At 46.5% G+C, this 67,754-nt stretch overlaps 2 protein-coding genes and 1 long non-coding RNA gene across 13 annotated transcripts; 1 reads left to right on the forward strand and 2 right to left on the reverse strand.

Annotated features, from left to right (window-relative positions):
- Positions 1–11,457: 11,457 nt before the first annotated feature.
- LOC144107659 (uncharacterized) lies at positions 11,458–25,571 on the reverse strand. Of its 2 annotated transcripts, none has more exons than XM_077640762.1 (2): positions 24,171–25,571; positions 11,458–12,818 (listed from the first exon to the last, which is right to left on the reverse strand). In XM_077640762.1, the coding sequence occupies exons 1-2, from the start codon at positions 24,366–24,368 to the stop codon at positions 12,243–12,245; spliced, it is 774 nt and encodes a 257-aa protein (XP_077496888.1). In that variant the 5' UTR covers positions 24,369–25,571; the 3' UTR covers positions 11,458–12,242. The 2 variants fall into 2 exon arrangements, with proteins under 2 accessions (XP_077496888.1, XP_077496887.1); XM_077640761.1 differs by having other exon boundaries at positions 11,458–12,821; positions 24,171–25,568.
- A 57-nt stretch (positions 25,572–25,628) lies between these two features.
- Positions 25,629–40,881, reverse strand: LOC144107660 (uncharacterized). Of its 10 annotated transcripts, none has more exons than XM_077640767.1 (3): positions 40,595–40,881; positions 39,156–39,260; positions 25,629–36,404 (listed from the first exon to the last, which is right to left on the reverse strand). In XM_077640767.1, exon 3 carries the CDS (start codon positions 30,853–30,855, stop codon positions 30,121–30,123), a length of 735 nt encoding a protein of 244 aa, XP_077496893.1. In that variant the 5' UTR covers positions 30,856–36,404; positions 39,156–39,260; positions 40,595–40,881; the 3' UTR covers positions 25,629–30,120. The 10 variants fall into 10 exon arrangements, with proteins under 10 accessions (XP_077496893.1, XP_077496892.1, XP_077496898.1 ...); XM_077640766.1 differs by lacking the exon at positions 39,156–39,260 and having other exon boundaries at positions 25,629–33,978; positions 36,124–36,404; positions 39,968–40,881; XM_077640772.1 differs by lacking the exon at positions 39,156–39,260 and having other exon boundaries at positions 25,629–30,743; positions 40,685–40,881.
- A 245-nt stretch (positions 40,882–41,126) lies between these two features.
- On the forward strand, positions 41,127–51,649 carry LOC144106270 (uncharacterized). The gene is made up of 2 exons (XR_013308957.1): positions 41,127–43,835; positions 50,821–51,649. It is a non-coding gene; the product is annotated as an uncharacterized LOC144106270 (long non-coding RNA).
- The last annotated feature ends 16,105 nt before the right edge of the window (positions 51,650–67,754 follow it).

A 67,754-nucleotide genomic window follows, 5' to 3' on the forward strand; every position in this document is an offset into this window, starting at 1 on the left:
CATACGCAGCACGGCTCTCCGGGAATCACGCCAAACTGCTCAACCTGCGGCAAGTAAAGCTTTCGCTTTAAAAAGATGGTCGGTGATCGCGTGCAAGGCAGTTAGCAGTATGAAGAGCACTTCTGTCTTCGTACGCTCGCCCGGCGAAACATTCCCGGCTGTGCCAGTCAACTTCAAACTACTTAACGGAAATTGTTTATCAGGGACGGGAGACAATTAAGATAAAAGGCAGTTAAGAAAAAGAGATTTGGAACCTGCAGAGACCGTGACTCCGCTCTCCTCTAATTAGTTTGTTTGCGGCTCCATTCAATAGCTTCGGCAGTTGGCTGGAACTGTTCTATTCTAGCTCTCGGCTACTTTAATCCATTCGCAGTACACATCCGAAGGTACATGCAAGCGGGCGAGAGAGCCCTATCCATTGGACCACGTACCTCCGGAAATGCGCGGAACCCGTTGAAGCGTCGTGCGTCGGCTTTACATTCAAGCCGCCAACTTTAAACGCGAGCGCCCTTGAGCACCCATCCGTTTTTTGTGGCAAAAAAAAAACATAACGTGGCCCTTGCAACCGTGGGAGACATCCTCGACGCCGCCTGCTGCACCATGCAACAGCGCCGTTCAAGGAATCACAATCCATTGGCCCCAAATCCCCAGCCAGCCTCCGATGGGCGCGACGCGCCAACCTTGTCCTCGCCCCTCGCGACTCCCTGCACTGTGTTTACGATATTTATTAGCAACGGCTGCTCACGGCGGAAGAAGTAAACGACCCGCCGGCGCCTAACCTTAACCGTGCTCCCTCAAAATTGCGTCGCACGCTCTGTGGGGCTGAGGTCGCTGCAATGCAGGCCGGAGTTTATGCGAGAACGTCGTCGGGTTCGGGAACGGGATCCATCGTAACGCTGGCAAGACGCCGGTGCAAACGTAAACGAAGCGACGGTAGCGACCCCCGAATAGATGCCTTCAACGTGCGGCCGCGGTAGCTTTGATTTCGGCTGCTGCTAGACCGCACCGCTAGCCGCAGAAATCACGGAGTCTATTAGTTCATTTTAGAGGAATTAAATCACACTCGCGCACAGCATTGTAACCAACCCTGTGCTGTGCGCGTGTGTGATTTAATTCCTCTAAAATGAACAAATCACGCGCACAACCTGGACACATTTCTTATTGTGCAAATAGTTTGTACATATTACTTCTACCCCTATCCTCTCTTCCTGCCCCCTCACCCCTTTCATTTCATTTCTCCAATCTGCCTGCTATCCTTTATTTCCGCTGCCCCAGCTCAGGTGCTTCAGTATCGATGGCAGATGCCGGGGCTAGGAAAAATCTTTTCGTTCCTTTTTACTATTATTTTTAATAAAACCACTACCACCACCATTACGTTACGTTTCACGTCACTCCGTCCTATGACGTCGTAAGAGTGCTCCGAGTTTGAATCGGAGCGGCGGGAAAAACTTTTTCAACTTCGAATTCAAATTTCTCTTAAATAAATGCATCTTTCGCTCCCGGACAAGCGGCAGCAAAGCCATGAAATGCCAAACTATCAGATTTTGCTAGCAAAAAAAAATTGATAGACCTCTCCTCACTGTCTTCTTAAACTGGCCGTTGGTGGTGCTGAACGCAGCGCCCACCGGTGGCGGCGCCTGGCGGGCGCACGGTGCCTGTACTGTACATACGGCAAACAAGCTAGGTTTACATAAGTCCAGCAAACACCAATTGTGAGCAAATTCATTCATAGCGTGAGGAACTTGCTCACCTTTCGCCAGATAATTAAATACAGGGCCATACAAACGAGGTTCACCTGCCGTCTAAAGATTGAAAGTTGTGAGAGGGATGCACTGAGGAGAACAGGCAATCTCACGCGACGGCAAAAGAAGAAAGCATTACGAGCAATGTACAAAACAATGCATCAGCAATTTGTAAAAATAAAAGCCATTTTCATTAACAACATCCCTAACAACCACGTCTCGATGTCGTCACTGAGATCTGTCTCGAAAGCAATCTCTCAAAAGAGAATTTCAACCACTTCTCATAACGGCACCTCTAAAGCGTTTTTAAGGACTGCTTAATAATTTGAGATCAAATTTTTCTCTTGTGCTGTTTTGGTTTCAACAGCACTGTGACATCGAAGTTCCATACAGTGCACACGGGACATAAATAAACTGCAGTATAATCACCGCTTCATTCGTTGTCATTCCAACTGTTGAGGAAGGCTAGCCCATAGTGCTTTAAAAGGTGCAGGCTGGGCAATATTACTTCATTTACTCACCCATCCTAATCTGTTAGGGAAGGCTGGCTTTAACATTGTACTGAATCAAAACAACGAAGCAGCAATTATATCGGTTTCTTCATGCTTTGCACAACGTTCATGCACCTTTTGACGTCACAGCCATGATTTGGCTGTTAAAAGCGACAGTTTGAGAGTGAAATTAATTATAAATTATTTAGTGGTCAGAGGTGAATGACATGTGGTGATCCATATATACTAATGCATCATGCATCATTACAAAGAAAACACATAAAAAATTAGGTGCCAATACTCCGTCAAGGAACAGCTGCCACTGCCATTTGCAGCACACTTCGTGTGATCCTTCTGCGCAATTATTTTTACAGGCATGTTTTAAAATTGTTTCAACTGATCAATTTGCTTCATTCTAGGTACGTTAACCAGAGCAAAGCGTGAACTGGGCAAAGGCTCCTGTCTTTTGTCAGGACAGGAGCAGCTGTTTCATTACTACAGGAGCATGATAAAGCCAAGAGTGTTGCAAGACAAGCCATCAAACCGGCAAGCACAAACCAACACAGCTGGGTAAAGCCAGACGGACCTTCTAGCATGCCGTGCACGGTACAGTGTGTAGATGGTGCAGTTGAGAAACTACAAATCTATTATGACCGCTAGGTGCTTTTCAGAGTTGTTAAAATACTAATATAAAGGCAAAGACTTTCACCATGTCATACATTCACCTCTGCTGTGCAGCAGTGTTGGTTTTTCCTTGCAAGGCCTGCATTTCTAGCAATTTCTGCCATTGCAGCGCGTACTCAACATTTTTTTATTTCCTGCACCCTCAATTAGCAAAGCATTTTAGAGGTGGGTGGGGTTGAAACAAAAGGAAAACATGTACAAGGCAAGCATTTGCATGCAGAAAAAAATATGTTTACCACAAGTCATTACAGGAAAATAATCAAAAACTGAAGTCCAACACTCTTAAGTCAGATAATTGGGACACAAGGCAGGAAATCGGGTTATATTGTCACGGCTTGCTTGACGTAGAGGCCGGCGGCGAGCACAGCTGGTGATAGCCGGAGCACAACAACACACGAACCAGAACACAGGTCCGCCAGCAGCAGCGTCGTCTTCGGCACGCGGCAATCGCACTTAAACTTTCTCTTCGCTACACTACCTCCCCCTATAAAGAAGCATCGTCCCGATGCTAATCCGAGAGCAAAAATCGCGCGGCGGAAAACCACACAGGGGCCCAGAAATCTTGCTGGCCGATGTAGAAGGCAGTGGAAAATGCAGGCGATTATCGCGTGTAATACGGCATAAGCCGGCCAACGTGCACAATTTCAGAACGGGAGGAACGGCGAGACGACGGTCGCAGTCCTTCGGGCAGCACCTCGTAGTTCAGCTCACCGATGCGGCGAAGAACCGTATACGGGCCAAAGTAGCGCTTCATGAGTTTCTCGGAGAGATCTCGACGCCGCACCGGCGTCCACACCCATACCTTGTCACCAGGGTAAAAATGGACATCACGTCGACGGAGATTGTACCGACGAGCGTCTGTATGCTGTTGGTTCTGGAGACGGAGTCGAGCGAGTTGCCGAGCTTCTTCGGCGCGCTCGCAGACTAGACGGGCATCATCGACTACGTCGACAGACGGCTCGTGTGGCAACATAACGTCAAGCATTGTGGTGACCTGTCTGCCATGCACCAGCTGGAAAGGGGACATACCTGTCGTCTCCTGGACTGCGGTATTATACGCGAAGGTAACGTAGGGCAGTACCTCGTCCCAACTGCGATGGACGACGACCACATACATGGCGATCATGTCAGCCATCGTCTTGTTCAGCCTCTCCGTCAGCCCATTGGTTTGTGGGTGGTACGCCGTAGTTCGGCGGTGGCTGGTGCAGCTGAGTCGGAGGATCTCCTGTGTGAGCTGTGCCAGAAACGCGGCACCCCGGTCAGTGTTCAAAACGGCAGGGGCACCATGACGGAGCACAATGCGCTCAATAAAAAAAACTGGGCGGTCTCAGCAGCCGTCGCAGAAGGAAGTGCTCGGGACTCGGCGTATCGGGTTAGGTAGTCGGTGGCTATGATAATGTACTTGTTACCCGACTTCGACGTTGGAAATGGGCCGGGAAAATCCATTCCGATTGTGTGGAACGGAGCATGCGGTGGTTCTAGCGGCTGGAGAAGACCAGCTGGTCGTGTAGAAGGTCTTTTCCGTCTTTGACACTCTCGACAAGTTTTGACGTAGTGACGGACGTACTTGGGAAGTAGCGGCCAATAATACTTCTCTCGAAGATGTGCAAGTGTTCGGCTGTAGTCAAGGTGACCAGCAGTAGGATCATCGTGACAAGCTTCAGCCACCTCGTCGCGCAAGTCTTCTGGCACAACAAGGAGCCATGACCTCGGGCTGCTGTCGAAGTTCTGCTTGTACAATACGCCGTGCAGAATCCGGAACGTCGCCAGAATACGCAGGAAAACACGGGGCACCACGTCTTCGTGGCCTTCCAGGTGTGCAATCAGCTGACGAATCTGAGCATCACTGCGCTGCCCAGCAGCCATACCTGCCGTGTTCAATGCCCCAAGGAAGCCGTCCTCGTCGTCATTATCACCCCCTGGCGCCGGATTCACGGGGGCTCGAGGCAAACAGTCAGCATCATGATGTTTGCGGCCGGATTTGTAGATGATGGTGACGTCGTATTCCTGTAGCTGCAGGCTGCACCGAGCAAGGCGGTCAGCGGGTTCCTTGAGATTGGCGAGCCAGCACAAGGAATGGTGGTCGGTAACGACGCGAAAATTGCGACCGTACAGGTAGGGCCGGAATTTGGTGATCGCCCAGATGACCGCGAGACACTCTTTTTCAGTTGTCGAGTAATTGCCCTCCGCCTTCGAAAGAGCTCGGCTGGCATAGGCAATAACCCGCTCGGCGCCGTCCTGGATTTGACAAGCACTGCCCCTAGTCTTTTGTTGCTGGCGTCCGTGTGGAGTTCAGTGTCGGCATCTTGATCGAAATGGCCTAGTATAGGAGGCGCTGCAAAGACGTGCTTTAATTGGCGGAATGCTGATTGCTGCCCCTCGGTCCACTCAAAGGCGACGCTATCCTTTGTAAGACGGTAAAGTGGCGCTGCGATCTGGGCGAAGTTGCGAGCGAAACGTCTCAAGTACGCGCAGAGGCCGAGAAAGCTGCGGACAGACTTCTTGTCGTATGGTGGAGGGAAGGATTCTACGGCAGCCGTTTTCTCTGGATCTGGCTTCACACCCATTTGGCTGACGACATGGCCTAGGAACTTCAGCTCACTGTATGCGAAGCGGCACTTCGAAGGCTTGAGCGTGAGTCCGGCGGTTAGGAGAGCTTGAAGAACCGCTTCAAGGCGCACAACATGGTCAGCGAAAGTGCTGGAGAAGATGACGTCATCCAGATACACGAGACACGTCTGCCACTTCAGTCTGGCGAGCACAGTATCCGTGACTCGTTGAAATGTCGCGGGCGCTGTACACAGGTCAAACGGCATGACCGTAAATTCGTAGAGCCCATCCGGTGTTATAAATGCGGTCTTCTCGCGGTCGCGCTCATCCACATCAATCGGCCAGTATCCACTGTTCAAGTCGATGGACGAAAAATAGCGGGCATGACGGAGGCGGTAGAGAGTGTCGTCGATGCGAGGTAGTGGATACACGTCCTTCTTGGTCACCTTATTGAGTCGCCTGTAGTCGACGCAAAATCGAAGGGTCCCGTCTTTTTTCTTGACCTCTACTATACAGGGGCGGCCCACGGACTGTTGGATGGCTGGATGACGTCGTCGTTAATCATTTCGCGCACTTGCTCTTGTATGGCTTCACTCTCCTTCAAGGAAACGCGGTATGGCGGTTGGCGAATCGGGGGCGTCGCGGTATCGACAATAATTCTATGCTTGGCGACGGGCGTCTCGCGGACTCGGGATGTCGTCGCGAAACAGTTGTGGTATCGATGCAAAAGCGAGAGCAGTTTGCTTCTGTGGGAAGGCTCAAGCTTGGGATCGATGTCCAGGGGCAACGTTGTAATGTCACATGACCCGGGCGGGGCCTCCTCCTCAGGCAGCGCAGCAGCTTCGCGAACGTCGCTAAGTTCGTCCAGTTGGGCTATAACTACCCCTCTCGTCAGGTGCTGCGGCTCGTTCCTGAAGTTGTCACTAAAATGTTGGCATGCCCACGTTGAACATTGGCGATCCCTCGCGCTACCCCAATGCCCCGCGAAAGTAGCAACTGGACACTTCCTTCGAGAACGCCTTCGCCACATGCGGTGGTATCGGCTCGGACCGGCAGGAAAACGGTCGACAACGGCCGCAAGTGAACATGGTCGGCATCAACTTTCATGGCAGCGCGGGGGGTGGGGGCGACTCGAGGGGGTATTGGTGATGAAGAACGTGCGCGGAGGGTCAACTTGTTCCGCACTACGTCGATTACAGCGCCATACTCACGGAGAAAGTCCATGCCAAGAATAACGTCTTTGGAGCAATTCTCCAGGATCATGAATGTGGTTGGGCACGTCTCACCTTGAATCTCAACGCGGGCAGTGCACTTGCCAACAGGGTTTACGAGGTGACCTCCCGCGCTACGTATGGGCGGGCCGTCCCACTGGGTGGTAACCTTGCGAAGACGCCGAGAGAAGTTGCCGCTGAAGACCGAGTAATCTGCACCCGTGTCGACAAGCGCCGTTAATTCACGACCGTCGATTAAAACGTTTACATTGCTAGAGGCCACAGAACAGTCTTCGCTTCCAAGGGTGCAATTAGTCGAGCGGAGACATTCCAACGTAGGCGGAGGTTCGTTACTGCGTTCAACACCGGCAACGCCACCTCCAGGCGTCGCCGTACTTAGTTTTCCCGACGTGGCGAAAGGCTCTCACGGCGAGATCCGCGAGAAGAGGGTGATGATCGGCGAGGGGGTGGCGACCGGGAGGTGCGAGATGAAGCTGACACTTGCGATTGAGAGCGTCGAAGGTAGTCCTGTATATCGCGGGGCTGTTCACCGTGGCGGGGGCGCGGATCAGCCCGGTTGAAACCTCGAAGGCCGAGTTCGCGCGGTACGGGCAGTAGCGGTATAAGTGGTCAGGTTCACCGCAGTGGAAACACAGCGGCCTCCGGTCTGCAGTCCTCCAGATGTCGGTTTTTCTGCGGCCCAGTGGTTCCAGGTCCAGGCGTGCATCAGACGGGGGCACGAACTCGTGGCGTCGAGAGCCGGAATCGGCAGCGGCCTGGTACTGACGATGTACGGGAGGTGGACGACGGACGGCGGCGGCGTAGCTCAGAGATGGTTGGTCGGCTGCAGCTACAATGGGTACGCCTTCGGACGCCAGCGCGTGTCGCAGTTCGTCCCGAACAGCAGTCGCGATGGAGACAGATGCAGGCTGTTCAGGAGCTGGGAACAGCCTTTTCAGCTCCTCTCGGACGACGTCGCGGATAATTTCACGAACATCGGCCAGGCCACCACCGCTCAGGCCGGACGAAGCAAGACTTGAGACAACAGGAAGGGCGCTTAGTCGCCGACAGTGACTGGTTCTTGTCGCCAATGCGTGCTTGATGTTGGTAGCTTCAGCGATGAATTCGGCTACTGTGGTAGGAGGATTGCGCACGAGGCCTCCAAAGATGTCATTCCGGATACTCCTCATCAAGGCCCGCACCTTCTTCTCTTCAGTAGCCCGAGGGTCAGCGCGGGCACTCAGACGCAGTACGTCCTCGACGAAACTTCTCACGCACTCGGTGGGAACCTGGATACGAGCGTGGAGCAGATCTTCCGCATGCTGTTGCCGATGCTGGTTTGCAAATGTGCGTACCAGTTCGCTCTTGCATATCTCCCATGATGTTAGCGACGCCTCGTGGTTCTCGAACCAGTATTTCGCTGTGGCATCTAAAGAGAAATACAGGTTCTGCAGATATTAATCGGGTGTCCACCCATTATGTCGAGCTACCCGTTCATAGTGGTGGACCCAGTCTTCAACATCATCAAGTCCATCGCCACGGAACGGAGTGACAGATCTTGGGGTGACAGGCACGTATACGATCCTCAGCACAATCACGGAGTCGGTTTTTGTTGTAACTGGGACGGCATGGTGGCGTTGGTCATCCTATATGTCCTCGATCCCGCGGGCAAGAGTCCGAATTCCGGCGCTTGGCCTTGCTGCCGTCGGCTAGCGCGAGTCTGTTTCTCCCGAGGGTTCCAGGAAAACCCGACAGCCGGGACTTAGTACCGGGCTCGAATTGCGAGGTGGGGCGTGTGGCATGAGATGCGCACCCAGCACCTCCACCAAATGTCACGGCTTGCTTGACGTAGAGGCCGGCGGCGAGCACAGCTGGTGACAGCCGGAGCACAAGAACACACGAACCAGAACACAGGTCCGCCAGCAGCAGCGTTGTCTTCGGCACGCGGCAATCGCACTTCAACTTTCTCTTCGCTACAATATCACAACAAACAAATTTTTAAAATGCCATGTAACAAAATAGCTGGTTCAAATTGAATATTTAACAAGTACAAGAACATAATTAAGGCACGTGCTGCATTGGAAATGAAGAGATTTGTCATTATAAAACTTAAAAGGAGGACGCCGACCAAAAGTAAAAAACAAAAACAACAAAATGACGTTTCGGCTCCCGTACGGGAGTCTTGTTCACAATGAGAAGGATTAGAAAGTTCATCAGGATTAAATACGTTTGAAAAGAGGGCACAGGGAGCGTGCGTATACAGGAGTTAGATTTGCAGTGTTGCGATTGAGGGTGCGATTAGTCGTTTGAATGAATAATGATTCGAGGTGAAGGCGACTGTTGAGATTCTTTTCAGTTGCCAGCACGTGTGCCCTACCCCAGTCAATATCGTGGCCAGTTGATACGGAGTGTTCGACGATAGCATTAGAGTTCACTTTTTTGTTTTTAACATCATTACAATGTTCTTTTAGGCGTCTTTTAAAATCACCAGTTTCGCCGATGTAGACGCTGTCACAATCGGAACACGGGACGCTGTAAACAACGCCAGGGTACTTTTCTTTGGGGAGAACGTCTTTGACGATAACCAGCGCATGCCGAAGTTTCCTTGTGGGGACATGGGCAACGTGAACTTGGAATGTGCGCAGAATACGCGCCAAGGCTTCGCTTATTCCAGGTGTGTAGGGAACAGCGGCACGTTTCAGAGGGGACAACACGGGAGTTTCACGTGTCAGGCAAGATAACTGCTTTTCAACGGATGCCACAAAAGCAGCTGGGTACTCGTTGCGCGCGAGTTCTTGCCGTACAGTACCGAAGTCGACTGCCCGATCTTCAGGAAAACTGCATATGCATGCGTTCTGCGCGTTTGAACAAGGTTGTGGCAACAATTTCTTTTGATTAGCCGGGTGCACAGATTTGAAGTTAAGGTATCTTCCGGTGTGGGTGGATTTCCTGTAGACGCTGAATGATAGCTTTCCACTGTTTCGTCTTACCAATACGTCCAGGAAGGGCAACGCGCCATTCATTTCTTCTTCGACGGTGAAATCAATCGCTTCTTCAATGTAATTTAAATGGGACGAAAAGGCCAGCAAATCATCTTTCCGAATGAGGCAGAAGCAGTCATCTACATATCTAAGAAAAATTCTTGGCGGTGATGGGGATGTTTCAAGGGCACGGCGCTCAACAAATTCCATAGTCAGATTCGCGACAGTCACTGAGATGAGGCACCCATTGGTGTGCCCTGAAGTTGTCGGTAAAAAGAGCCTTGGGAGATGAAATAAGTGTTGTCCAGGCAGAACTGTAAGAGCCTGCGGAGATCTGGAATGTCAATGGGGGTCCTTTGAGGTAAACAATTGTCAGCTTCAAGGGCAGCAGAACACACTTGTACGGCGAGGTCAACGGGAACACATATGAAAAGCGACGACGTCAAACGAAACCATGTACTCGTCATCGTCCGGTGAAAACGTCGCTTACCTTCTTCATGAAGTCAGTCGAGTTGCATACGTGTGTTGAGACGAGACCGACATGGCATGAGGATCCGGTGAAGGTAGCTGCATAAACTGTGAAGAGGAGAACGACTGTAGTCGTCTACGATGGGCCGCTTCGGCATACCAGGTTTGTGGACCTTTGGAAGCCCGTAGAGAGCGGCAGCGGAACCATTCGTGCACAACAGTTTGAAGTAAAGTGTTTTGTGGGAAGGAGGAACGAATTTGAACATGTCAGAAAGAAGTTTTTGTAAAGCACGCTGCACCTTTGCGGTCGGGTCCTTGTCGAGACGGGAGTAGGTACGTGGCATCATCTTGCAGTAGGCTTTGCATTCTGCTTATGTAGTCATTGCGGTCCAGAAGAACTGTCGTGTTTCCTTTGTCTGCTGGAAGTATAACAAGATCCATGTTATTGCGAAGGCTCCTCACAGCTTCACGCTGTTCAGTGGTCAGTGGGGGCGTGTGATGCTGCGGGTGGTACCTGGAGAGGACGCTGACAGCACGAGTCCTTGCTTCATCTCGGCGCGAAGGTTCAACCTGGTTAACCGCGTTTTTCACGGCACACGCAAGTTTTTTGGCATCCAGGGTAGGTCCAGTGTCGAAATTTAGGCCCAGGTTTAAAACGGAAAGCTCGGCGCTGTTGGGTTTATAAGAAGAAAGGTTATGGACAACTGTTGAAGGTGCAGCTTTCTCTGTAGTTGAAGGGAACGGAAGAAGTTGACGTAATTTGTTATTGTGTGCAAGGTCAGCGGACAGAGACAGCATGGTTGCTTTATGATTGGCATGCAGCTGAATGCTAGGAAATTCCTTCGGATAGCGGGATTCCAGGAGGCGGCGGTCAAAAAAGGCTTCATTTTCCAGTGCTCTAAGCTTTTCTTTGCATTCAAGTATTATTGCAAAAAAAAATTAAGAATGATTCACGAACGCAAAATCAAATGAAGAGCGTCAGCTAAGTTATTCTCGCCTATATTTTCGAGAGATTTCGGATACCAAAGTTTACATCAAGAAATGACGATTCATTTGGTACCACCCACATCCGCCGCCGATCACTGGTTCACCCTCCCTCACACACACACACACGCCATTTCATCCCTTGACGTCATAATCAGTGCCATCTCTATCCACCATATTGGACCGTGACATCATCATTGTCAAGCGGTAGCTGGTTGTTTCTACAATGCTATTGTAGATGGCGCTATAAGTCTCAATGCGAGATGTGCTGTCTTCTAGTTGCTGCCACAGACGGTGCTGTGATCTCAGGGTGGTAGCAGACCCCACTAAATCTCGAAACGTGATGAGTAAGAGCAAACGCTCTTGAAAGGGCACAGGGCAACATAGAGCTTTATTCTCCATCAGTGATGGGGGAGGCGAGGCTTGAAGCTGCAAGCGCAGCTTGACTTGCCCTTATCCCTACATGAAAACGATAGAAGACATGTGGCAGCAAACCTGTGCAATAATGCAACATCAAAATTGAAAGCAAAGACAGAAATTTGATGCTTCGTAACAGAACTGAAACATGACATCAGAAGGCAAGTATATTAATGAACCATAAAAACTACATTCATGTAAAAAACAATAACATCTGTTACAGTGGAAAATCAAAGCATGTAGCACCTCAAAGGTAACATTAGAAGTGTAGGGTCTGATTTTTATTGAAGAAAAATGCCGATGAGGTGCATTGCATTCAGCTGTAAGGTATCAGCATCATTGGACAAATGGAAGATTAACACACACATTCCTCACTATACATGACAAAATTAGGAAATCAATAAGCACTGTGTCCTCAGTTATGCCAAACATGAAAAATCAAACAGAAACACTTTGGTGACATCATCAGGAAAAAGCAAAACGCAATTTTGCAGAAAAGAACATACTAGTTATTCACACATGCGATGCTAGTCAGGAGGTGGCTCCATGGTTCGAGTTGGAGAACATCAGTTGTAAGAATGAATTTAAGAAATGCATTTGTGCCACCTTACATGGTCTGGAAGAAATCGTCAACATGACAGCCACACTTCTGGAACACATTCATTCACTGCCCACAGATTGTCCCACTGCCGAATGGCTCACCAGAGACGAGCACTACATACTCGCTTGACTGTCGCTTAACAGTCGCTTGACGATCACTTTACAGTCACCAACAGTGTCTTCAGATGCACAAGCATGGTAGCGGGCTATGTGCTGGGCAAGGTGGCCGGGCCTCAAAAAGGACTTGGGGCAGAGGTCGCACTTAAAGCGCTTGGTGCTCTTGTGCCTCTGCAGGTGGTCGGCTAGGTAGTTGCGGGCCACAAATTTCGCCGGGCATAGGTGGCAATGAAAAGGCTTGCGGCCCTCGTGCCCCAGCAGGTGGGTGCGAAGGTCCCGGCCCTTGTGGAAGCTCTTGGTGCAGAGGTGGCACTTGTGGCGCTTCTCCTCCGTCCGGAGTACAGTTAGGTGGGAGGCAAGCATGGCGGGTTCCTGGAACGACTTCGGGCACACGGCGCACTTGTACGGGGACTCCTTTTTGCTGCTGCTGTCCTCCTCACCCAGTGTGTTTATGCCATCGCTACTGGGCTCGTTCTGGAGGTGCCCTGGTTTCCTGTCCCCTGAGTCATGAGCTGGTGCCACTGACCTGCTCATGACTGTCCCAGCAACAGATGGGCTTGCATGTTTCTCAGCCTGCTGCATTAAGATTTGGAGCATAGAGTAAGATGGACAGAAACACTGGCTCTTGTGCACCACAATGCATTTGACGCATGCTGCTAATGTAGCGCTAGCATCATGTAGTCAGCTTTCTGCTGTGCTCTTCCGTTCCACTTCCCTTGTATAACTGACACTCCTTTGTGCGCCCTGTCCCATTTACCACCCTCCTCAAAGACATGATCTGGTAGACATGCCATTTGCTGACATTTTTTTAAAACAAGATACAACCACGAGTGGCAGTCAGGGATGTGGGAATATTCTTCCGTGGGTTCTGATTAAATCACAGCGCCATTTATCATGTGTACTCTAAAGCTTCATTCTGATGAAGCACTAGTCCTGTGGTTTTTCAGTGTAGTTGTTCTCCTGTGTATTCTGCTCCATGGTTTCAAGAAAGACGTAGGCATCTAAGCTAAGAAACTTGTCAAAATACAATGAACCTAGAGTGAAGCTTGTTCCTCGCGTGATGCAACTGCTGCATTCAACCAATGGACAGAAACATAGGGTATATTCCACAATCAACAACTCATCATCAATATTAGCGTACGACATAGTATTTTACATGAAGTGCTTGAGCAGTCCCATGGGCAAGGCTTACTCAGAATGCACAAAACCTATCATTACAGCAAACCATCAGGCATACGAATGCTCAGGAAAACACAAACAGTCAGCAATAAGCTTCACTGAACCTGGCAGGCAAACATATCCCTCTTACCTTAATCACTTCAGTTTACCTTGCGTCCTACTGGGGCAACCAAACCTACACTGGCTTTCAAATTATAAAATGAATAGTGACTATAACTTCACATAGCTTTCTAGTCCTGCAATAAGCCCTAACTGGTCAGCATGGTCTAGAAGCCCATCTAAACCCTGATGATACAGGCTTCTGTAGGTTTACACCCCTCCTAGATGCATAAAAAACCCTCTAGAACAGGTCCCGAATCAGTTAGATATTCGAAGTCAAGAAACCAAACTGACTCCAGTTCTAATGATTTCCATATAGAATAAAAAAATGCCTGGGCATGCAGTTGGCTGCTAGTCGGGTCCGATGCGCATTTTTGTGATATTAATTCTCAGTGCTATTTAACATCATGTCTATTCATCACAAGATGCTCAAAGTAAGCAGATAATGCGCTTTTTGAGTACAATGACCCCTTTGCAGTCGACAAAAACTTGGTCACTCTAAAACACTATGACCCCTACGTGATAAGACAATAAGTATAATGGGTCGAGGCGTCATCTCCCAACAAGAAGCCAACACCCCCTTCATTCCTTCAAATTACTTTTTTAAGGTACACTGCATATTAACTCACGCAAACTTATAGTTGCACCTTTAGTCAGCACATTAAAGTTGTGGATTCTATATGCTGTACATCAGTGCCATATATCAACATATATTAGTATCAACTATATCTCATAGCCACTGCAGTGTCTCGGTGATTGATGCTCGGCTGGTCTGCATCATAACCACTGAGTTATGAGTCAGTGCACATTAAAGAACCCCAGATAGTCGAAATTATCTGCAGCCCTCCACTACGGTGTCCCTCATTGCCTAAGTCGCTTAGGGACGTTAAACCCTCACAACCAACTAATTATACCTCAGCTTTTTCGTTGATGCTTAGAGTATCATACAAGTAACCTGAAAAAAAAAAGCCTGCTATGCCCAAATTTCCAAATTAATTCTGATGAACTTCAAGCATTGCTATCAATTTCAGAACACAGGCCCATAAATTTGACAACACTGAGTGACACAAAAAAATCATCCATTTAAACTCCTATACTAGTCAAGTCTGTCATCTCCTGGCAAGCTCTCTCAGGGGACGAAAGACCTGATTAAGAAATGCCAAGGTATGGAAGCCTCACTCCCCATAGATAGGACAGAGTTGGCAGAACTGTCAGAGCTAAGTAATAAGCATAAGGAAAATGTCATAAGGAAGTACAATATGGAGAGGATTGAGCAAGCTCTAAAGATGGAAGGTAGACTAACATCAGCCTAGAGGAAACTAGTTATTGGCGAAAATAAAAAGCATATGCACTGAGAGACAAGGAGGGCAATGTTGTTACCTATAGGGATAAGATAGCTAAAATAGTGGAAGGGCTTTATGTGAATCTGCACAGCAGCCGAAATAATCGGGGTGCCAGTGATGAAGCCAGTGGTGTGAACTAACTGGACATCCTACCGGTAATGAAAGGAGATGCAGAGCCACCTTTTAAGCAATTCTAAGAGAAAAAGTTGCAGGCGACGATCAGGTAACTAGATCTGTGTCTCACGAAATCAAGAGCACTGGAACTTTGGAAGAACACTAGTAGCATCGTCTTAACCCATAAAAAGAGAACATGTCAAGGATTTGAGAAATTCCTGACCAATCAGCTTACTGCCCATGGTTTACAAGGAATGGTGATACCTCGTTACAGTGTACCTCGCATGACCGCGGAAAAGCTAGGTATGCTGTACCTGAGAACAGTCTCGATATATCTACCCCACCACTGATTGTGACTGTATTCTCACTGTGGGTTTGGTTTCAATTCTTGTACAATCAAACTCTTCCTGCATAGAACAATGCATATGATTGCTTTCCTTGAGTACAGGTCTCCTACGTGCACTGCCTGTTTTACTTGCTTTGTCCTGATTTTGTGTTTTCTTAGTATTGTATATTTATTTCGTGACAGCTGTATAAGATGCTACTCTAAGAATACATAGGCAGTGGTGAGGCTGAAAAGTAGGTGCCGTGCGTTATCATGATATTTTGGTCGTGGTCCATAAGGCAAGCAACGGTAAAGAAAGTTGAAATTCACATGGGTGTTTGAGAGGGTACTCTCATAAGAGCCCTAAATTTCTGCGGCAGAAAATTTTAAATTCCGCAAACTGAGAACAAAGAATGTGTGATATTCAGTGGGAAACCTCTGTCATTTAACGCATGCGGTCTTTTGTGCACCAGTGGTCGCCATGCTGTTGCTTCTTGTCTCGATGTTTTGTTTCGTGCTGCTCCGCTCTGCATTTATTTGGCCATTTTTTTTCCTTTCCTACATCTCACAGCTCTTTCACTGGCTTCTTTACTTTCTTAACAGCCCATACCGCCTTTTTTCCACGTTTGTAGCAACTGTTTCATGTCAGTGCGTGACCAGAGTTGTCAAGAAGTTTGCTTTTCATCTTTGATGAACCAGTGCAAAAAGACAATGGACTATAAGAGAAGGAGGACAACACCCAGACAATTAAATCATGTTTCCATTCTACTATTGTCGTGCGCGGCTGGCTTGGGCAGATCCGGAGCCCCAAGTACCGTAATCACGTACGGAACGCTGCCTGTGTGTCTACAAGGGTGCGTACGCTGTGATCCATTTCCTTTTGACTCCACATGGAACTAATGAGTCAAGCGGACAGCGACGGAGGGCAGTTCTGGGTGCGCAGGCGACCCAGCTTGGCAGGGCCCCAATGTTCGCAGCCCCGCTCCGAGAAGCAGCAACGGACGCGCGACGCCTTTCATCCCTACCGCGGCGACGCTGCCCAAGGCCATGACCCGGGCGGCGGTCGTTCAGTGTGTGGCTAGGAGGCAATTTTGGAGACGCGTTCCTCATGTTTACTGTGAGCGCTTATCAGCTCCATATGACTGCCAGGCACTTCCTGTGCACGTGGGGGCATCAAGAAGAATTGGGGAGCGGTGGCGCCTTAAGTGGCCACTTGGGGACGGCTTTCAACAATCTGTGCGGTCCTCGCATGCTCTTTAAGCAAATAAACTTGCCGCCCCGCAGGGGAGGATGGAGTGATCCGAGAGGGGAATTGTTAGTATTCGTGACAATGACCTGTCCCCTCTCCCCAATCTTTGATTGGGCGTGTTTTACTCTCCTCTGTCTCTTTTTCAATGTGTTTTCCTTTCCCATGTGTTTTATTGGATGTGTTTTCCTTTCCCCGGTCCTTGATTGGATGCGTGCTTGTGTTTTGACCTAATTGGTTGGTGTCCCCACTGAGGGCGGGGACTTAGGGATTAAAAGAAGACGTTTTGGTGAGACCGGGGGTTGATTTCGTCTGGTCACTCTGCAGATCAATCACTATGTACATAGTTGTTCTTCTTGTTGTACCTTCCGTTCTGTCTCAACTATTTTATTTGTGATAAATAGTTTACTTCCTGAAGTTCCACGAGTAATGTGACTGAGCAAGTTTAGAACCTCAAGACGTCGGCATCCAACAACTTCTACCTTTCCCCTTCGGGCTGACATCAAAGAAGAGAAAGGGGTAAAAGGAACACAACTGGCGCAGTCGGCAGGATTGCGACGTCTTCCTACTCGAGGCAACTGAAGGAGGGCGGAAGTACAAGGCGGTGAACGAGCTATAGCGTGGCACGTCCAGAGAAGATTTCAAGAGTGACAGCTGATCAACGCCGACGTAACGCTGAAGGTTCAAGTCAGCAGGCAGCTGAAGGAACCAGGTGACCGGAGTCAAGGAGGGCGCTGTTGATCAGGAGGAGCCGACGACGACGTGGATCAAGGAGACGAGTTCCAACCAGGACCGCGCGGCGCAGCGACCAACTTCCGGGCCAGTCTTCCATGCTGGGGCACCGGCAGCCTCATAAAGCGGAGCTTCGGTAGCCAGGCGAGTACCTTTCTGTTTCTGTCGGGCTTGTGCTTATGCCAAAGCCTTGGGTTTTGAGAAGTGACAGTGTTAAACAGAAAGAGATGGAGAACGGGGCAGGAAACGGAATGTTGGCAGCCGCGAGTCAGGCAAATGAGGGTCCGACGTACCCTCTGACAGCGCGCCGGTGCAACAAATGACCGAGTTGCAAGTGCAATTACGAATTGCTGAACTAGCGGTGGAAAAGGAGCAGTTGGCTTTGGAAAATACAAGGCTGAATCTTAAGCAGAGCGGAACAGCGGGTGGGCTTGGTGAGAGCGCGGGAGCGAGCGGAAGAATGAACGAGGACAGAAGGTTGAAATTTGCTAACCTTATGAAAGGCGTCCTCACGCCGATGCCGTTTCAAGAAGCCCTGGTGCCGGGGTGGTTCGAGGACGTAGAGGCCACGTTGGGGTCATACGAAGCTCCAATCCAGTGGTGGGCTGGACTAGTTTTGCCACACCTAAGCGAGAGGGCACGCATGCTACTCACGCGGTTGTGCGCCGAGGAAAGGAGCGAGTACGCACTCCTGAAAGCTAAAGTGTTAGACGGCTTGAAGCTCACTGTCGCCGAATACAAGCGTCTTTACTCATCCGCGAGCAAAAACCCAAATGAGACGTGGGAGCAGTTTGCGGTACGCCTGCAGAACTACCTGGAATACTATTTAAACAGTTGTCAGGTAAATTCGGTAGAGGAGTTCAAACTGCTAGCTGTCGCGGACCGACTAAGGGAAGCCCTCAGTGCAGAGGCGGCGAGAGCGCACGTTGCTCTAAATGATAAGCCAGGGTTCCTAAAACCTAGTGAAATTGTCACGCTGGCAGAAAACTACGACGAAAGCCGAAGATATAAGGTCGGGAAAGCAGTGAGCGCGGCGATGGCGACGAACGAGGCAGTCGAGGTAACACAGTGCGACGGAATCCAGTCCCGACCAAACAACACGCGGCCCCGGGGATGTGGACAGTGTTTCCATTGCCACGGGCATGGGCACATCGCAAGATTTTGCCCGAAAAGGCAAACCGCGGAAAAGCCAAACATGGGGGGCGGACGCGCAGACCAGAAACCGGTAATCGCCAAAATATCGGTCCCCTTGCATGACAGGGAGACAGTGCACGGCTCAGTAGAAAGACAGCCCGCGGAGGAGAAGGTCAGCGCCGGAAAGGTGATATTGTTGAGTAGTGGGAACGCTATAAGTGCGCGCATTGACTCAGGGGCTGACATCACGGTCATCCGCAGGTCGCTCGTGCCGCGATATGAATGCGCGGGGGCAACAATAAAACTCACCAGGGCTTTCGGAAAGCAGGTTGTCGCAGAGCTGGCATACGTTCCCCTAGTAACAACTCAGGGAGCACCACGAGTATCATTTGACCCGTCGGAGCGGGGCATACTGTGTGCAGTCACAGACGAGCTTATAACTGGGATAAGCGCGTTAATCACTCCCGAAGACTATGAGCAGCTTCTGAGCGATCGTGTCCATACGCAAGAACAGGGAGAAGCCGAGGTTTCTGACGAAGAAATCAAAGAGAGGGAGAAGCGGGTTGGCGAGGTTCTAGCGGGCGCGTTAGCAGGAGATTGCAGCGAAGGGGAAACCGCGGTGGCACAGACGACGCGGCAACGGTTTCGTGAGGCGCAGATTGGAGACGAATCACTCCAGGAAGCGTGGGCTCAGGCTAGAGAGGGAACACACGGCATGACGGTCCGGGACGAGCTTTTGTTCCACCAGGAGCCTGTTGTTGGGCATCCGTGTACTCAGCTTGTCCTCCCAACCGAACGACGCGCAGAGTTGTTAAAAATGGCGCACGACTCAGTGTGGGCAGGTCATCTCGGCGAGTGGAAAACGGTTCAGCGGATAAAGGCTTCATTCTTCTGGCCCGGGGTCACACGCGACGTGAAGCAGTACTGTCACTCATGCCACTCATGTCAGGTGAAGTCGCGTGCACGCACAGCAGATCGAGTGCCGATTGCGCCGGTCGCTAGACCAGAGGCCGCATTCCAAGTGGTGTACATCGACTGCATAGGACCAATAGAACCACCGTCAGCTTGAGAGCACCACAATGCACTTTGTGTAGTGGACATGAACACGCGTTGGCCCGAAGTCGTGCGTTTAAATGCGCTGACCGCTAAGGCCACGTGTGACGCTCTTTTGCAAATATTCGCGCGCCTGGGAGTCCCTGAAACAGTGTGCTGTGACCAGGGCACAAATTTTACCGCAAAGCAAATCCATGCTATTCCAGATTATTCAGGACCACGGACGTGACTGGGATAGGCTTGTGCCATTCTTGCTCTGGGCTTATAGAGAGGTTCCTAATGAGATGACCGGGCAGTCGCCGTTTGAGTTAATGTATGGCAGAATACCGACCGGACTGCTATCCATTCTCCAAAAAACTTGGACGGGAGACTGGGCGGTACCAGATTCTTTGCCAACGCCGGCGGCAGAGTACCTGTCAGCTTTGCGCGAGAAGCTGGCCGAGGCAAACGCAAAGGCTAGTAACAACAGCACGGTAGCGCAACGCAGGTACACTGGACAATACAACTTGCATGCTGTCGATAAACATTTCACAGATGGGCAGCAGGTGTTGTTGCTTGAAAGGGATGGCGAGGGAAAGTTGATGTCCAAGTGGACGGGGCCTGTGACGGTAATGCGGAAGACGCGCCCGTACAGTTATCTGATCAAACTCGACAATGGCGCATGTCGTACTGTCCACGCAAACAAGCTCAGAGCATACCACGCACGGGTGAATGCAGTAGGGGTGATATTCGAGGGTGACGCGGAGTTCGGCGACGTGCCCACGTTCCCCATGCGCTCAGTGCCAGGCGACGCGCTGCCGCCAGGTGCTCTCGAACATTTGAACGAAGCGCAGCGCCGAGAACTAGAGGCACTGATCGAGGAGAATGGCCAGGTTTTCAGCAGTAGGCCCGGCAAATGCACGCTAGGAGTGCACAAAATCGTGCTAAAGGAGGGTGCTCAGCCACGGGCTGGCCATGCGTACAAGTTCCCGATGGCGTATCGGAAGGAAGTGGAGAGGCAAGTACATGAGCTCCTGGAGTGGGGACTAATATATCCCGTTGAGAGTCCTCATGCTCACCCAGTGGTTTGCATCGCTAAAAAGGATGGGGGGCTGCGCCTGTGCTGCGATTATCGGAAGTTGAATGCGATAACCAAGCAGGACGCCTTCCCGATGAGCCTACCGTCCGAGCTGCTGTTCCGAGTAGCAAAGGCCAACTTCATCAGCCTAATAGACTTGCTGAGAGGCTATTGGCAAATATCCCTTGACGAGCAGGCACAGGCCCTCACGGCATTCGTCACTCCGGTGGGGCAGTACGCATGGAAGGTCATGCCCTTCGGCCTTCGAAATGCGAGTTCGACATTTCAGATGGTCATAAACCAGGTACCAGCACCGTACCGCGAGTACGTATGCGCCTACATAGATGACCTCGCAATTTATTCAGACACCTGGGAGGAGCATTTGAGGCACGTTCGGGCGGTGCTCGCTTCGATCTCAGCCGCCGGGTTCACCGTGAACGCAGGCAAATGTCATTTCGCGAGACGAGAAGTCGAATTTTTGGGCCATGTGGTTGGGTCAGGGAAGCGCAGCGCTAATCCAGGAAAGGTCAAGGCAATAGACGAGATGCTGAGGCCCCAAACAAAGAAGGAGCTCAGAAGCTTTCTGGGCTTAGCTAACTATTGCCGACAATATGTCCCCGACTATTCCCGCGTCGTGCTCCCACTGACGAGCTTAACTAACAGGCGGACACCGCAGCGGCTCCCATGGGATGACGAGGCGCAGAAAGCTTTTTATGAGGAGAAAGCTTGCTTGAAGAGCGCATCCTCACTTCATGCGCCTGACCCAAGTGGTGAGTTCGTGCTCACAACCGATGCTTCGGACTACGTGGTGGGTGCCTGCCTTGCCCAGTGCGATGACGAGGGCCGCGAGCAGCCTATCGCTTTTCTGAGCAAAAAGCTAAGCCCGGCTCAGACCCGCTGGGCGACTATCGAGAAGGAGGCTTATGCCATCATTTGGGCATTAGCGCGACTTGAAGTCTGGTTGTGTGGCGCACAAATTCGGGTCATAACGGACCATAACCCGCTCCAATATTTGACTCTGAGTAGTCCGCACAGCGCCAAACTAACATGCTGGGCACTCGCTCTGCAGCGATTCGATATCCGGGTTGAGCACAAAAAGGGGGAGCAAAACGCGAATGCCGATGCAATGTCGCGACTCGTAGCTGCCAACTAGAGGCGTGGGGGAATCCGGGGCCTGGAGTTATGTCATTTATTGAGGTGTACCCTGAGGGTTTGGCAACGCATATGGTTCGGCAGCGGCAGGTGGTGCTTCTTCGGCTCCGGGCCCGTGGCACGTTGGTCTGTTCGGTTTTCTGTGTGTGCTTCATTCCAAGATGTTATGCAGCACACTTGGTAGGGAGGTGTCGTGCGCGGCTGGCTTGGGCACATCAGGAGCCCCAAGTAATCACGTACGGAACGCCGCCTGTGTGTGTACAAGAGTGCGTACGCTGTGATCCATTTCCTTTTGACTCCACATAGAACTAATGAGTCAAGCGGACGGCGACGGAGGGCAGTTCGGGGTGCGCATGCGACCCAGCTTGGCCGGGCCCCATTGTTCGCAGCTCCGTTTCGAGAAGCAGCAACGGACGCGCGACGCCTTTCATCCCTACCGCGGCGACGCTGCCCAAGGCCATGACCCGGGCGGCGGTCGTTCAGTGTGTGGCTAGGAGGCAATTTTGGAGACGCGTTCCTCATGTTCACTGTGAGCGCTTATCAGCTCCATATGACTGCCAGGCACTTCCTGTGCACGTGGGGGCATCAAGAAGAATTGGAGAGCGGTGGCGCCTCAAGTGGCCCCTCGGGGACGGCTTTCGACAATCTGTGCGGTCCTCGCATGCTCTTTAAGCAAATAAACTTGCCGCCCCGCGGGGGAGGATGGAGTGATCCGAGAGGGGAATTGTTAGTATTCGTGACAATGACCTGTCCCCTCTCCCCAATCTTTGATTGGGCGTGTTTTACTCTCCTCTGTCTCTTTTTCAATGTGTTTTCCTTTCCCATGTGTTTTATTGGATGTGTTTTCCTTTCCCCGGTCCTTGATTGGATGCGTGCTTGTGTTTTGACCTAATTGGTTGGTGTCCCCACTGAAGGCGGGGACTTAGAGATTAAAATAAGACGTTTTGGTGAGACCGGGGGTTGATTTCGTCTGGTCACTCTGCGTATCAATCACTATGTACATAGTTGTTCTCCTTGTTGTACCTTCCTTTCTGTCTCAACTATTTTATTTGTGATTAAACAGTTTACTTCCTGAAGTTCCACGAGTAATGTGACTGAGCAAGTTTAGAACCTCAAGACGTCGGCATCCAACAACTTCTACCTTTCCCCTTCGGGCTGACATCAAAGAAGAGAAAAGGGTAAAAGGAACACAACTACTATCATTCCTACACAAATTCCTATCAGTCCACAAAGACAATACAATATAAATCAAATTACTCCTAAAACACAATTCCACACAAAACAATAAAATAAAGCGTCTATCCCTCTCGTCATCAGGTACCCTGGAACATTCCTTTTTCGCGTACATACTATGGCCAACAAAGAATTGCGCACACACTGCCAAGCATTCTTAACCGCTTCCACTCGGAAGGAGTGGATATGGAAAGGCTTAAAAACAACCGCATTTCACTGAACATAGCGAACACATGTGATGTCAAGAGAAATAATCAATGTGGATTAGTTTTTCATTTCATTGAAATTATTAGTGTTTTCGCATTAGACAGATGCATTGCATATGTATGTCTCTCATCCATGTATATTTGTCCGAATCTTTAATTTTTATATTTCTTTTTTTTTCCCTGTAATAAAAAAAATGATTGCCCTTTGCCTGGTGCCTTTGTAAATTTCTAGGCTTTGAAACCTGTAGTCTTGTGTGCAGTATTTATTCTTTTTTTTCTGTAATCTTGTAACGGGATATATGCAAGCTGTTACTGTTGCCTTTGGGGGGATGGAGTGCTGTCAAGCTGTGTTAAAACACCTTTTTCTCCACCCTCCCTTTTCACTTTTTGTGTGGAATAAATAAATGTTCAAATTCAAATTCAAAAAATCGACAATTTTCGCACAATTGTAGGAAACTAGAGGCTTCACTCATAAGCTGGTACAAAAAGAGGGGGGGTTGGGGAGAGTTAAGATATCTCTCTAATGCGATAATCATTTCTTACATGATATCATAAGTGTATCATAGTTTTTCTTCCATGGCCGACCACACACCCATCACTACATCTGTGTGTCTCTTCATTTTCGTTTATGTGCCTGATGATCATGATGGATTTTAATGGCGCAAGGACAGCTCTGGCCAACGAGCACCATGGCACAAGGTATTTTTTTCTACTCAAGGTGGGATTTGAGACCCACTTCGCAAGCATTGCACCCCAGACAAACTAAGCACCAGGACAAGAGAAAGTTTGTACCCATTGTATCACTGGTGGGCAACCATAGGCATTGAGGATCGAATCCTGCATCTCCCGCATGCGAAGCAGATGCTCTGACCACTAGGCCACCTCTGCTGTGTGTTTTGCATGCCTGTATGTCCAGCTCAAAGATACCTTGTAATGAGAAGGTACATGCTGACACTTTAATTGGGTATCAACTGCAGCGTTTACCCTCTTCAAAGTGTGAAATGCCCATGCTGCTACTTAGTATTTAGAAATTTGAACCATATTTCAAATACCTGGCTGTTTTGTTGCTCGACCGGCTCCAGCTTCACACGCCAGAGAGGCACGTAGTGGACGCGGAAGTGGGTGGAAGGTGCCAAAGCAACCATAGTGCCAGTCGGACCGGCACTGGCATGTCCATTGGATGGTGCTGCTGGAGGATTCGAATGTTCCACGACTGCATCAAAAGATAGTGCAAAGTGAAGGACTCGCATGTAGAAGATAATTCAATGCAAGCATTTCATGACCACAGAATACAAACTCCCAAAAAAACCCATCCTACATCTAAGAGAAAACTCTGAACAAAATCCTCATTGAGTAGAAAATGATGTGCCTGTTTCTAGTCCCGACATATACCATGCTGACAGGAGCAGCACTTATAATGGCAAAAGTCCCATATATCCAAGACAACCGCCTTCTGGTAAGTGGTAGGAGAACCAATGCTTTGTTAACCATGAGACATGGGTGGGTCAATCAGCCGTGCAATTATTGTAAAGGCTAATCACACCTGGGTGATTCCATGAAAGATCAAACAGCCTAAATATTTCAAATGTCTAATTTTGCTCGGTTATTTTATATATTAAGCACACATTATTTAGTAGGCCAACAGTGACTTTTGTTTTGCGAAAATGCTAATATTTGAGGAGAAAAAAAGATTAGAAATGATGTCGCAGCAGAAGCAGCGTTTTCAACCACAGCTCAATTTTGCAATTTTTCAATGATGTAAGAATCTAGATATGAAATCCATGATGGATATATTTTTCGTGCTAAATGTACAGGTGAAAAGGAATATGTCAGGCTTATTTCAGTCAATTTAAGCAAGTTGTCGCTTACTAGAAAAAATTTCGAAAACGACACAAGTCTCAAACGAAGCTATTTTCAAGAACTTGTTTCATCGCAAATATAAACCACACCTCCTTCAAATTTGCACAATAGATGAGCATCGAGGTGCTAAAAGTGTACTGACTTTCACTTTTATATAATATATGGAAATGCAACAAGTATTGCCCTAAGTCTGGCATATTAGAATATAGCAGTGTTTTTCAAAAATCAAGGGAAAAAAACCGCATCTCCACTTTTTCCTAAAAACTCCTGAAACAAGTCTGTAGAGGGAGATGAAAAAGAATATGAAAAAACATGTTGCATTATTTTGTTTCCAAAAATGTTATCCAAGCTCAAACTTGTAGCTTTTTGAGCATTGGCAGGAACGTTTAATTGATGAGGCGGAAGCTGGAAATGCCCTTCTCTGCTCTAAATTTTCATCAAATCCCAAGGCTGAGACCTTTTCCATCAAGAGAGGGCATTGCTCTTTGTGGGCAAATACCGATCTGTGACATAAGCAGGATTCTGTGGCGCCACTATCCCAGAGTACGGGTAGAAACTGGTAGTGCGGCACTGCCTCTACCGTGACGTCGTTTACAATTTCTTTCTCCCGTAATACTAGCATTTTCACGAAAATAAAATTCACTGTTGGCTTGCTTAATAATGTGTGCACAATACAAAAAATAATCAAGAATAGTAAAAATTTCGAATATTTGGGCAGTTTGGTCTCTGATGGAATCACCCACCTGCATCTTGTTCACACCACTACCGACCTCACTCCACATACAGATATTCGATATGTTCTTGACTCTACATATATCTACAGAGACCCCAAGTGCAACACTCCAAAACCGTGGACCTTTTCAGCCCAACGGCATGGAAATAAGGGAGCAATTACTCCCTTACTAAATAACTCAATAACGAGCACGCAGGTTTGGGCCCAAACAGCTGTTGCCCCAAATTCCCAGTTCCTTGCCTAGCTTCACTCAATGGAAGCAAGGTTCATTGCAATGCAAGTCAAAGGCTACATATGTACGCTTAAGTAACAGTGCGCTGCTCCCTCTGCTTCTCTGCTGCATGCATCACAAGCACAATACTGTCCCATCAGCTTATTTTGGTGTTTAAATCACGCGATGATGAAATTTCCAGAAAGTCTGGAATTTTCCCAGAGATCCAGACTACGCAACTTCTGACCACTACACAATGGCAACACAAAGCACAATCCATGCAGAAGTGCTTAGTGTACACTCTGCATCCTTATTGCTTCCTTATTTAATTATTACTCCCTTATTACTCTCCAAATATGTCTCTGGCCTTTCTTACAAGAAAGAATAAAACGAATTGTGCAGACACAATAATGCAGCTAGTATCTTGCTAATTTCACGCAAAGGCATGCTACTTGGATATGCTTTGCATTGCTAGACATTCTTGTCCAAAGCGTACAAGGAGTATGCAGCTTTGCAAGCACACAACCACGAAAGCAGCAGCGTACCAGTTTGTTCCTTTCATTCGCTCATGAAAGCCATGCACAAAGGTACATTTGCATGAAACAGGTCCTGCACCTGAGCGTCAGCCGTGTATGCATGTTATTTCTTCTGCTTCCGTTTTATCGCGGACTTCACCACAAACAATGAACTAGCCCAGATAAGCCTCGCTTTCAGTCCTTCTGGCACGACTGCAAATTCTGCCCCAACCTTGATCTAATGGTTTGATCTATCTAATGCATCCTTCGGCCAAGTTGACCAACTGCATTTTGGAGATTTCTGCACCCCGTGCCACCCGTGTATTGTACGTTCTGCAGCTACGTTAATGAAATACTTCAAAACATTATACTTATACTATAACAATCAAAACTTATACTATAACAATCATGTCGAAGCATCCAAAAAAGACAGCCGAGATGAAAGCGATTTCCATCAAATGCAAACTAAACCTCTAAATAGCCTGTTAATGCTGGCATAAGAATTTTTGAGCACCAATGAAAAACTAAAGGACAGTCAGCCTCTCAACACTATAAAAAGTAAGCAGTGTATGCAGCAGCATGCAATAAGTTTGCTCTAAATAAATTTAAAGCATCACGTACAAATGTAATTATAATAAGAGTGACATCAGGACACCAACCACAAAAACCAAGTAAGGTACAAGAGAGTATTAGCACAATGCCTCCAAGTATACACAAATTACGGCTTCATAAAACAGCATGGCCACATACCATTCTCATAGAAATGGTAACTTAAAAGGATAACAATACCTGTCTTGACAGCCAACTTTGCCCCCAGTAAACCCCGACGTTAAGTGTACAGGCACTTTATAAAACAATACAAGCTTCCATGAAGCTGGATGGCCTTGTGTTTGCACAACATTCACGTTAGTAGAGAAATTTTACAGCACTCTTAGCCTTCTGTACCAAAATCATGGGTGCTACTTTATTATTCACCGAAGTAGTTTACACGCCTTCTTCTTCAAGAGGTTCCAGCAAAACTGTCCACAGCGCATCACTCAAGAAAACTCGTGTGTATGCTGGCACAAAGAAGCACTAAAGTGCATAGCAAATAGTGTAGATGACGATAGCGTCAGGTTCGAGATGCAGCCAGATGCAGCCATTAGCGCAAGAGCTGGCATCCACCGTGTTGCCACGAAGTTCACAGGATGTCAGAACGTTGGTGAATGATGTCACAACACATAAGCGAACATGTATAGTAACGAATGATAGAACACAATGTACTAGACATGTGAAAGTCATGACTCAGTCATTCTGCAACATATCATGACTCAGCACTTTACAAATAACATAATGCAAAATATATACAGTTTATGCCAAGTATGCATAGTCATAGTCATGACTCATAATCATTCTGAAATGTAGCATGACTCAGCACTTCACAGGTAACCTAATGTAAGGGGTATACAGTTTATACAAGGTATTCATAGTCATGTCTCGTCCTCACAATCATGACCCATAGTCATTCTCCAACATAGCATGATTCAGCATTTTAATGCTTTCGCATTCTCACAAGTAAGCAGTCTTAAGAGTGTCTGTTGAATTTTTGAAGAGCAATAACAAAAGCACTCTATTCAGGGGCCTGGTAGCAAACATTGAGGCCCGACAAAGAAACATTCGTCCACAAAAATTGGTCAATGGAGGCTAGGCATCCACGGAAAGAGGTTTGGTCACATAGAAAGCTGTTTCTTGGCTATATTTAGAGCCCCCGCTGCCATCAAGAGAACATGGTCAAAGTTGCATCATATCCAGCCTCTTGAGGAGCTTTCAAAAATGCAGGACTCAATACAGCACATTTTATGGAGGGTGCTCAACCAAAAGTATGCAGATTCATATGCAATTCAGCATGTAATATAACACTTCCAAGTATTTATCAGCAATCAGACAGAACCAACACACAGGAGTATGCATTTGAGCAAAGATTGTATAACTTCTAATCTACTGGACATTGCCCAGCACCAAGTTGAAAGTTTGAAATCCACCAAAACGCTTTCAAACATGTTTTTGAGCCAAATTACCATAACTGCCAAGTTTGAAAAAAAAAAAATTAATGACAGAATTTACACTCTGCTTTACAGTAGGATACCACTTAAAAAAAAAAACAGCTAGCTCTGGCTCATGGTCTGAGGCATCCTCCATTACTCTGCTAGTCATCAAAACAGCAAACGAGATCAGCTTTTTAATGTTTGCCTTAATTATTAAACAAGCCAGGTGTCAGAATTCTAGGGCATATATTTTTTTTCTTGTGATTAGCCTCTTGTTTAAGCAACAAGTTTTAACAACCAACTACTCTTTTGTTGTGGAGGAATTCTGAGCGATGGTCCTGAAAGTGGGCGGAGCTTCATTGCAGACTTAAGCTGCACTGACTATAGGAAGCCATAGCTTTGATCAGTTAAAAAAAATAGCATACTTAAGTGACATAATTATCCGACCTTCTACACCCCTTTTGCATGAATATTTACAGTCATCTAGCTTGCAAGAGCAGGGCAGCCTCCAACTCAGCTTTATGCCAAATTAATGGAAAGGCACACTGTATAAACTGCTAGCTAGAAAGCAAACCTTGGCACTTCCACAGTATGACATCGAGCATAATCTGTGAAAAACCATAAAACTGAATTCCTGAAGCACTTCTACCATAGTTTCCCAGATACAATCTAGCCACTTACTGAGTGAAAGCAGTCGAGGGACCATGCACTCATTCTTTCTATAGCAGCAAGGAATGCATGAAACTTGAAATAAAATAATGTGACAAAATCGGTCTATGTTCAAGCATGTGTTGCCAAGCTACTGCTTTCAGAAATCCTTTGTGTGCACTAATGCACATGCAGGAAAACAAACTCAATTTCAATAGCAGTAGCCGTCAATTAAAGAAAAAAATGAAATCACTGCTAGGCTTAGTGCACCCTCAAAAAAACCTGTGAGTGTGCTGCACCCTCAACTACTGTGGCAGTATTTCCCTAGGCAGAGACGTGAAACTAGATTTTAGGGCAGCATAATATGCATGGGAAGAATGCTGCTAGTCTTGCTGAACATGAAACAAGCTGTACACTTTCACAGCCACACCATCTGGACCTCTTTTGCATGGCAACGGTCATGTACAAATTATGTAACACGCAATCAACACCAGTTAAATTACGCACACTGTAGGACACAGGGCTCTTCCAATGATCTCCAGTTTCCCCGTACTGCACCAGTGATAGGAGGGACAACCCAAATGTAACAAATGAGCACATTATTTTCAACCCTTAACTGAAAATATGAGGGCTTATTCAAACTGATATTTTGGTTCTGTAAACACTAAGTGGACTAAAACAGCTCCCCTTAACTTGAACTCCACATTATTTTAACAAAGTTTTAGCACCCTTAAGCTGAAATTATCAAAAGCAGGGCATACATATATATGCTCACCGGCTAAACACTACTTTGGCAGCTCCTCAGCAGCCTAACCAGATCATGTGGCCCATGTGTAAAAAAAGCTGCACTGTATTCATTGGCAAATGAGTCAAGGAAAACCACCATCAACTCAGCAAAGGCAGACCCCTCATTCAAAAGTCTGTATGTACAAGCTTACAAGCTTCAGTGAAGATTGTTGCAAGTCAGCGAATAAGCTTCTGGATATCACAGAGCAACAACCTGAACCCATTTCAAGATGGCAGGCTGCTCTCAGCCGCATGGCGGTAGTTGATGTGGTCGCGAAGCACAAACTTGCGTGTGAAGCGCTTGTTGCAGAAGGTGCACTGGAAGGGCCGTTCACCTGTGTGCGTCCGCATGTGGTTCACCAGGGTACCCTTGGCAGCAAACGCCATGGGGCACACCTCGCACTTGAAGGGCTTCTCGCCCGTGTGTGTGCGCATGTGGTTGGCCAGGTTGAACTCTGTGCTGCATGTTATGGGGCAGACGGGGCATGCGTGCCGCTTGCGGGCCGCATGCCTCCGCATGTGGTTTGACAGGTTGAACTCAGTGCTGCACACAATGGGACACAGGTGGCATGGCCAGCGCCGCTTCAGAAAACGCACTGCCACTGCTGAAGACTGTTCCTGCTGCGGAGGTTGTTGATGCACAGTTGAAGAGTCTGGATGGCCTGCCCCCTGCCACTTCCGTCGGAGCTCTTCGCCAGGGTTCACGAAGTCGCTCTGTTCCAACGCAATGCTGTTCTCTGCAGTGGCTTTGGGCATGAGGTGCCGAACCAGTTCGCTGCGGCCACCATGGTGACCTTGGCTCACTTGGTCCATACCTTCGGAGAACGTGAGGGGTGCTGGTTCCCAGCCTGCAAGGAAAAATAAAAGATTTTTGCAATGCCTTCCATTTTGTAACAATGCCAGCCTTACTCTGGCCAAGCGCACACAGTTGTAGGACTGCGAGCAATAAAAACGGTGCATTCTCGTTCAATCAAACGCGCTTAATTTGAACATCCAGTTTATCTGAACTAAACTCTGAACTGCACATAATGTAAACATATTCTTGAACCCCATTGAGTTAAAATCATCAAAAGTCAACTGTAAAACGAGTTACGAGATAGAAAAAATGCATGCACATGGGTTATACAGCTGGCACATAGAGCATACAGAAAAATTTTTTTTTTAATGTTTATGTAAAATACTTAAGAAAGCAACACTAAATACAATTTGGCATTCATCCGCACCACATATAAAGCTATTGTGAAAAAAAATTCTTGCATGCTGCACACCAGTTTGTAGACATGATCAGTTGGCTGCAAAGCGCAGGAGTTACAGGACAGAATTTCACGATAGGCCAAATATGGTAAGATGTGAGTTCATCACAGAGAAAATAGCACAGATAAACACAATACAGCAAGAAAACATGATGACAGAACTTTTAAAAGGTAGTCACTGTAGAAATGAGTAAATAAGTGAAATGAATATCGAAGTGACAAAGATTAGTTGACAGAGAGAAAAGCACAAGTTATTAGTGGTGCAGTGACAAACACACAAAAGCAAAAGCTTAAACAGAATAGCTGCTTAATAATGGACATAGTGTCAGTAATAGAGTAACAAACTGACAACTATATCAATTTTTAAGCAGATACTTTTAGCTGCCTGCAATTCAGGAAATGCCACATTTGAAGAAATTTCTCAAAAAACTACTCTTAAGGATTCAAGCAAAGTGGTTACCACTTGCAGATCACACAGGAGCCAGCGTCAGTTATGATCAACATTATCCAAGACAACCTGCTTAAATAGCAGTGAACAAGCCCAATGAGAAATAAAAATTAACTCCACTATTTCGGTATGTGGGTATCAGGAATTCCTTTCCCAATTCTACAGCCATATTTGCTCGACTTCTAGAGATATGCTGCACTATATCCATTGCATATAAAACACTCTACCGCACATTATTTATACTAAAAAAGAAAAACAAAAATAAAAATTTACTTCATTTTTAGTGCCGCCTATTCCTTATACAGCCAATATGGACAAGCCTATGAATGAAGGTTAAACCTAAAAGTTGAAGGAGGTACAAACAGACTTTGTAAAGAGTTGCAGTGCAAACACATGGGAATGCTTAAAAGTGTTAAAACTTGATAAGCATTTCTTGTACAATGCAGGCTGAGGCCACGATAGCCCCAAAACAAGAAAAGACTTGGCAGAAGTGAGCGATCAGTACATGCGCTATCATCCACCTACCTCACGCTCAGAGCACTTCCGATCAATTCTAATGGCTCCTCATTTTAAGCTTTGACTTATATTAAGCACATTTTTATTAAGATACTGAACACACATGAGCACAGCTAGGGAACCACATTCACTTCATCAATTTAGTTCGCAACAGGATCTCAGATATCAGCGTTTGAAAAGCACATAGTACATGGGCCCCATTTAAGCATCCTTTATGAATAGGACACCATTTATCAAGTCCAATGGTATTACACCAAACATGTTAGCCACTAATTTGGGAGTGGAAAAAGAAAAGGCGTCGACTGCTAAAGCAACAGCCCAAAGGAAGTTGTGCTCAAGTAATGAGTGAACAAATCCAAATGTAAAAATTTAATACATAAAAATCATCAAGCCACAAACCACTAAAATGGTAAATAGAACAGGTGCTGCCTGCCACATGCTGCAATATTTTCCACAAATATACAAGAGGCAGTGACAGTACTTTAGTAACAGTATAGTGTAAAAAAATATGAAACCCTAGAAATATAGAGATAAATAAAAATCTGAAAATATAACATAAGCTGTTGAAAAATATCACAAAAGCCAAAGCCAGCCACAAGAAGCCCTGACTAGGATGTTTATCATAATTTTCATACCAGAAAAATAAGACCGAAACTTATCCATAACAACAAAGCAGCATGATAATACTACTAACCATAGCTGCTATGATGCAAACCATTGAACTAATTAACAAAATGTGCTAAAGGTATCTCCTGATGAAAAGGAAATATAAGCACAATGTTTAAGCAAATTGCACCAAAACGTAAGTAGTATGCTATTTAAACATAACACAGAGCACAAGTAATAATTAATACTGGGAATGGTCGAGTAATGCAATTTTTGAGGCTAGAATTCACACATGCAGAGTTATACAAAAATACATAATACTTTAGAGATCTAGTGCTAGACCAACTGCTAGAACTTCTAGAACAAGCTGCTAGAACAACAAGAATCATAGCATGAAGACAAGCCAAATATGCATTTGTTTAAAACATCCATTAAACACCAATGCAGCGAGAAAAGCAATAATCAACAACACTAAAGCAGCCAAACCCATGCAATGCAAAAGGTGTCTCAGATTCCAAGCCAAGTAAGATTGACTCCTCTTAAAAAGCATGCAGAATGCCGGCTAAAAGTCTTTCTGCAGCGTGTACAGATCCTCCTAAAGGGAAAAAAATGAAAATCTGAACAATACTGCAGGCCTCGTATTGGCTACTACCCAATTTTAAACAAATTTTTCCACGAATCTAATCATAACGTTCATCAAATACTTCAATCAATGCTAGGCTTGACCCTATTCCGGGCTTCTGACTGCCAAGACATACTACAGCAAACAAGTATTTCCATTAAGGAAAGAGAGACTACAGGCGCTCATCAACCCTACTTCTTTACGGAACATTGCATCGTTCAGATCCTGGTACAACACAAGCAAGCGAAGCGTATATCCCCATCATCACATATGATTCTCCCTAACATGGCACAGCAAGTCTTTCAACTGGCCAAACGACTCCGGGCACATCTCACAGTTGTGGTTCTGGACATCTAAGCGCATCTTGGTGCAGCTGGGCTTCTGTACACTGTTGAAGCGAGTGAAACGACAGTCTGCAAGCTGAACGGCAGGTTGCTGTCTAGACAAACAGCCACTTCGCTGATGTTCAATGGCTGCACCAGCACTCAGCCGCATGCAGTTCCCGAGCTGCTTTGCCGGTGCGCTGGCAACTACACCAGCGGCCAGCCAGCTGTGCCGTCGAGGTTTCAATGAACGAATGCTGGGCTCGAAGTGCTTTCTGATGGAGCAAGCTTGAGGATGGTGGCCAGATTCGAGCACTGCAGGAGAGTATGGGAGAGAGGCTGCTGCATGACTGCCACTAGGAAGATCAAAATGTGCCAACAACAATGGAACCGGAGCTTGTCTCAAGTCAGCAGCACCCCTATACTTGAGAGGCTAACCAGAAGCTTAACCAACCTCGCCTGCCTGCACTTTTTGCAAGTAGAGGACCCAACACTGCACCAGCCCATTTCCAAATTATTGTAGCTGATCAGGACGCATTAAAGATCTAGTACCCTCTCACCAAACTACATCAATTTCTCAAGCAGCAAGGCTAGACTTGCCGATTTGCACTATGCACACAAGAGCTATTCAGATGATCTCACGAGAACAGGTGCTTCTGGGAAAGGATGCACTTTACTCTTCTATCAGTGTAGCAGTGTTCTGCCTAAAGTGTTGTAATTCATATAGTCGCACGGCAACTAAAAGAAAACCTGTGACTGCCTTGCATTCTCTCACTTTTCCCCTAGCTCTGTGAGTTTGTTTTTAAAACTCAAACAAGACAGGCAACCAATTTAAAAGTTTGTAATCTATACCTGTAGCTTCACACCATTACCCAGCAAAACTTCTCAGTCATTCAAGAAGGGCTGCTTAAGCTTCAATGACAAATTCAAAGACACTACGAATAAAAAAAAAGAAAAAGTCCCCACGCAGAATGACACCAACACAAGACACTGCAGTAGGAATGCACATTTCAATGCGTACTAAACCAGGTCATTTTCCTACTCTACTGCTGCTATGCAAAAGGAAGTTCATTAAGCACTTTGTGCACGACTCACACTCTTCAATAGAATGTACTTGGAGAAGCAGGTGATGGACACACACAAGCCAGACAAATTGCAGAGACATTGGATCAGTAAAAGGCACGCCAATAGTGTGAGAAAAATCTTCACTCAAAGATACACTAATGGCAAGCAAAAACTGTAGTCATAACCACCTCTCTGTCCCAACTAAGAGCAATAACAAAGCAGCGAAAAACCATGACATTCATTGCTTTATAAACATACTAATACTATTTTCAAACGCTTTTAATGCACTAATACCTTGTACTTCAGCAAATTCATTTCTTAAGCAGGAAAGCAAAGGCCAGAAAGAGTTGACACATCTGCTCCATTGTGGACACAGCTATGAAAATTCTCTAGCCAAAACGTTCTTCTACCCATAACGCAGCTGGTATTCACTTTGAAATGAGGATAAAATGCTTGGCATGAAAGAACTAGTCATTTCAGTAAAATCAAACGAAGCAGCAACAAATTAAGCGAGAACAAGACAAATGATACAAAGACGGCAAAATGAGATCTTAACTGAGAGATGCTCAATACAAGTGCAGGCTAATTTCGCTTCTAAGGTGAGGTGTCAATCAATGTTGCTTGTATTTCCTCAGCAGTTAATACGTTTGCGTTCTTGTGTTGGCATTTCAGTTTTCTTGTTCACATTCCATTTGTTACACATGGTACAGAAGTCGCAAAGCGAAGCATAGAGTATATTACAAAAAATATGAAGAAGACAATCACTGACGCACTGCAAATCATAGATCAAACAGCCAATATGGATTTGAAAGATGCAAATCAGTAAACTAAACTGATACAAAGCAAAAAATCAAAAAAAAAACAATAACCAAAGCCAATAATTTATTCTATCCTTCTAATGCCAAAGAAATCTTCTTTAGAACTGAAAGCACTACAATGGAAAGCCCTGCGATGTGAGAAAGCAACCCTCCATCACTTGGCATCAAAAAACTGCACTATCACATAATTAAGCAAATAATGTGGAACCATCACTATAAACTGTTTAGAAGTATTCATAAAATGGCAGTTTTCCACGCTTAGAGTTGCCCTAGTCAAACGAACACGAGTGCACTTGGGAGGTCAGAAGGCAGTGGCAGCAATCTTTCACTTGTGTAAGTAAAGAGAGCATACTATTCTGCTTCAAATGCAATCAGGCCTGTCAAGCCCATGAGAAACCACACTGGTTATCACTACCTGCCAGCACGTGCTGTAACTCTCAACCTGCCTAAGGCAATGAGTGAGCAGGGTTTTTTAAAAGATCACATGCCAAGCACCGTCTGCTTCTCGCCACAGCTGTACAGTTGCTAGCATAAGTTTACACAACACAAGTTTCACAGATAAATTTAATTTCCTCACATCCAGGACACATTGCTTGAGATGTAATCGTGCACTGGATGAATCACACTCAGCAATAAACCACATAGTAGATCCATTCCGGGCTGCTTGCAAGGATAGGATGAAATAAAGTTCTCTTGCCTCCACGGATTGTCCTGTTAGAAGAGATTTTGAAGGATTCTTTTTTTTACGAATAAATTATTGGCCTTTGCAAAAACCACCCTGTCATGGCTGGTGTAGCTTGGGCACAGCTGCTCTGCTTGAATAGCGCTCCAGTGAGACTTCGATTTGCGGCTCCAAAACTGCAAAAAGGACAGCATTATATTACCAATACTTCCAATTAATAATGACAATAATGATGAATTAGTACACATTGTAAGAAGTGCATGAAATTTTGGTTTAGCTGGAAGGTCACCTATCTATTGACCATGACAAAGTACCAAGCCAAGAAGTACCCACTGCCCAAATTAGTTGACATGCCACACATAACTGCATTTCAGACTCCCAAAATATGTCACTTTTTAAAGTTTTGTATTAAAATGCAGCAATTTAATTGCTTTTTTTATTTATGCGGTTTAACGTCCCAAAGTGACTCGGGCTGTGAGGGACGCCGTAGTGGAGGACTCCGGATAATTTCCAACATCTGGGGATCTTAATTCCGCACTGATATCGTACGGTACACGGGCTTCTAGCATTTCGACTCTATTGAAATGCAACCACCGCAGCGGGGATCGAGCCCGCTTCTTTCAGGTCAGCAGCTGAGGACCATAACCACTGAGCCACCACAACGAATTGCTGCAATTTAATGTTCCAGGCTTCTATTGACAGAGATAAACCAAACACTTATTAGGTTGCTGTCATGGATTATTACTTGGAAACCTAACAAGAATAGGGAAAATGGAAGATAAAATAAAATGATCTACAGAAGCTTGCGATGACGACTGACACGAAGAGAGACAACCAACATCCATTTAGACTCAAAGCTCTCGCCAGGGCCTTTTAGTTATTTTATAAAATGTTAACAGCCCTTCAGCCAAAACATCGACGGCCTGAGATCTCTTCCACTAAAACCATCTGATTTGGATACACTTCTTTCCTGGCTAAATCCTCTTTACTGACCACAGCTTCCAGTTCCACAAGTACAACAGCCTGTACAACATACAATGAGCATTCTGTAATACTCATAAGAAAAGCACATCAGGCTGGCAGTTTAGGTCACCCTGAATTACTCTAAGAAAACACTTGAATGCTGCTACGATACAGCAGGATAGCAATCAGGGCGCACACTTGCAAAGAAGCTCTGGACTGCAGTCTTGCTCTAGTTGCTGCCTTCATACTAACCACACTTTCACAACTGCCATCGACTTGTCACCCAGGTTTGCTCAATAACTTTCCACGTCAAAGTGAACTAACAGCAACATTTATGTGACAAAGGACAGGACTTTCCATTAACAAAACATAAACGAAAAGTGGGTATGGGGTAACTGTGTGAGCTTTATATGTCATTTACTACATTAATATTTCATAATCAGTTAATGGCAATGCGGAAATAGGACAAAAAATTTAGTACTCCACAGTGGATTTTAAACTTATGACTATGCATTACTATCTTTGATGTGTTTGTTTTACTCAAGGACCTCTAAGGGAGCTTCAGTGCTGGCTTAAACGGTGGAACAAAGATATCAAAAACAATAATGTGCATGAAACAATAATGCATGAAGACTGTTAGTGAAAAGGCTGAAATATGTCATTTAAATCGGGGGATAAAACCTGTGCAAACCCAACAACTGAACATGACTGACTGTGCTCAGGTTGCACTCGGCAAGACAATGCAAATTTTGTTCGATCGGTTAAGCTCCAATCACCCGCATAATTGTGTGACAAGCTACTACATCGATCACTCAAAAAATACCACACAATTAGCAACAACATTCATAACAATGCCTGGGTATGAAGCAGTATAGCCGCAAAATCTATGATGCCTTCAGGCCTCACACAATATGAGAAGTGTGAAAAAACCTCAATCTAATCTATCCTGCTGCGAGAAACTGCAAAAAGTCTATCCATATGCAGCTGTACCAGAGTTCAAAAAATACCATCCTGTAAGCACACATATTCCGACTGAATTTTTACTGATTGTTAAACTTTGATGTGAAATGAAACAAAATATAAAAAAAGACAGCCTGTTCACTCAAAAACATCAAAGTGACCTAAGCAAAGGCACTCCAAAGCTATACGAAAGCAAAGAGAGCAGAAAAGGACTAAAGAATAGCAAAGCAGTGAACTGAAACCCACACTCTTAATTTTTGCATGCCTCCCAAGAAGTGTAGCACACACAAAAAAACAGAACTCACACACCAGTTTCTCCCTCAGAGCACTTCTATACAAAAACCAGTTACTGTGCTTGCTGACTGAGGCGTACCAAGAGGACACACACAGCTGAGAAGTAAAATTCTCATGTAATGCAAGGATGTGTAGGGGTGCGTTTCCTATAACTCAGAACTTTTAAAAGCCAATACTCTCAACACGATTAACAGACTGGTATCCCTTGGCAGAGCTCCTGCTAATAACCGATGCTGATGAGTGCCCGTGATCAAGAACTAATATTGCTACAACCATCATTCACCTCACACCACTTTCTACTTCAAAGGTTCAGATAGATAAACAGCCTTCTCAAATGTTCCTAGGCTGCTTCCCATGTGGAAAACACTCCTCACTTCCCAAGGCCTTCAGGGCATGAACAGAGGCCAGGTGCCCATTAGGCCTCAGCGACATGGAGCAGCCTCTAGGAACTTTCAGACTGCACTGCACAACCTTGACTGAAACCTTCATGCGCCATTGAAGACCAAAATGTCCACTGCAGTGTCATGTAATACTCCTTTGTCTTTACTGCCTATCCCAGGTACAAAATAATTGTTCAAATGTCAAAAATGAATACTCTTTAGAAGAAGAAAGAATTTTCACAGAAAAGATGCGAGGGAGCATAGACAGCCTGTCCTAGCAAACTTAGTTCACCTGGCAAATATCCTTCAAGATACTCCTTTAAAACAAACCTTAAATGTCCTTTTGAAGTTGTAGGAAGATCCCCAAAGTGGCTGCCATCAATCAAAATGACAGATTTTTTTTCTATTGTATGGCTGTCCAACGGAGCTGTAAAACTGAAGTAATAAAACATAATGTGTACAGAAATACAACTTGAAGATCAGGCACATAGCCAACGCGACAAATTTTGTAATCTATGAAAATGAAGATGCCTATAAAGTTGCAAAAGGCAGTTCATAAGTTCAATGTCATGTCTCGTAAAACAATTCAACATCGAAGCAAAGCTGATCAACATGTAAGCAGGAGAAACACCTTTCACATTATTCCTTCCCTTAAACTCAAAACAAAAGCCCCATTCTACCAAGCACTGTTGCTTAAACTGTGCTAAAGGCGCTTTAAAGCAGCCAGTTACGAGTGTGATTTCACACGCACCGCCACTCTCTTATGGCAATTCGCATACTGCAGGTGCTTTCGAAATGCATACAAATAAAATGACTGTGAAAAAGTGGGTTTCGCATGTAGGAACGACAGTGCACTTATTGCAATAGACCGCAGTGAGCCAATAAAGCATGACCATGGCAATCTTGGCTGCACACACAACCCAGATTTTAACATGCTTGTGGCATGATATGCAAACTATCCTAGCATCATTCTTGCTCAATAACAGTTTAACAGTCCCCTTGTGGAAACGCTGCTCAGTAGGCTGAGGCTTTCTTGCCTCTTGCTCATTTTGTTGTGTTGGGTTTTATGGTGCATATAGGCAACCAAGGCCATCATGCGCCAAGCTCGAGGCTTGCTCATTTTGTGAAGCCAAGGATTTCACCTTTCGAGTACTGTGGATTCAGCCGAGGACGAAGAGATGAGGTGTAAAACACACCAAACTCACGCGCACGCACACACACACAAAAAAAACTAAACTTGAGGACAACTTTCTGTAGTGGAAGCGACGAAAGCGAGCCGTCAACTTTCAAACTTGTTTGCTATGTTCGTCAACGCGTGAGAACAGCACGCTTGTCGAAGTCGAAGCCGTTCCCTCGCACTCGTGTATCTTCACACGAAGCGCCACAGAAAGTTGTTCTAGAGAACAGAAAGTAGCAGTGCGTTAAAATCCTTGGAAGGCTGCGCAGTAGACAAAGCAGACGAACGTGTCGCGCATCTCCATTCAAGCGGGCGAAGCTCGAAACTTTCGGTTCGTCATAAGTTGCGCAGGTGGGTGACACGGCTATTTGAACCGAAAAGCCCCGAACCCGCGATAAGCTGTCTACAACGCCTATTCGCGTATGGTCCACTCGACACAACAGTAAACATATCTGCGAGAGGCCATCCTTGGAAAAGGACAGGAGAAATTGTGTAAACGCCGTTCACGACTGCGGCCGAGACCCGGAAAGCGTGCGCCTGTTGACTTCATCCCGACTAATTAAATATTGCCATGGATGGTGAAAGTTCTAACATTTTTCTGAAGTTCGCAGCCAGCGAAAGTGAAAACAGCGAAGTCTAGCCGGAAGAGTCCCAAGGCACGCCGTCGAGACACGAAAATGACCTGTGCGACGTCCTCCAAGGTCTCAGGGCGGCACGTCCAGCTGGCATCATGAGAAGAGCGTATGAATGTCAGGAGCACTGCCATCTACACCAAGAGAATGAGGAAAACACGGCAAACACTTGTCACAACTTTGCCCATATCCACTTAGTATCAGGCGGTCAGAAACAGTCAGCTATCAACAACAAACATTTTACACTGACATCAGCCACGACGCTCGGCCGTATTTTACCAAACTTCCTGGCTCTCTCTAATGAAAACCGCAATTCATTACACTTGCATACTTTGAATTGAGCTATTAAAACTCACATACACGCATTCGATTTGGCACGGAAGGAATTTCAAAATGGTACTACGGCACTGGTGATGCTGGGTCCCTATGGAACCGAAAATGAAACTAACAAAATCTAAAAAAAACTGTTGCTTTTGGCCGCTTTGAATAAGTAAACAAATGACTAGTCAGAATCTGACTCGTGGAATTATTTTATACATTAGAGGAGGTGAATTTTTTTGTACTCAGAGGCAAATTGCCAAAAGTAGAACCGAAACCGAAGTACTCAGGAGCGCGCGCGTCGTCGTGGTTGGCTCGGATAGGTTCGCAGTTTTGGCAAGGCGTTTTCGGGTGTTCTTAGCTCTGTGTTCAGTGGTTTTCGAGCTGCATTCGCAGAGGAAACGGCGTGTGCTGATCTCAAGACCACGTAATTAAGAAGTATCCACAAGGTATCCACGCAAGCCTGTTGTCCTAGTCGCAAACCCGTCATCCTGCAACCGCTGTTGGGGCCCGCGTCCGTGAGTTGACGTTTGGCGGTGCCGGTTGAAACTGCTGGTGACTGTCGGAACCAACTTGTGCGCGCAGAACGTGGCACCGAACATCTGCCGTGCTGTTAATCCTCCGTGCTCAGTGATACACGCATCTTGGATGGTGCCGTGCACTTGATGTCGCTTTGATTCTTCTTTTCGTGTCTATTCACGCTTTGCCGCAAAGCGTGGCCCATGTCACCGTTCGCTCGTGCCCGTTTTCGATGTACCGTTTGAGTTTGTGTGTTGGGTTTATATGGGTTTATACGTTAGTACTTTTTCGTGCTTTACTGTGTAGCGTAGTGTTTGGCATCAAAGCAAAGCACGTTTTTACTTACGCTTTGGTGTTGTACGTGTTTTTCTCCTGTCTGATGTGCTCATTTTGTACTCTTTTCACAACTCTACTACATGCTGCATTATTCGGTCTTTCCTTTAATTTCAGATCTAAGCATGGTTTACTATATGTTACCAGAACTCTTTTATGTTTTCATTTACAAGTAAGGCAGCATGCTAGCCTGGAATCTAGGAGAGGGATACAAGAGCTGCAGTAACAAGTGAACAAAGGCTTCGGCCTGAAGTTCGCACAGTTAACGCTGGTGAACGGTTCAGCTGGTGTGCTGTGAGGGGGAAGTATTTCTGATAAAGTTTGATGAGGGTGAAGCAGTTCTGATGGAGTTTGGTCCTAGCAAAATGTGGGCATGCTGCCATGGCTGGTTGAGTCTACTATATATGGACCTATATTGGGGTAGCAAAAGTGTATCAAGTGACAAACAATATTTCTTGTGATAAAGCAAGTAAAATAATTTTAGCCTGGTAAACTCACGTTGTACATGCAGCGATTCAGAGTTCAGCCATCCTAGTATAATGACTGATGAAGTAAGCTTATAATCGGAATAAATCTGGCAGGAAAGCGTTGAATGCACATCCAGATCGCAGTTTCATGCTGTGTATATTTCACACTGCTTATTTGTTGGCAGGACTGAAAAATGGAAACATAAAACAGGCGTTTAAAATTTTTTCTTTCTATGTTTCAGGCTTCTGCAGCCATCTTCCAGAGTGCGGAGATCCTGTCCAACTTTTGTCCTCCATTTAAATCAGTGTCATGCTGGAAAGCCGGTCGCAGATTTCAATGCCTTAATATGCTACTCAATTATATATTCAGTAGAGTGCACAGTATGCTGTGTGACTGCATGTTCACAGTTCCCGTATGTCTTCTTATGTGATGTACCAAGTGTCATGGAGAAATCTCCTTTAACTTTTGCTGTTGTCATACAGTTGAACCTTGTTACAACAAAGTTGAAGAGGCCCGGCAATTACTTATTACAGCCTGTGTTTACCGAGCTTTTTTAAAGGAAATTGTCATTCTCTCGTTATATCCATTATTTCATTATAAACCATTTCGTTATAACGAGGTTCAATTGTATTTACCTCTGTGGCATTTGCAAATGTTGCTAAACCCTATCCAGAATGTGACTGGCATGCCTTTATTTTAAAATCATGTCATTTATTTGCTGTGGATTTCAATGGTGCCTCCTCAACTTTCACGGTTCACTAATTATTCCCTTTGAATTGTTCATCATAATCTTCAGGAGTAAGGTGACATAGACAAAAACCAGTGATGCGTATAATGATTTCAATCTTCTGGTTTAGAGGTAGTGTTGTGCTTTGCTGAGAATGCATTGGGAGGGTTGGGTTTTGCTCTTTGCTAGTAGGAAAATTTGACTGCTTGAGGGCACGAACTGAGGGGGGTGTCTGCATGTGATGCATGTTTGTTCCCACTTCTACTGGCAAGGCATCAGTCACCCCACAGTTGATGGCGCTGAGTGCTAAGAGCAGTTGGCAGACTTGGGATGCATGAAAAAAATTTACCTTACTACTATGTCTTGTGTTGCCTTGTCATAGTGGAAATGTATGGGCACACTTATGGTTCACCCAGAACATGTCAAGGGGACAAAGCATCCTCACCCTGTCCTCTTCCTTGTCGGGTTTCTAGACTAGTTTGTTTGCAGACAACGCAAGATTTTTGTGCACATAAAAAGCGAGAAAGGAAACTCTTAAGCAAAAACACTCCATTAGAGAAGAGCACATTTGACAATGTGCTTTCAGTTTATGTTGTGAATAGGGGAGGCATGCAACTTTTGCAAGAAATCTGGGTGCTGATGTCATCTGATAGCATCAGTACATTAATTAGTTTTCAGTCCGCCGTCAGTGATTTATGCATGCAACGTTTCCTTTCAGTGATGCCACCACCAAACACTGGAATTCCTTCAGGAAACACGGCTGGTAGACCTAGACCTGCCAGGGAGGTTGGCACCAACCGAGGATCTTCGTACAGTCCCTTACAGCGCCATTCAAGGTGGGTATACCACCTTCTCTGTTTTGTTTTTTTCATTCTTGTGTCCCGAGTGTTAGCGCCAAGGGCAGAGGCGTATTATTTTTATTTCTATTTTTTGTCATCTCATTGTAGTATTTGCCTCACATTGTCGTTTCATGCCAGCTTCATGGCATGCTACCCTACTTCGGCCAGTATAAATGCATTTTCTTTTTCATTGGAAAGCCAGTGCAGTTTGCTCCACAGTTAAAGGAACACACTGTCTGCATACAGCCAATGAGTATTCCACAAGTATGAGTGGAAAGCACACTTTTTTCTCCATTGTAGGTAGTTTCTCTGGACGGATTACTCCCCTATTAGAAACAGACTCCCCCTTGGGTGATTACCCTAAAAATTGGACCAATGCCCATGAGATGTTTTCAAGTCTAGTGCATAAATAACACCCGAATTCATTCTTGTGGGCAAACTGAACACTCTCTTTCATAGTGGGTCTACCAGTGCATCAAATCAGTGGAGCTTCCATTTGTGATCTTGCCTCTGTAACAGTATTTGGAGGTGAGCTAGATCGTAGCCCGCCTCCATAGACAGTGTCTGAAAAAAAAAACAAAGAAAGGGACCCCTACAGAAAATTAAGTTAACCAGTAAGAAAGAGATTGGATTCAGTACTGCATCCTATGTCGTCTTGTGGTGGTTTAGAGTGGTCAACTGCTCAGCGAGTGATTGCTTGTTCAGAGAATGTAAATCGCAACAGACAGCGCATGTCGTCGTATTTTTGTTTGATGTGTTGTGCCTTCTCTAAATGGTGTTTTCTGGTGTTGTCTGCTTTCTGGTCTTTTTGGTTTAGATGTTGACTGCTGGTGAATCTTAGCTGCAAATATCCAGTCAAATCAAACTTTATTTTCTTTCTCAAGGAGAAAGAGGGGGTGACTGGTAAAAGCCGGCTGATTGCGGCTTGACGAAGCCTGGCCCCCTCTGTGTACAATTTGTCAGCAGTTTGAAAACAAAATTCAGCTGGACACCTGTCAGGCCATAGCGCATTCATTTTGGTACAACACATTGAGCTGAACAAATATCAGCCTAAAAATCAAAGCCAGTAAGACAAACTTTCAGCGCCATTCAGCAAATACAGAGCACTTAATGGCAGTCTAAGCACAGTATCGAAGAAAATAAGCAACAGGTAACTAACAGACGTCAGGGGCGCCAGAAGTACAAACAAAAGTATACAAAGACTATAAAGCATTGGCCATAAGAAAATATGCATGAATTGTTCATTTGGACATCTTTTCCGGGCAGATATTGGTTTCTACAGGGTTATTTGAAAGGTCAGCTGCAGGATATGAAATGGACTGGCGGCCGTAATCTGTGCGACAGAAAGGCACAACCCATGAGTCATTTTGACGAGTGTTGTAGGTATAAGTGCGGGGTCGAAGATTTATCAAATTCAGGAAGCTATGGTTGCACGTCAAGCCAGACGAGCGACATGTACACGCAAGACGAAAGGGGTAGATCGATTCCATGGAAAGAAGTTTCCAGTGAACGAAATACTCAGAAGTACGAGCATGAAATAGAACATTGGCATTGGCAGGCTTCCGACATAGTTTAAGCTTCCCTACATTTTCTTTTGATGTAGTTGGCCAAATTAAATGCCAGTAGTGTAGTGCAGACAAAAATAGTGCATTATAAATTATGCGTTAACTGCTGTTGGCTAGAAGTGGCGGTGTGTATTTAATATCCTGCGAACCTTGTTAAGTTTATCGCAGAGTAGGTCAATATGTTTGTTCCACGTATGGAGGGAAACGCGTCATATCAGTCATGCTTTCAGGGTCTACACATCTTTTGATAGCCCAGATGGCCTTAGACGGCCGCTCTGGAGCAACATGTCTTATGTGAGGCCAGTTTAATTTTCAAGCATGTGCAAATTATTAAATAGTACAGGGCAGTTCTAGAAGGCTCGTGTTTTCTGAAAATAACACGATCAAAATTCACAGTATTTATAATGGTCCTTGCTGTTAATCTTAAACGGTGGTTCTAGTTGCTTGTTTTCTTTAGAGTAAGCAGTGCAGAAAATGAGCATAGACTGGTCAAATGTTTTAGGGAAATCCCCCAAGGTGGAGTAGATTTGTAATACGAGAGTAATTACTCTATGGCATCCACCCGCTGTAGTAAAGTCGGTTATAATAGAAACCTGGATGTAGTAAAGTGAGGCTGCGGTCCCATTTCTCATTCCATATACTAGCTAGACGACTGTACATTTTTTATTTCGGTTATAGTAAAGATTTGTTCAAAGAAACGTATATGGTAAAGAGCGTCTGGCCGTGGCGATGTACTTCAAGCGGAATGATGACATGGCGGCGCGCGCGAAGTCTAGGATCGCGAGGCGTATAGATACTGAATACGATAAAACGGCGCTCATTGAGGTGGCTTCACCAAGAAGCCCGCCAGGAGAAGCCAACTTTTCTAAGACCTTGAGGCCCTGAGGCAAAGCGGGTGACGCGCACGAAAGAAGTAGAGCTGGCTATGAATGTAGAAAGAAGGGGACGCCGGTCGAAGAGAAAGGAAAGCTGGTAAACATGCACTGAGGAGTATAAAAGGTAAGGGCGTGCGTTCGTAGCACGGCAGCGCGCAGGGGCAAGAAGCGGAGGCACGGCGGAACTGCGTAGGCGGCTTTAAGCCACGGAAGACGACGCTGTGACCATGGAAAGCTTTAGTTTTCACATAGAATCAAACTGGCCTTATTTGTGTAGCCACACTATACTCATGCAAATGCGGCACTTCCACAAGACATAAACGATGTCGAAAACATGATAACTAAATAATTATCACAAAAGGGGCAATAAGAGCAGGATGTAGAGTATTTCTGAGTGCTTGTTTTATAAACCAGCACGGTGTGCTTGCTAAGCAATCAGAGCCATGCCATCACCAACAACTGATATACTCAATATTTTTTGTTTGTCATGGCTACTCAACTATAGACGGGTTCTACTGTACCGCCACATTGTTGCCAATGTCCCAAATTTTGATTATTTTGTTACGGCTTGGTGATATTCATTTTCCACACTGGGCCAAAAAAGTATTTTTAAGCTGAGCCGGTACAATGTATGAGCCAAAACTCCTTTCGAAACTGACAATGGCGGATGAAAGATGAAACATTTCAGGATGCTCAGAAGGCTGTCACCATTGAGAGAGGTGGCATTCCATCATGCAGGTGGCGCACCTCATTCAGTGCACACCCTTAAAACGTTTAACATTTCCGGTTGTGGGATGGCATAAAAGATCCTGCATATCAGCCAATAAGGCAAATATTAGAGATGAATAGTGCCAGGAATTCCATATTCCATCCTTTTTGAATTCTTTGTCTACTTTAGCAACTTTTAAATTCTGTTGCAGGAATTTTGACAAGGCCCATTGCTGGGAGCCCTTTTTATGGAATTTTACTCAAAAATAAAATGCCCAGGATGTTTAATTTTTCAGCCACAGTGCATTAAAAAGAGCCATCAGTCATGGTTTTCACTTCCGGGGGGAAGGGGGTGGGGGGGGGGGGGGCAAAGATGAAAATTGGTTAAATTTAACATTCTGTAAAAAGCTTCATTGAGTATGATGTGCCGCTCGCTTTCTGGATGCCATAGAGCCTTAGATGAACAGATGTTTTTATTTTTTTGGCCTTTGAAAATGTTACTTTTGGCCAACCACGGTCAGTTATAAAGGTAAAGAGTACATCCAGAAGGATGAACTTCCTATTGGCTGTTGGATTGCAGTGACTCTTTGTGATATCGTTTTAGCCCCTGTGGCATACTTATTTCACTGTACCTGAAAAAGGAGAAAATAACATAATTTTTTTATATATTGAGAGCTATGTGGCAGTAATGAAGGTTTTAGCATTGAGACAACAAAGAACAGCCATCCGTGGTATAGGGAGGTTGACGTCTGTTTGGATTTCTTGATTGAAAGTGATTTTGGTGATGTAAAAAACAAAGTTCTTGCGAAGTAAATGGTAGTTGTAAGAATAACATCTGTCCTGTGCAGCCACTAATGGCTATGCTTTCAATCAGCCAACTAGCCCAAATTTTCATCCTAACAAGGTGCACATTGCATCCTTATCACAGGCAGCAACATTACGATGCCACACATTGAGCTTATTTATTTGATCGTGTTTTTTCCAGAGATCAGCTTGCATGCACATCCAAGTCGATTTTCGGCGCACACACACACACACTACATTGTGTGCAGTGTTCATGTACAGGTGTGTACCTGTGAAGTGAACTTTATTTTACCCGTAACAAATTGAAAAAATATCAAACATTAAATGCAACGAGGCTTATGCTTTTCATGCTTTTGCTGTGGGTCTTTTAGGGTCACTGGGCACTATAAAAGTGAGTTACTTTCATAACCTGAATAGCTCGAAATCATGATTTATTTCCTCATTGCTTCCTTGTGCTTACTTTTATAATGCCGGTTTTGTGTGTTTTGTTATGACAAGTAACCACAGTTGATTGAATATTATATAGCCAGTCATTCTTGAGATCTCTGTGGACCAATATTTTCAAAAACCATACATGTGCAAAGAATGCTGGAAGCATTGGTTCATCGGCTGCCTCTACAAATAATGCTTGGGTGATGTGTGGTTGTTGCCACCTCGCCATAGCCCCATTGTAAGTAACTTGCCACACTGGCGTCTGGTGCTGATGCATCTCTGGCAGATCCCCTTAATGTGGTCTCTTAAAACTTCTAACATTTCTGGTTGTGGTGAGGCGTAGGAAAGATCCTGCATATTGACCTATGAAGCAAAATTTTGAGCTGAAGATTTCTCAAAGTGTACCAGGAAATCCGCATTTGATCCCTTTTGAATTGGTCTTCTACTGTAATGATTTTTAAATTCTACCATGAGCTGTTTATGGAATTTTGCTGGAAAAGGAAACACTCAGAGTGCTTAGTTTTTCAGCCGCAGTGCCCGTGCAAAGAGCAGTTTGGTTCACAAGAAACAATTGTTTGTTGACCCTGAATGCAGTGACTCATTACATGTGCTAGAGCACGTGTAGTGCATGTAGGTAAAGGCCCGTGCAGCTACTTACGATATCCGCACGATTACAACGCAACTCTTCTAACTACATTCACCAAATGCACCTATGTATTTGGAACCGCAGTATGAGCATAGCATAAATTTTTTTCCACTGGTCTTCAAGATTACTGCAGCAAGCTAAACCACCACGCTTGTGAGTTGCAAAGAAAATAAAACTTTCTGATGGCCTTGGGAATGTAGGGGCAAAGTTCACATGGCATGCGAGAGTGGCTGTGAATGTGGAAGGATATAGTAGGAGTGACATGGGCTGTTGAAAAGGGGAAAGACAGTGGAAAAGCTGTGTGGAGTGAGGGAGAGAAAAAGGGTAGACGGGCGCAGAGTTATCTGGGCAGGATGAAGCACAAAGCTTTGGCATCATAAATTGCCAGTGAAGTAATAGCCCTTGCATTAACCTAAATTCTGAAACCTCCCTTTGCGTTGTATTCCTGGCCATGTTAAGTTTGTGAAAATATGGTGCAGAGGGTGGTAGCAAAAAAAAAATAAAGCGACTTCCATGTCACAGGAGCACGATGTTCATAGTCGTCATGCCAGTAATGCTTCTGAAGTTCTTTCATGCCCAGTTTTTTAAAAGAAAGCAGAACAGAGAAGGGCAAGAAATTGTTGATGGATATTTCAGGAATGGCTGGCACTTTGAAAATTCTGTCAACAGCATTAGGCTCCCGCATAGTGGCCCACTTTGGAAACTGACATTTCAGCACAGACCATAAAATCAGTAATCGCATTTACGTGATATTGCTGACGCACTTGGTCTAAGTGGGAAGGGCTAAAAAAAATACAAACAACGTCTGCGTCACTTTGAGAACAGTACGTTGCGCAGTTATTTTCACAAGCTCATGAGTGATCTTATGCGGGAAAGTAACAAAGCATAATTTAGAACTTGGCAACAACAACGCAAAACTAGAGTTATAAGGAGAGAGCATAAAAAATGGAAAGCCCTCTGAGTGCTCTCACTGTGTGTTCGAGAAATATTTGTTAGAGCTTGTCTTAAATTTTTGCTCTCGACAACTTCTTCGAGCAATCTGCAAAAGATGAGAACTCAAATAAATTTGCGTGTGCAAATTAAGGGATAAAACTAATTTGTTTTGTGTCACATTTTTATGCTACTTTGTTGTGATATAAACCATTTGTCGAATTTGTAGCCGTTTCTAAATTATGGATTGCAAAAGTTTAACCCAGGTAATTCGAAACTTTTGAAATTTGAAAAAATTTATTATTTTTCGATTTAAAATGTTTATTTCATTTCGGAGTTTCAAATCATTCTTTTATTGGTGGCGATGTTTTTCTCAGTAGCGACTTTTGAGCTGTACTACAGTGTAGGATACTGCGTGAATTTGCTACCTGTTACGTGTAGTAAAGGTTCAAACATTTGATATTGACTTCAATATCACATTTCTCATCTCGTGTGGTGGTTTCCTCATGAAAATGCGAAACATTTTTTTTTTTTTCAGAATTACAATGTAGTCGATGGGGTTGAGTTTCAAAAATGGTGTCATGGAAGACTGGCGGTTATTTCTCAACACACACAACGCACAAAACTGAATGCATATAACATAACCCTTGTACAGGAAAGGTTTAGATTGTTTTGAGCCTACGCTAGCAGGTGCAAGCTTTTACGCTATGAAGTTTTAGAATTACTGCGCAAGAAAGCAGTGTCCTACATGTAGGACGCTATTCAGCAGGCAAGGGAATGGAAACACGTGCTCGTTATGACATACATGTATGTCATATATACAGAACATTAGGCATCTATGGGTTAATAAACCCCACATACTATACCATGCCATTCTTGTCGGTTGTTCTTGATAGAAGCAGTCTGTCTGATCACTGAATGTGTATGCTGTTTGCTGTGCCTGTATAAAATGCGTCTTCTGCTGCTTTGAGATGCTATTTCTGTGTGGTTGTGCAAATTGTGGCCTTGCCATTGGCTTGCAGTGGCCAGCCACGCAAGAAAGACAGCTTCCGGTGCAGTTACTGTGGGCGTGGATTCGTCTATTGGGCATCCTTTAGGACACACGAGGCTTCGCACAGGGCCGAAATGCGCTTCCGCTGCTGCTTCTGCCACGAGGTGTTCACCGACCATATGCGCTATGGCGTACACCTGCGCAAGCATGGTGACAGAGTACTGCCTGGCGATGACAGTGTGTAGGGACTGAGACAGAGTGATCTCGCAGCAGTGCTGAAACCGTCTCTTTCTCATTTGACTAGAGTAAATATTTGTTCCTTAATATTCTAGCAGTTTGTGATACAGATGAGTGTATCCACATTGCAATGTGCTTGTGAGAGGAAAGGCAGCTAAGCACTCTTTCTTTTTGGCAGTGCACATTTCGTGGTACACATCATGGTACATGCAGTATTTATTTATTTGTTTTGTTTTGCCTCCTGCATCAAATTAGAATTGAGAGTGTTTTCCAGTCATGTTGTTGTTCATGGCGAGTACTTAACTAGTGAGTGTTCTGTGATGTTTACTTAAATCATTGAGGCATTCCAGTCTGGAATGGGCCTTCCTTCATTTTTTCACACATCGCATTGTCTTTCAGAGCGTTTGCAGCACACAAAGAGCTGTTATGCATGGTTAGCTTTTCAGAGCTTCCAGCTTTGAATTCTTAGCCTAAGAATACTCTTTTTTTTATTTATGCCATTCAGTGGGTGTGCCCTGAAATCTTTTGCAGAGGTTCGCATTGTTTTTAAAGGCAAAAGCTACATGATATCAACAGTTTGGAAAATGTGTTGGACTTCATGTTCATTAAAGTGCTGATAAGTGTGCCTCTGGCGCTCTTTGTGGTCGTGATTGCAAGAAACATGCTGGCACTTTTTCCTGAAGACTGATGAAGAATACATGGTGGACATGTTTACACATACAGACTGCAATAGCCTCCTTTTTGTTCAATGACCTTAGTTCATGTCATGAAGAAGTATCTGGTTTCAGGAATGTGTGGCTGTTCATGAGTAACTTGTAGCTGTTGTACAACGGAAAAGGTGCAGCTTATTGCCTTTTTTTAAATATGCAGACGAAGCTAGAGGCACAAGAAAACTACAGCCGACAAATAAATGTCACCTATATGTGTCTTCTTTACTATGTGGCGTTTATTTGTCAGCTGTAGTTTCCTTGTATCATGGACCACCAGTGAGCTCATAAACAAATCCTTTTGGAAGTTGGAGCAGCTTTGTCTACAATTAAAGCACAAGTCAAGAAAAATATACACATTAGCACTATTAACGGTGAAATTAGGAATTGAGAAATTTGTGCCCCAATATACAGTATTATATGTTTGAGGCACTGGTGCTCAGGGTCAGTGTTCCAGGTAACTTGGTAAATGTATCTGTTCTGGAGAAAACTAGTGTAGTGAATGTGCCATTTTTCTTATGTACTGGGAAGTGTTGCAGATATTTTTGTGTATTTAAAATTTTTCTAAACGGCAGCAGTTGTATGGAGGCTGACGCAGGCAAACTTTTTGTGAGAGTTGGGTCTGCCGACTGTGCAAGCCCATGAGTAAAAAAAGAATGCTAATATTTGCCAAAAATACTTCCTACTACTTTTCTTTGAATATGTCCAAGGAAGAATTCTATTTTGCATACATGCAGTTGGTTCATATTTGAACTAGTTGGTTGTGTAATCAAGGATTTTGATATTGATATGCATGTTATTAAGTTTTCTTTTCATGAACAGCAATGTCTGAGCTGATGAAGAGGCTGACCTGCTGGGATTTTCATTGTCACATGAAAGCACAGTTTATTTGTAAATTAGCTCTGCTCTCCAGCTTGTACACAAATTGTAGAGACAGTATTTGCAATGAATATAACGTGAATTTTTTTGTTTTCTCGGATCATCTGCTTTGGCACATCGAGTTACAATGCCATCTTTTTTCACTTGCTGTTCGAGAGGCTTGCAGTGGACTCAACCACCAAGCCTATGAGCTGCCACGAGAACACAACTTCTCGACAACCTTGGGCTGTTGAGGCGAAGCACACAGCATGCAGTGGCTTAAGAGATAATGGAATGTTTATGAATGTGGAAACAAGGCAGCCGAGGTTGTTGAGAAAGGAAAGGAGCCGTGTGGAATATGAAAAAGAATAGGTGACTGAGGACGTGTGCCGTACAAAACCCAAAAGGCCCAGTGTACGCTAATAGGAGGCTTTGTTGTGCTCAATTGCAGCATGCGAGCTTGGCAGGTATTGCCTCCGAAATAACGTTGAAGCCACAGAACGTGCTGTGTTCAGGGATAGTCTGTGGAAGGCTTGAACATTCTCAGTTTGCGTTATATAATTATAATGTTATTTTTTAAATTTTATAGCGATAGCTACATTACGGTAGCATTTCGAGCCTTCAGCGTGGTGGCACCGCCACCCTGTGGCTGCGTTGCCACGCTGTCACGTTGTTGGTCATGAGGTGCAGATCAGCTGCTGGTGGCGCGGCGCCATGGCTGGTCACGTGGTTCGTCACGTGACCAAGTTCCACTCGGCCAGCTGTAGCTATTGCGTCACTCCAGGTTTAACCAGAGCTAAACCGCCGCCAATTTTTTTTTGTTGAAGGCTGAAACTTCCATGCTATATATTGACGCAAATAAGCTTATTATCTGTTGGTAACACTAATGCGGTGCACGACTTCTCAAGAAAGGTATTCATCAGGTTGATGCATGTGAATGGCTCCTACCATTTTTTGGCTTGTATTAAAAAGGAATGAACACTAATTGGAGCACTGCGGAGGTAACATGCAATCCCTGAAAATAAACTGCAAAAAATGCACATTATAGAACCTGAGGGAACTTCCCCTTCCGAGAGGTTTGTGAGCCAAGGTATCGCTCAATTAGTCACACACCTCAAGCACCGACAGTACAGTTTATTGGAGTCTAACTAAACAGCACGAAAATAAACTAAACAAATACACTCGCACCGCTTTCCAAGCAGAGGGGCAGCGCTCACACAAGCGGAAGAACTAATTAGCGCCCGAGCTCCGCAACGGAGGGACAGCTCTAAAAGCTACGTTCGGATTAAACAACAAGACACTCCAACAAACTACGTACGCAACGACAGCCGCACCTTAGCACCAAAAAAATCACACAGCCACCGGTGTCACGGCCACTGATGCCAGGTACGGCTGCAACACTGCCGGTAGCCTGCCGTGGCCGGGAAGGATACCGCTCCCACAGAACCCAAACCGTGAACGTCTCGCCGGCGGCTACTTCGCGCTGCCAGAACCACGAAGTGCGTGGGCAGCGCTCCCGCGCTGATCTCCGCCATGCACTGCTCACTCGGCCTTTATCTAGCTGCTGTCCAGATTGTACGCATGCTCACCACGCTGGCAGTGAAGAAGTTATTGGATGTGCACGGTGGTGTTGTACGCTGATGCACTCATTCACACCCGAAAGATGCAGAATGATGAGGGAGCTTGTCCCGTGCAGTCTGTTGCATCGAGCCAGGGGAGCGTAGGCCCCATAATCCCCAGGTGGTAGAAATTACCCGGAGCCCTTAACTGCGTACGGCATATGCCTGAGTCGCTTTGGGACGTTTATCATTATTCAATCAGACCGATGTGCCATAATCCTATTTGCTGACCCATTCAAAACTTTTCAGTAGGGCTGCAATGCAGTTTATGCTTACATCTGCTTTAGACGATGAGGTCAACTCAGTTCTTCTTGATAGGTGAGTGGTCGAATCCAAGAGGTGCTCACGTTGACAGAAAGAACAAGACCGTCTGTGGTGAAGAAACCATGCAGCAATATAATGGAAGAGCTCACGCCCAGGTCATGAGTTGTAGAATGTAGGCGGGTCGATAGAATTCGTTCCAGGCGTCCTGACTTATATCCTGTAACACGGGGACAGCACAGTCCGCGCCTCGTATATCGTCTGCACCCGGCGTAACTAGGGTGCCTTGAGGCACTGCGCGCACCTTATAGCTCTGGCGGTGGCAACACACCGCTTTTACACAATGTCAAGCACTTCCAAGCTGATGCACTGCTTCATTGCTCGCACCTTTTACGAAGCCAAGCTAATAAGGCGATGAACTTCATGATGTATGAATTAGCGGAGTGCAAGCTGGTGGCTGGTACACTAAATTCTAATTGTCAACTTTACAACTGCTCCACAGGGGGAAGAGGAACATTAACTTTATTTTAAGAAAAGAACAAAAGGTTCTCATGGATGAACTCCTACTTGTCCAAGAGTCCAAGGGCCTGGGCTTCACGGAGAGCTCTGTCCACTAGCCATGTTTGGCCAGCCGGTTAAGCAGCTCGTAGAGCGGCCTCCCATGATAGGTGGGTTAGGATCATTCCCACAGGTAGTGCGTGAGGGTGTCCTTGGCCACCCCGCATGTTGAGCAAAGTTGGAGGGTCAAGGTAGGGTAGTAGCGACGAAAGACGTAAATTGAGATGCAACAGTGTGCAGTTGCTGTCAGACTGCACTGTATTTTGAATCTAGTGTCTGGTGTTGTGTTGGGAATGTGGAGCAGCTGTTTTTGTAATAAGTGGTGATTTGGTGGTATGTGAGCAGAGCCTGCATGGTTTCCTGCATGGGTTTGGGTGTACCCGAGGCCCGGAGGGATAGTTCTCGAGCCAGCGCATGAACGCGCTGATTATGGGGGTCAGGCATGCCCAGGAACTGATGTGAAGGTTATCTCTTGGGTAAACATGTATCCTGATGAGAGAATGCGTGGGGTGGTTGGTGCGACAAGGATGGTGGTACCCAGCCTGGGAGTCTGTGCAGATTTCAGTGACATTGGGATCTTGTGTAGACTGTATGAGCTCCTAGGCGGTGGCCGCGCCCTCAGCCTCCATAGGGTTGTTGGCATGGAGGGTGGTGTCCTGAAAGATGAATGAGCGGAATACTGTGCCCAAAAGCTGTGTCCTGAAAGAGTAACTCGAATGCCATGCCGAAAAGCTCTGTCCTGAAACCCCCATGACCATAAACCAAATCTTTTGGGTGTGGCATTCCACTTAGTTTTTCAGGACACAGCTTTTAATTGGGCGTGGCATTCCACATTGTCTTTCAACACAGCTTTTGGGCATGACATTCCCCTTAGTCATCAGGGAAATTTCAAAGAAAATCAAGATTTATATTTGTTTACTGGGAATCAAATTCTGCCTTTTTTTGGAAATTGTGACCTGAGAAAGATTTCAAGACAAGAAAAAAAATTGCCTGTCTTAGAGCTGGTTTTCCCTGAGGGTAATACAAAGGATCGAAGAATTAAGGGAGGAATTTCAGTGTCATGTGCTCTGTCTTGTTTAATGATACTCCTGAAAAGTGCCTGTGTTTTTAGCAATGTGTGCGATGTTATTGCTGCGAAGGTTGAACTGTGGAAAAGTTTTCTCACTCATTGAAATTGAGACTTAAATGGGATGTCATAGAAATTAGTGAAGTTAGGAGGACAGGTGAGGCGTATACAACACTTGTATCTTTGTCGTGAATCGGTAACGCGTCCCCGACTTTCCGAAGGGGAATGCTATCGCCTGCAGATTCGAACAAGAGAACAAAGACATCAAACAAAAAAAAACGAAGCCGTATTTATATTTTAAAGGAAAAGAGCCGATACGAAACGAAAACAAGAAAAACACACTAAACATGCATACAACACTACAGAAATAAAGGAAGCGTCCCAGGTGAAGCGGGGATGCCTTGTAGACAGGACGGAACGCAGGTTGATCAACTGCGACGTGTCACTGGCGTTGCATCGACGGAAGCGGCTAAAAAGAGACAGGTGGCATTAGGAGCGGAGAGGAACACAAGGAGACGCAGGTGGTCTCCCATCAACAGCCCGAAGAACTTGGCAGCAGCAGAATCGTAGCCAGATCCCATCGACGGCGGCCCGAAACGCTGGAGGCTTATAAAGCAGGATATCCAAGCGTGCCTTTAGACAGCACGGACCTTCAATCCATCGGCTGCCACCTCCACGCTTGCAAGGAACGCAGGAGACTTGCGTCGGTGATCCAAGGGAGTTCCACAGCAGCACGGACCCAACGTCTGAAGGCTGCCACCTCCACGCTTGAATGACCCGATCTCCGCTGCGCTGTCTCCCTTCACACCTCGGTTTTCTGACACGTCAGCTCTACGCTCCTCGTGCTGGCTACGCTCCCAGTTGCCGTCGCCTCGCATACACCATTCGTACGCGCAACGCTGGGCTGGCACGCGCAGCACTCCGCTGTCCAAAGCACCACTCTCGACACACCGCGTTCAAAAATCCTCAGATTTGTTGTGCACCTCTCATACGATCCCCCGCCCCTTCGGAAAAGTATTTTCATATAGAAAAAACTGCCGTATGTGCACACAACACTTATGTTCCTGTGAGAAGCAGAGAAACTCCGTTGATGCACAAACAATAATGTTCACGTGATAAATGGACCAGTCAGACGCCGCCGAAGTCACCGTAGGCACTTTACACAGTTATACATGGAGACACATTGAAACACACACAGAGGGAACATGTCAAACCTTATACACAGAGGGTCAAACCTTACACATCTGACAAAAGGGAAAATGAAAACAGTACAAAATATCAGACACAAACTTTAAACTAAGCATGTCTGTACCATAAAGGTGAACATGTACACACTGAACAACACATAACCTTAGAACGGGAGAAGAAAAACAACCCGCAGACACCCATGCGTTTGCACAGGTCATCGTTGCAAACGCACCGGATAGTAGCGGTGTACATTGGGCATAAGCCTCCGGTAATTTAGAAACGACTCATGCAGTCGGCTCCTACGTTATCCGAGCCTGTCACCTTCTTCGAGTACGACGAAAGATGACGCCTGCACGGTCTCTTGGTACGCACGTTCTTCGTACCGTTTGAGCATAATGACGTGGAATAGCTTAGTGTGGCGCAATTCGATCCAATAATCCAGGTCGTTCTTTTTGTCAGAAACCACGAATGGACCTTTCCATTACATCAACAGTTTATTGTGGCTATTCAGCAAAAGAATGAGGGCACGTTCTCCAACCCTTCAATGCCGCTTCTTGCTGTTCGTGCTATAGTATCTCTTCTGAGACTGTAGGGCACGCTACAAATTTTGATGTGCTGCTCGCACAGTTTGCTCAAGACGTTCTCTTAGATCGAGAACGTAACCATATGTCGTCTTCATGTCTTCTCCCTGTTCTTCCCTGGTCCTCTCCCAGCTCTTCTCTGGTCCAGAGCTCTCTGAGGACTGCGAGCGGTCCTCGCACATGTCCAAATATCAACTCAAACGGAGGAAACCCCAGACTCGCCTGCGGTACCTCTCTGTATGCGAACAGAAGTGGAGCGCTATAATGATCCCAAGTTTTGGGCTGCTCCTGACTGCGCTTCTGCGGCATTTGCTTGAGAGTGCCGTTAAATTTCTCCACCATCCTATCGCACATTAGATGGTAAAGGGTCGTGCTAAGATGTTTCACTGACATGAGATCATTGAGGTCTCTCATCATTTCTGAAGTGAAACAGGAGCCCTGGTCACAAAGGATCTCTCTCGGAAAACCTATTCGTGAAAACATCTCCACCAAACCTTCTGCCATGGTTGCTGAATCTGTCTCTTGCAGAGCGATGGCATCGGGATCAAAATCGTGTCAAAATCGTGTCTCGTGTCAAAATCGGCGAGAGTGAGAATAAATCTATTCCCTTTCACCGATGTTGGCGGCAGCGGACCGACAATATCGGCAGCGACCCGATGAAATGGAGTGTCGATAAGAGGCATTCGTCCCAACGGAGCTTTCCCTACTTTGCCTTTCTAGCACGTCCCTTGGCAGATGTCGCACGACCTAACATACCTCTTAATCTCTTGCACTCCCGGCCAGTAGAATTCTTACAGACCTCGATCTGTACCCTTCTTAATGCCCCGATGCCCCGCCAACGGGCTATTGTGGGCAATGCTTAACACCTGTGATCTACAAGACTTTGGGAGTACTACCTGCCGAACCTCTCTGCTAGAGGCGAGATGATGGAGGCGATACAGCAGCCCCTTTTCGACAGAATTGGAGTGCGAAGTTCCGGGCTTGCCACGGAACACCTTTCCTACTTTCATCCAACACGCCTTCAATGACTCGTCGTCTCTTTGCTCTGTTTCTAGCATTTCTTTGGTGAACCTCACGGTAGCAACGCTTAAAACAGTATTTTCTCTCCTTCGTCCGGAAACTTCCTTTCCAGCCAACACCAGTTTTGGGCCCTCGCCCTCACCATTTTCACAGTCAACCTCGTCATTGACTATGCCAGGATATAATTTAGCAACGCCCTACAATTTCTACCAATAAATATCTGGATTTGACGGCTCACGGGCCTCTGGTATATTTCCAATTATGACATCGTACAGTGGTGTCTCCATGCACTTTACCAGGGCCGAACCAGCGGAATAAGGGGAAGCGTTATAGACTTCTGCCTCGGGAACTTCCAGACTACTGCCATCAACAAGGAACAGCATAGATCTCAAGCCTGTGATAGCTGAGTCAGAAACTAGGGCTCTCTGCACCACCGCTGTATTGCTCCCCCCGTGTCCCGTAAAATACGTATGGGTAGGCCTTGGAGCTCTCCCTCTAGTACAGGCATGTGCTGGGTGTCTGCAGGCTTTTTCCAGACAAGTCCGACCACCACCTTATCCTCATCTGGTTCTAGCCTCTCTGCTAGCGATTGTGGACACCGTTTCAGGAGCAACACTCTCTGGCTGAACACAAGACGATTGCTGCTTGTTTTGGTGCTTCCTTGAGCAGGAACTTACATCATGCCCTGTTTTTCGGCAATAAACGAAACAAAGCTGTTTTGGCTTAGACCGACAGTCGACTGCCTTGTGTACAGGTAGGTTACATCAGAAGCACCTTCCTAACTGTCTACTTGATGAAACATCCTTCTCTCTCGGGATGCCCACCTCGAACGATTCTTTGAACGAAGACAAGTTTCTTTGTCGCTGGGCCTCTAGAAAGTTGTCTGCTGCCTCAGCCATTTCGTTCAGCATCTTGCACTCTCTTTCTCAAGGGAAAATAGCCAGACGACTATGACAGTGCCTCATGAGCTGTTCGGCCACTACCAAGTCACGTAAATCATTGTACGTTGTGGCCGTTCCCGACTTCTTGACCCATCGATCAAAAAGACTGAGCAAGCGTTCTGCGCATTGCTTGCCTGTTCCTTTATCAAGCGGCTTACTTTCACGATAACCCTCTGCTGTGAACCGAAGATGGTGGAGCAGGGCTAGTTTTGCTTTATCGTAATCCATTGAATCTCTGGGAGACAATCGACCGAACACACGGAGAGCGTCCCCAGTCAAAGACATACTGAGTGCTGTAGCCAATTTTTTCTTGGGCCAGCTGTGCCCTTCTCCTTCTGCGATACGCTCAAAACGTTTGAGGTGTAAGTCGTTCCTGCGATCGTCAAAAGGCGGGATCATCTTGTGTGGGCTAACAGCTACAGAGGGCCCCGGTGCGCGTTCTCGATTACCCCCAACAGGTTCTGCGAGCCTTAATTGGCGCTGCAATCTATGCTCTTCAGCTTCTGCTAGCGACACAGCATGCTTGCGTTTGGCTTCTGCTAACAACTTTGCATGCTCGCGTTCGGCTTGGGCTTTACACTCTTCAGCCTCTGCCTGCGCCTTGGCGTGCTTGCGTTCGGCTTGTGCTTTGCGCTCTTCAGCCTCTGCCTGCACCTTGGCATGCTCGCGTTCAGCTTGTGGTTTACGCTCTTCAGCCTCTGTCTGCGCCTTGGCGTGCTCGCGTTCGGCTTGTTCTTTACGCTCATCAGCCTCTGCTTGCGCCTTGGCGTGCTCGCGTTCGGCTTGTGCTTTGCGCTCTTCAGCCTCTGCTTGTGTTTTGGGGTGCTCGCGTTTGGCTTGTTCTTTACGCTCTTCAGCCTCTGTCTGCGCCTTGGCGTGCTCGCGTTCAGCTTGTGCTGTGCGCTCCTCAGCCTCTGCCTGCGCCTTGGTGTGCTCACGTTCGGCTTGTGCTTTGCGCTCTTCAGCCTCTGCCTGCACCTTGGCATGCTCGCGTTCGGCTTGTGGTTTACGCTCTTCAGCCTCTGTCTGCGCCTTGGCGTGCTCGCGTTCAGCTTGTGCTGTGCGCTCCTCAGCCTCTGCCTGCGCCTTGGCGTGCTCGCGTTCGGTTTTGTTCTGTGCGCTCCTCAGCCTCTGCCTGCGCCTTGGCGTGCTCGCGTTCGGCTCGTGCTGTGCGCTCCTCAGCCTCTGCCTGCGCCTTGGCGTGCTCGCGTTCGGCTTGTGCTTTGCGCTCTTCAGCCTCTGACTGCGCCTTGGCATGCTCGCGTTCGGCTTGTGCTATATGCTCTTCAGCCTCTGCCTGCGCCTTGGCGTGCTCGCGTTCGGCTTGTTCTGTGCGCTCCTCTGCCTGTGCCTTGGCGTGCTCGCGTTCGGCTTGTGCTGTGCGTTTTAACGCGCAAACTATGGAAAGAAATATTAAAGGTTTAGCGTTAAGAGACCGGAAGCGGGCAGAGTGGGTGAGAGAACAAGCGCGAGTTAGTGACATCCTAGTCGAATTCAAGAAGAAATGGGCTTGGGCAGTGCGTAATGTGAAGGCATTAAAGGGTCTCTGACACGGGTGTTTGAGGTTGTGTATAAAATGCTGGGGACCAGGCGGTAGGCGACTCTGGAATAGGTGCTAGCAATAGCAGGGGAGAGCTCGCAGATAGAAAGAGTTCAGGGATCATGAATACCTTTTTCCACAAACGAGAGAAAAGGAAGTGGACCTGGAAGAGCCCCAATAGCGAAACTAAAAAGGAAATCGACTTCATACTATGCGCTCAACATGGCATCATTCAGGATGTGGACGTCCTCGGAAAGGTGCGTTGTAGTGACCACAGAATGGTAATGTCTCGAATTAGCTTAGACTTGAAGAGGGAACGGAAGAAGCTAGTGAAGAGGAAGCCCATTAACGAGATAGCGGCGGCAAAAGGGAAAATAGAGGAATAAATGATATCGCTGCAGAACAGATATTCAGCTTTAACTGAGGAGACGATCTTAATGTGCGTACAATGAACGATAATCTGACAGCTATCATTACGGAGTGCGCAGTAGAAGTAGATGGTAGGACGTACGGTTCGACAGGATACCGGCAAGCTATCTCAGGAGACGAAGAGTCTAAGAAACGTCAAATCATGAGGGCGTCTAACCCTACAGACAGAATAAAACTGGCAGAGCTATCGAAGTTGTTAAATAAGCGCAATGGAGCTGACGTAATTAAGGAAGTTTAATATGGAGAGAGTCAAGCATGCTTTAAAGAACGGAGGTTGCCTAAAAGCAGTGAAGAGGAAACTAGGCATAGGTAAAAACCATGCAGATGTATGCGTTAAGAGACTAGGATGGCAATGTCATTCGCAATATGGATGATAGTTAACGTAGCCGAAGAGTTCTACGCAAATCTATACAGGAGCCAAGGTAATCAGAGCGTTAATGATAAACAGTAGCCCTCAGCAATGTGTCATCCCGCCAGTAGCGAGAGAGGAACTAGAGCCTTAGAAGCAATGCAAAGGGGAAAAGCAGCTGCTGGGATCATGTAACAGCCGATCTGCTGAAGGACGGAGGGGAGATTGTGCCAGAAAAACTAGCCACCCTGTATACGCAATGCCTTAATCATGACCTCGACCGTACCAGAAGCTTGGAAAAACGCAAACATAATCTTAAGTCATTAGAAAGGAGACGCCAAGGACTTGAAAAATTACAGACCGATGAGCTTACTGTCCGTTGCCTACGACATATTTATTAAGGTAATTGCTAATAGAGTCAGGGCAGCCTTAGACTTTAATCAACCAAATGACGAGGCAGGCTTTCGTAAAGAATATACCACAATAGATCATATACACACCATTAATCAGGGGATAGAGAAATGCACAGAATATAACCAACCCCTATATATAGCCTTCATTGATTACGAGAACGCATTTGACTCAGTGGAAACCTCAGCAGTCATAAAGGCATTGCGGAATCAAGACGTTGAAGAGCCTTATCTCAAAATACTGGAAGATATAGGTATATAGCAACTCCACAGCTACCATAGTCCTCCATAAACTCAGCAATAAAATTACAATAAGAAAGGGCGTCAGGCAGGGGACACGATCTCGCCAGTGCTATTCACCGCCTGTTTACAGGAGGTATTCCGAGGCCTGAATTGGGAACAGTTGAGGATAAGAATTAATCGAGAATGCCTAAATAATCTGCAATTCGCTGATGACATTGCCTCGCTGAGTCACTCAGGAGATGAACTTTAAAGCATGATCAATGAGTAAGACAGGCAGCGCAGAACGCTGGGTCTATAAATTAACATGCAGAAAACCAAGGTAATGTTCAACAGTCTAGCAATGGAACAGCAGTTCACAATTGGCAGCAAGGGCCCGGAAGTGGTAAAGGAATATACTTAGGGCAGGTAGCGACCGATGATCCGGATCATGAGAGGGAAATAACTAGAAGGATATATAAGAATGGGGCGGAACTCAGGTTCTCTCAGATCATGAATAGCAGGTTACCAATATCCCTAAAAAGAAAAGTGTATACCAGCTGTATCTTACTGGTGCTCACCAACGGGGCAGAAACGTGGAAGCTAACAAAAAGGGTTCAGCTGAAGTTAAGGCCAACACAGCGAGACATGCAAAGAAAAATGATAGGCATAACATTAAGAGACCGGAGTGGGTGAGGGAACCAGCGCGTGTTAATCACATCCTTGTCGAAATCAAGAGGAAGAAATGGCTTGGGGAGGGCATGTACTGCGAAAACAAGATAACCGCGTTGGTCCTTAAGGGAAACGGAATGGATTAGAAGGAAAAGTAAGCGTAGCAGGGGGCGGCAGAAGGTTAGGTGGGAGGATGAGATTAGGAAGTTTGCAGACGTAGAATACGTAGGCACAGCTAGCAAAGGACAGGGTTAATTGGAGAGACATGGGAGCCTTTGCCCTGCAGTGGGTGTAGTCAGGCTGATGATGATGATCTTAAAATGATCGCATTATGTAGAGTACAGGCCAACAAGCGTTCATGCAGCGTACAGTACCTTAAAGGCGAGCCGAGAATTTACAATGCAATTTTTAAAAACTCCCGCTTGCGCGCCTGGCGGCGACCTGTGGTGCTGGGCTTTCGCCCGAACCCGCGCCTCGTGGCGACCTGCAGTGCTCCGCGTTCGCCCGAATCCACGCTTGTTACGTCATGTAGCACTCGTTCCGTCACAACGGGCTGCTAGCATTGGTTCGCGCGCGTCGGCAGCTGGCGGAGGGGGCGAGTGTGAGGGGCTGGCGGAGGAGCGCCATTTCAGCGTGAAAAAAGTGACGAGAGGATGGAAAGGCGCGAAGCCATGGAAATTCAAATTTTATCTACAGATAACTCGGCTTCCACATACAAAGCGCATCTTGAAAATTCTTGCTGAAGGATATTTGTGAAGGGGCGTCCTTTAGCATCCTAGGCACCTCGCATCGTGGTTGAGGCCTCCTTTCGCTGCCTTTTTAAGGGTAACTGAGTGGATTCCAAGAGAACGCAAGTGTAGCAGGGGGCGGCAGAAAGTTGGATGGGGGATGAGATTAAGAAGTCTGTAGTTATACGGTGGGCGCAGCTGGCAAAGGATAGGGTTAATTGGAGAGACACGGCAGAGGTCTTTGCCCTGCAGTGGGTGTAGTCAGGCTGATGATGATGATGATGATGATGATGATGGCTTTGTGCTTGGTTAGGCGCTCGGCTACTGATTCGGAGTACCAGGGTTCGAACTCGACCGCGGCGGCAACGTTTTTATGGAGGCGAAACGCAAAGCCGTCCGTGTGCTGTGCGATGTGTTACGTTTCGCCTACGACGCGCGGTATAGCCGGCGCAGATGCAACGGACGCCGGGGCTTCGTTCAAAGTGGCGGTCATTTTGGGCCCGTTCAGTGCATCCGTAACGCCTCCCGCCAAGCGCGTCCAGGCAGGTTTCAATGCCACGTGTCATCGTGTGTGCGTGTGTGTGTGTGTGTGTGTGCATGTTGGTGCCCACACTTGTCAAAGCGCGGCAGCCGGGGAGAGGAGCTCCCCAACTGGGAGGCGAGGAGGTCTGACCGGCGCCGGCCCGGCGGACGCGCACGTCACGTCTGAACATGCCCGAGCGTCGCCGTATCGGGCGCCTCATCCCGTGCCGTTCCTTCTTGCCCTCGACTCCGAGGGTATAAAAGGCAGCTGCCCCGGACGCCAAAGAGAGACTTCGATTTCTTCCTTCGAGTAACGTGGTCGCCCTGACCTGCTGCTCTTTTGCGATGCCAGAATAAACAAGTTGTTCTGTTGCCAGTCGACTCATCCTTTGCCGGGACCTTCGGATGTTTCCAGCTGTTCCCCAGGCCGCCAGGCCAACGCTACCCTTGGGGCTTGCAACCCATTTGCAACAACTGGTTGCCAGCGGTGAGATCCCGACAACGGAGGCCAGCAGCGAAGATATGCGGTCAACTGTATGCTGAGCAGCACAACGACCATCCGGGAGCAGTGCAACGAGCCCTGTGTGATGACTGGTTGCCTGCAGCGGAACGACTGCGCTGAATTCTTGGCTGCGAGGTTTGGTGAGTGCGGGACTTTCTTCTTCTGAGGTTTGCCAGGCTTTTGTTAGTGTCAGAAACAGAGCTGGTAATTGTGGTTGTCGTTGCTGCCGGGTTAGTTTGCGGCAAGACAATAGTAGGCAGTAGAGAAAGCAGCATTCGGAGCAGCCATGGATTTGAAGTCGTTGCGCAAACCGAAATTGCTGGAGCTTGCAAGAGAGTTGGGTCTGGATGTCTCAGAGAAACTCAGAAAACCAGAACTGCTAAGGGCTATTCTTGAGTTGGAGGCTGAGGATGACGAGCTGTCGGAATGCCTTGAGACCATTGAGGAGAGGGAGCAAAAAGAGAAAGACGAGCGCGAACGTAAAGAGCAAAAAGAGGAGCGCGAACGTAAAGAGCAAAAAGAGAAAGACGAGCGCGAACGTAAAGAACAAAAAGATAAAGAGAAAGAAGAGCGCGACCGTCAACACGCTTTGGAAATGAAGCGTCTCGAGGTAGAGATGGAACGCGCTCGTAATGGAAGTCAGGCACACGGTGCAGGAGAACGGGTATCGTTCAAAATGACTGACCTGATGCGGCCGTTTAAGCTTGGAGAGGACATTGGTTTGTTCCTGGTTAACTTTGAGCGAACGTGCGAGAAGCAGGGGTTCTCTCGGGAAACGTGGCCACAGCGCTTGCTCACTTTGTTACCCGGCGAGGCGGCCGACGTAGTCGCTCGCTTGAAGAGAGAGGAGGCAGAGGATTTCGACCAAGTGAAATCGAGTCTGCTAAATAAGTACAGGCTGTCAGCGGAGGCGTTCCGTCGGAAGTTTCGGGAAAATGAAAAAGGCAGAAGTGAGTCATATACAGAGTTTGCCTACAGGCTTATGTCAAACATGCAGGAGTGGCGCAAAGAAGAGAAAGCGTTTGGTGACCACGAGAAAATTCTGCAGTGTTTCGGGCTAGAACAGTTTTATAGTCGGTTACCTGAGAACGTGCGGTACTGGATCTTGGATAGGCCAGACGTTAGTACAGTGGCTAAAGCCGCCGAGCTAGCCGAGGAGTTTGTGACGCGTCGGGCTCGCGGAGCTAAGGACGGTCAAAAGGGTGAATTTGGCTCCAAGTCTGAGAGGCCGAAGTTCACACCCATGAGAGCAAGGGGGGACACACGTAGTGCGGATGCGAGTGAAAGCAGTCCGACCGAACGTAAGGAGACGGCGGCAGCCGAAGCCGAACGCAGATAGCGGTTCGAGACGAGGCAAGCGCGCGTGTGTTATACGTGCCAGAAGCCGGGTCACTTTTCGGCGCAGTGTCCAGAAACAAAAACAAAAGTCGTGTTTTTGTCATTATGCAGCACTGACGAGAACATGAAGCTTCTCGAGCCTTACATGCGAGACTTCCTCGTGAACGGGAAAGAGTGCCGAGTGCTTCGTGATTCCGCAGCTACAATGGATGTAGTTCACCCCTCTTACGTAGAACCCGATATGTTCACGGGCGAGTGCGCATGGATCAAGCAAGCCGTGGGAGCTCACAGCGTGTGTCTGCCCGTAGCAAAAGTGCTTATTGAAGGACCTTTCGGAGCAATTGAGACGGAGGCCGCAGTGTCATCTATGCTGCACCCCCCCCCCCCCCCCCCCCCCAGTACCCGTACCTATTTTCGAACAGGTCCGATCACCTCCTGCGCGAGAAGGGGCTTTTGTTTGGTGAGGCTAGCGTTCAGGTCTTAACCAGATCGAGAGTTCGGGAGCTCGCTGCAAAGGCGGTAGTTGCGGGGCCTACGTTGTCGAACAATGAGAAAGGGTCGGAGGCGCAGCAAGCTGATACTCAGACCACGTCCGAACTGAATAAAATTGAGCCTGTAGCGTTGAAGGCACCAGGTACTGGAGAGGAAATGCCCGACACGGGAAAGTTAGAAGAGCTATCTGCAGATTTGCTCATCGCGCCTACGTCCGATGGACTTAATAGGTTGCTAAAAGTCAGCCGGTCGGCTTTGATAGCCGAGCAAAAAAAAGATGGCAGCCTAGAAAGCATGCGCTGCAGTGTCAAGGAAGGTATCGCCAAGAAAAATGCTCGTTTTGTGGAAAGAGGTGGGGTCCTGTACCGGAAGTATCTAGACCGCAGAGGAGTCGAGTTCGATCAGCTGATCGTGCCTCAGTGCTACCGTCAGGATCTGTTGCGCTTGTCGCATGGCGGTTCGTGGTCCGGACACCTAGGAGTTAAGAAGACTAAGGACCGTCTCTTGCAAGAGTACTATTGACCAGGGTGTTTTCGTGACGTAGAACACTTTGTGAGGACATGTGACACCTGTCAGCGGGTTGGCAAACCAGGGGACAAATCGAGGGCGCCGTTGAAGTTGGTACCTATCATTACGGAGCCTTTTAGACGGCTCGTTATTGATACAGTGGGACTTCTGCCGGTAACAGCCACGGGGTACAGACACATTTTGACTGTGATCTGCCCAGC

This window comes from Amblyomma americanum, chromosome 10, assembly GCF_052857255.1.
Source record: "Amblyomma americanum isolate KBUSLIRL-KWMA chromosome 10, ASM5285725v1, whole genome shotgun sequence".
NCBI lineage: Eukaryota > Metazoa > Arthropoda > Arachnida > Ixodida > Ixodidae > Amblyomma > Amblyomma americanum.

Bases quoted from the DNA above. Each gene is read 5' to 3' on its own strand.
- LOC144107659 (XM_077640761.1), bottom strand. From the start codon at position 24,368: ATGCGAGTCCTTCACTTTGCACTATCTTTTGATGCAGTCGTGGAACAT. The intron at 12,822-24,170 runs GTATTTGAAATA...ATCTTAATGCAG, and splicing joins TCGAGCAACAAAACAGCCAG to CAGGCTGAGAAACATGCAAG.
- LOC144107660 (XM_077640769.1), bottom strand. From the start codon at position 30,855: ATGCACCGTTTTTATTGCTCGCAGTCCTACAACTGTGTGCGCTTGGCC.